Source organism: Podarcis raffonei, chromosome 8 (genome assembly GCF_027172205.1).
Source record: "Podarcis raffonei isolate rPodRaf1 chromosome 8, rPodRaf1.pri, whole genome shotgun sequence".
Taxonomy (NCBI): Eukaryota; Metazoa; Chordata; class Lepidosauria; order Squamata; family Lacertidae; genus Podarcis; species Podarcis raffonei.
Genome location: NC_070609.1, coordinates 23770490 through 23842578, shown reverse-complemented (window position 1 = coordinate 23842578; position 72089 = coordinate 23770490). Strand labels below are relative to the sequence as shown.

The 72089-nt window shown below is 41.7% G+C and overlaps 1 protein-coding gene across 13 annotated transcripts; it reads right to left on the bottom strand.

Moving 5' to 3' along the window:
* Nucleotides 1-13022: 13022 nt before the first annotated feature.
* LOC128418640 (lethal(3)malignant brain tumor-like protein 4) lies at nucleotides 13023-71880 on the bottom strand. 13 transcript variants are annotated; one of them, XM_053398532.1, is made up of 22 exons: nucleotides 71723-71870; nucleotides 57245-57413; nucleotides 53596-53749; nucleotides 51388-51493; nucleotides 49722-49869; nucleotides 49305-49359; nucleotides 48098-48186; nucleotides 45312-45416; nucleotides 44352-44487; nucleotides 43097-43188; nucleotides 41362-41513; nucleotides 39437-39513; nucleotides 37564-37649; nucleotides 32889-32999; nucleotides 30491-30605; nucleotides 30271-30394; nucleotides 27539-27703; nucleotides 26897-27034; nucleotides 26332-26393; nucleotides 24718-24884; nucleotides 19709-19771; nucleotides 13023-15194 (listed from the first exon to the last, which is right to left on the bottom strand). In XM_053398532.1, the coding sequence occupies exons 2-22, from the start codon at nucleotides 57359-57361 to the stop codon at nucleotides 15066-15068; spliced, it is 2391 nt and encodes a 796-aa protein (XP_053254507.1). In that variant the 5' UTR covers nucleotides 57362-57413; nucleotides 71723-71870; the 3' UTR covers nucleotides 13023-15065. The 13 variants fall into 13 exon arrangements, with proteins under 13 accessions (XP_053254507.1, XP_053254508.1, XP_053254509.1 ...); XM_053398533.1 differs by having other exon boundaries at nucleotides 26897-27031; XM_053398534.1 differs by having other exon boundaries at nucleotides 30295-30394; nucleotides 71723-71868.
* Nucleotides 71881-72089: the final 209 nt, after the last annotated feature.

The following is a 72089-nucleotide window of genomic DNA, read 5'->3' as shown; positions in this document are numbered from 1 at the left end:
TGTCCAGATGTTTTTTGGGTCAGTGCCTCTGGCTGATAACCAGCTGAGGCTGACACAACAAGGTATCTCGCCCTTGAAGATCTGGTCTGGGTGAGGAACTATTCACGAGGTTCGCGGTGGGTGGCTGGTGTGGTGACCCGGACTAGTGGACCTGTGTCCTATTATGTGACCTTGGAAAATGGGCAAGTTTGGAAGAGACATATAGATCAGCTGAGGCGCCGGGCGCTCAGCAGGGAGGGGTCAGATAATTCATCCCTGGCTAACGACGCAGAGCTGCAAGACCAGAGTGAAAATGACCCAGAGGTGCAGTCACCAGGGGCTTCAGCAAATGAACCAGGGTCTGCTAGTCCTCAAGATGACGAGGTACAGGTAGGGGACCCTGCGATGTCTGGGACTCCATCTGTTCCTGACGAAACCCCTATAGCACCCCCCCTACCACAGGTAACATCCAATCCAGAACCGGCAACACCTGTTGTCAGGAGATCAAGTAGAAGTTGTAGGACCCCACAGTACCTGAGGGATTACGTCTGCGGTGCTCACTGGGGGGGGAGGGGTGTTGTGTATTGAGTCTTGTTTGCTTTAATAAAGAAGTGTTACTACAGAACTGCCTCCAGCATATTATGTCAAGAGAGCTGAAATCACAAACCCCACGTCACAACAGAAGGTTAGTTGTTTGAGCCCACAGAGGGACAGTGTTATGCCTACCGGTGTGGTTGCAAGATCCCCACTGGTCTTTTCAAAGGCTTTATTATCGGTGCAAAAACATTTACAGTGCAGAGCGTCTCAATTCCATGTCTTGCTCAGTCACTAGCAGAATCTGAGAGTGGGCGGTCCTTAAACTTTCCCCAGCAGAGTAGTCTCTTGAGCTCCATCCAACGCCTCCCCTCTCTGCGCATAAACCTACTGCGCAGAGAGGGCATAGGTAAAGGGGGACCTGCCTCCCCCCCCCCGCTTTGGTCATGCATGGTGTTTTGGCTCTCTCTTGCATACTCCAAGCCCTGCATCCCTTCCCCACTAGAGGCTTCCCTCCTCCATGGAGGAAGTGCTGCTTCTCACAATCTTTGGAGGCTCCCTGTAACCCAACTGCCCTTCCACCTCTCGCCTCTGAGCTATGGCAGTTCCCTAACAGACAGAATTCCTGCATTGCAGGGGGTTGGATTAGATGACCCTTGGTGTCCCTTCCAACTCTACAATTCTATGATTGTAAAACTCCAGATCCCACCAGCCCCAGGCTAACCTGGCACACGGCCAAGTTATTCATCTTTTATGGAACTCAGATGAATTTGGTGCAGGGGTGTGTAAGCTTTGTTGGGCACAATGGGATCCACTGGCCATGGCAGAAGGTTTAAGTTTTCAGGAGCAGAGGTGGGGAACCTCCTCACGAAAGATCGCTTTCATTAGTGTCAGCAAATGGAAGGGCTGGGAACCTCTTCCCAGGGAACAATTTGACCAGACCTACTTGGATGTTTTCGAGAGGGAAGCAGATCTTGCTTTCCCTGGCGTGCTTTCAATTATATTATGACTTAGAGGGAAAAAGAGAAAAGAAAATAACATAATGTAATTATGTGTCAGCGTTGTGAAGCTATGGAAAATACAATAATGGGATTGTTTGCTCTGCATTCTTATGCAGAATATTTTATAACAAATGCAAATGGCTGGCCTGGGCCAGTCCAGCCCACGGCTGTATTTTACCTATCTAATGCTTCTGTGGTTTTTCTAAGTAATTTTGTATTAAAACAACCAGTCTTGCTGGGAATAAGGCTTTCGGCGTGATAAAGACCAAATGCCCCAGTCCGTTGAGGAAGATCATCATGTGAAGGCAAACTTCCAGTCATGCATCATTTGCTAAATTGGGAACTGTGAGCCTAAATGGAATGCATTACTATCCATGCCTTTGTATGCACGTCTTATGGGACATAGTGCAGAGAAACCTGCATTCACATGCACATTTGAATTTGTTTCTGACTTGTACCCATAATACTTGGTTTTGCATGTGGAATCTCCTTCTGTGTGTTGTAAGACTGACGTTAATGCAGGGAGAGTGGGTTTATGTAGCAAGGACGTTCTCTGCAGCTGCCTGTGAAGCTGCTTGTGATGCTGAAGAGGCAGGCCATATTTTGCAGTGAAATCTGGCTCATCTCTTCAGCAGTGCAATGGAAATGTCAATGAAACCTCCAGCCAGTCTTGACTACCAAGCCAACATTCAGCAACGGGTAACGCCTGGCGGTTTTCATGCACGGTTGATTTCACACGAACATCTTACTGTGTGAAATTCAAGTGGTAGTCACCAGATGAGGGCTTTATCATACCAGAAATGAACATGGGGATTTGCTTTGTGGGATAAGTGGAGTTAGGACTCTATCCTGCATTGTAATTTTGTGTCACAGTAATAAATGCAGGGTATATGGGATGCTTATGCATAAGGTAAAGGTAAAGGTAACCCTGCCCGTACGGGCCAGTCGTGTCCGACTCTAGGGTTGTGCGCTCATCTCACTTAAGAGGCCGGGGGCCAGCGCTGTCCGGAGACACTTCCGGGTCACGTGGTCAGCGTGACGAAGCTGCTCTGGCGAGCCAGCACCAGCGCAGCACATGGAAACGCCGTTTACCTTCCCGCTATAACGCGGTACCTATTTATCTACTTGCACTTAAGGGTGCTTTCAAACTGCTAGGTGGGCAGGAGCTGGGACCGAAAGACGGGAGCTCACCCCGCCGCGGGGATTTGAACCGCCGACCATGCGATCGGCAAGCCCTAGGCACTGAGGTTTTACCCACAGCGCCACCCGCGTCCCGTGTAATTTTGTGTCACAGTAATAAATGCAGGGTATATGGGATGCTTATGCATACTTCAGTGTAATATTCCTTCATAGTAATGGGCAGAGGCGATGTTCTCTTTACTGTCTAGGTCTCTTAGAATGATGCCGTTTTCAAATGGTAGCCCAAGAAAGTCAGTGTTTTGGGTTTCCAAGTGCTCCTTAGAGGAGCAGGCAATCCTACAGTGCAATCCAATGGGTGATTAGTTAGAATGCAGTCTCAATGTGTCCAAAGGGGGATTACGCCTAGTAGGTGAGTAACAGGACTGCTGCCTTAGACAACTAGTATTAATTGACCAACACTATTTAGCAACTTCGTGTTTTTTGAGGATACCAGTATAATACTTAAGAAGAACATCCCTTGAAACACAGGTCAACCATATAGCTATGCATATTTCCTGGCTTGAGGCTGTGTTGAAAGCTTTAATTGAATTGAGAACAAAAAAATGAGAGATATATGAGAAACAGGCACTGCAAAGTTGAAAGAATGCTTGTGTTTTCATTGAGTTTAGCATTGCAAGCTTGGATAGGAGATTCACAGAGCTGGCCATACTGCCTTAGAAGGCCTGACACCAATCCTAGCCCTGTTCCCAGCTACCTTGCTTTTGTCAGGGAGATGGACTGATTTTTTAGTATGCAGTTGGACTTCTAAATTGCTAGGAGAAACCTAAAAGAGGGTGCCTCTCTCTTATACCATGCTTCAGCAAAGGATGCTGTGGTCCAGCCACCTGAGAGACAGTGGCGGAGCTTCATGCTCTGGCACCGGGGGGGGGGCAGAGAGCAGGTGGGGGGGCCTGGTGTGCGTCCTGGGGGAGTGGCGTGCCGCCCGCAGGGCATGCCGCGTGTCCTGGGGCGGGGGGCAGCCACGATGGCACCCTGCCAGGATTGCGCTGCCATGGGCGGTGTGCTCCCCCCACACTCCTCTTCCTCCACCAGCGCTGAGAGATACGGCCATCAGACAAAAAGAGAGGGAGAGAGAGGATAGAGACCTGAGTTTGGCTTACATGGATAAGTAACTTAAGGTGCTTCTGACTAGAGAGATTCTGCTACGGAAGCAGTGGCTCTCCATCTGAGTGTGTACACTTGTGGTGTGAACCTGTGGCCCTTCAGATGTTGCCGGACTCCAGTTCCCATCATCCCCAGATAGCATGGCCAGTGGTCAGGAATAACGTGAATTGTAGTCCAACAACCTATGAAGGGCCATAGCTTCCCCAACTCTGGTTTAATCCACACCTTCATCTACCCTCAACCATACGCAGAAATATTGCAAAAAGACAACAAGACTTCAGAAGCCTCCTTGCAAGGGGAACCAAACCTGGCATTCTCCTCACCACTTGGAGAAGTGGGGTGAATACAACAATAGTTTTGCTTTCTATACTGTCCAGATCAGGGATGTTGCACTACAGCACCCATCATCATTGGCCATGTTGGTTGTGGATGATGGGAGTTGATGTCCAGTAATATTGAGAAGGCCACCAGCTCCCCATCCCTGGTCAAGATGGGACCCAAAACCAGCTTACATAGCCACTATGAACCAGAGAGAGAGAGATGCAGTACTCCCCAACCTCACTTTCCTAACCTCACTTTCTATCTCTTCAGCAAAGAAAGTAGATGTGTTGTTTATTTAATGAGAAATGAAATATGTAAAGGCTGGTAATTAGCAATTTGTTCTGTAACTAAGGTTTTACAAGCCATAAAAAGATAGAAGAAGCAGAACTTCTATTGAAACTTCCTTTGAGATAATAACACCGATGCAGTATTAAAATAAAATTAAAAGGGGGGGAAACAGCACCCAAGTCTGATTTCTTCTCCCTGCGCAAGTTATATAATGCTCTCATCTAAATTTTATATGGGAAATATAAAATCCCCTGTGTATATATATAATGTCTCACTATTAATCAGATAATGTCAAACTTTGCTTTCAGTTTGATCCCAAGCCAAGATGCTTTGCTTATTGGAAATGTGAATTAGCCTGCTAGCTAACACTGGTTCATGGGGAATTTACAGGCTTTTCCTTTTCGTTTTCAAACAGATCTCTCTTTAAAACCAACAACCAAAAAACCTTCCATTGCCATCTTGCTTAATAAGCAAAAAGCTAGTCATTGGCAAACATTGACTCCCTCTCCCCCAGCCAGAGGAGCCACCTTGAAAAGAAATATTGGGGGACACTAGGTAAGCCCCACCCTGCATAGTCAATTGCAAGACACTGCATGCGCACCATTTGAGTGACAATGTCCATTGACTTCAGGAGGGGGCAGCACCCTCCAATATTTTATTGGGGGGGGGCAAAAGAACCTTGAGCCCTAGAAGTAGGTTCCTATGCCCCCAGCCCTTGGTGGTACCATTTGCTAGGCTGGTGTGATGTTCTGAAATGCTTGCAGACACCGTGCTCAGGGCAAACTCGTTTGTGGTAGAATATTGGCAAACAGAACCACTTCAGTGAGGGGAAAGGGTGAGATAATCAGCTTGGATAGGGACAATTTGACTCATGTCCTGGGAGCAATAAGTGCTGTGTACGGTTGTGGCTCAACTCTTTGGGATCAGTGGAGAAGAAGGCCGGGAGCCCAACAGTAGTTGGAGCTAGAGCCAGAACCAATGAGAAGTAAAGCCATCTGATTCTAGTTTTGTCCCCATTCCTCCACCGTATTGAGTTCTGTCGTGGCAACACCAAGACAGAAGGCAGGCCGTCCTACTTGACCTAATGGATCATCAGCCACCACTGGTGTGCTGGGCCCAGGGGTAACCTATGAAACGTTGTCCAGGACCAGTCCAGAATCTGAAGGTTCCACTAGGAGTCAGTCCAACAGGGCCAAGGCAGGACATGAGGCAGGAAACCAGGCAAGGACAGGTACAGGAACTCAGGCAGGATCTGGCATACAGCAATGTTGCTCCCGCAACCTGGGGTGGGGTCCGACAGCCTTTTATCTTTGTCAGGGTAGTGGCCGGTCCTGATCCCCCGCTGACTCACCTCCCTGTTTCGCCTGAAGGCAGGCACTCCTCCTGCGAGTACTCAGGTCTCTCCTTCTCTCAGACCTTAGTCTCTGCAGCTTGGGAGACGTTGGTGGGTTACTAGACCCAGGGGCTGCCTCAGCCTCCCCTGACCCAACTGGTAGTGGAGCAGCTGTGAGTGATTGCCCAGCTGAAGGCAACGAGGTAATCCCCGCATCTGGAGCCAGAGCAGGCTCAGGCCCCTGACTCGGCCCAGCTGGTGTTTGTTGCAGGGGAACCTGTGCAGACTGGGGCTCTTCAGGATCAGGCCCCTGACTCGGCCCAGCTGGTGTTGGTTGCAGGGGAACCTGTGCAGACTGGGACTCTTCAGGACCAGGCCCCAGACTTTGTTCAGATGATGCCTGAGGCAAAGGATCTGGTGCAGACTGAGACTCTTCTGGTTCCGAGTCCAAGCCCGAGTCCCAGGCCATCACAACTGGTGTACTTAAAAAAAAAAGAAGTGATGGGCTTGCCAAAGTCTGTGTTAACTGAAATAATGGCATATTTGCATAGAATTGCAAGTTGGAAGCAACCCTGAGCGTCATCTAGTCCAACCCCCTGTAATGCAGGAATTTCAGCTAAAACATCCATGACGGCCATCCAACCTCTGCTTTAAAAACTCAGAGGGAGAGTCCATCACCTTTCCACAGCCAAACAGCTCTTACCCTCAGAAACTTCTTCCTGATGTTTAGTCAGAATCTCCTTTCTTGTAACTTTGCAGCCATTGATTCGGGTAAGAGCAGGAGAAAACAAGCTTGCTGCATCTGCTTTTAGATTAAAAGCCTAATGGGGCAGAGAAACCTGTCAAACTTGTCAAACACCAAGTACATATTAAAGTACGTAAAAGAGGTACGTGTCCACTGTTCTTTGGACTATGATCCCATATATTAATCACGCTGTGTTACGAAGAGCCAGTGTGGTGTAGTGGTTAGAGTGTTGGACTAAGACCTGGGAGACCAGGGTTCAAATCCCCACTGGGCCATGAAGCCCACTGAGTGATCTTGGGCCGGTTGCCGCCTCTCAGCCGAAATTACCTCACAGGGTGGCTGCTGGGGATTAAATGATATGGGGGACAACCATGCAGGAGTGCCAGCTTGGCCTCACGACGGTGGGTGCCTGAGGCTGTGGGTGCCATGCAGCGGGCATGGCCCTGGCACTGAAATTTGTGGGTACCCGGCCCCTTCATGGGGAATTTTGTGGGTGCTCGGGCACCCAGGGCCCCGGCACCTATGCAGCCATGTGTGCCACCTTGCACACTTCGAGGATTGGTAGGATATAAATGCGATAGATAGATGGCAGTCCAGAACTGAGATAGAAGGAGAAAGGAAAAGACCTGAAGAAAAGACCATGAGAACAAGTTGAAACGAGACCGAAACTTTAGAAGCCATACTTGGTGTTTTGTCACAGAGACAATAATTGCCTTACTGAGGTTGTGAAGTGAAAATCACTTCAAAGTAAGCTCAAATGGTATCAGTGGGATTGAGTACATATATACAGGGGTGGGATTCACTTTGCATTTTTATCCTGTTCTGTTTCCAAGGTGGTGCCATAGCCTGTTAATCGAAGATTATTTGGACAGTCTGGGGCTTCTTTCATTTCCGTAATACAGTGGTACCTCGGTTTAAGAACAGCCCTGTTTACAAACTATTCTGTTTATGAACTCTGCAAAACTGGAAGTAGTGTCCTGGTTTGTGAACTTTACCTTGGTTTAAGAACGGAATCCAAACAGTGAAGGGCACTGGCGGCGGTAGACCTCATTAGGGAAAGTGCGCTGGTTTAAGAATGGTTTCGGTTTAAGAACTGACTTCTGGAACAGATTAAGTTCATAAACCGAGGTACCACTGTACAAGGTTTTTCCCTTGCTTGACTTTGCCCCAGCCAGTAAATACAGACTGTCTCTTTACATAGAAGACAAAAGTCATTGTTGGCAGTTCGGAATTGGGCATGCTAGAAATTGATTCACAAAGAAATTGAAGGCCTCCCCCCAGTCAGTTATAATCAGAACAAACTTAGAAACACCCACAGACTGAGCATATTTCAGTGAACTCTTAACCGAGAACTCCCACATGAGTTATCAAGGATGCAATGTCTAGACATTTTTTGGCGGGGGGTGGAATTGTTCCATTTTGGATAAAAGCCTAGCTTGATGCAGGCCTAGCTCATAAAAGCCTATGGATGCAGATCATCTTTCAGAAAATAAGCTATGCTGCACACACTTTGCACTTTGGTGATGTCTCAGTATTTGATTTATTCCAGAGTAGTATAGATTTGATGCTGGGAGAATATGTGGGTCAGGAAAGGAAATGATAATCATAATCAACAACAAAAGAGAAACTAAACCACACAATGTATTTTTTTTTTTTAAAAAAAGCTTTTTAGGGGTATATTTTCACCATTTGGAAATGACATCCACCAGCTAGACTGCTGACTGGGACACCAGTCCTGAAAGACCTACATTGGCTCCCAGTATGTTTCCGAGCACAATTCAAAGTGTTGGTGCTGACCCTTAAAGCCCCAAACGGCCTGGGCCCAGGATATCTGAAGGAGCGTCTCCACCCCTTACCACCTCTTTTTCTATCTTGGACTGCAGTTCCCTCCTCGCATTGTTTATTCTGTTATCACCAATTTGAGCCCACACCTGCAGAGGGCAGGTACAGTAGGAGAAAATAGGAAGATACCCTCTTGTGGTGCTGATCAGAAACAGCATAAAGAAACCAGAGGGCTATTTACAGTGGATGAGATTCTGAAATATATATATCCTAATACAGGCATGTCCAAAGTCCGTTTTGGGGGCCTAATCCAGCATGCCGGTCGGATTAATCTGGCCCCTGTGGCAGTTTATTTCCTGGGGTAAAATCCTATAAAAAGCTCAAGAACTTCAATCCTAAAAAAACTGTGGTCGGCCCTTTGGTCGGCCCTCACACATGTTCACTTCATCAAATCTGGCCCTCTTTGAAAAAAGTTTGGACACCCCTGTCCTAATATATACATTTTTGCCTAATAGAAATATGTTTTTGCAAGCTATTTCCCCTAACATAATGCTGGTTTGCAATCTGGATCCAGACCTGATCTGGAAATCTGAATTTTGTACACACAAGCATTGGGAAGCCAAAACAGCTGTAACTTTGTTTTTTTCACACACGTGTATGACATTTGGAAACATGGTAACCTCTCAAGAGGGGATTAGCCTTGACAACTTTCAGATAGCTCCAGGGATTATTGTGCTAGTCACTTATAAAGTTTGGTCTAAAGTACAGAGGGGGTGGAGGTGGGGAAAGAGAGAAAAACAGGAGGGAGATGCAAAGGCAGAGAGGGAGAGAGAGAAAGAGAACAACTGCACTATTTGGTTCATGAACCTGAGGTTCCCACAACTGTATCTGCTCTTGGTAAACAGAGTCATTACTTGCCTTTGGTGTGCATGTGTGTTCCCTTTTAAATGTTTACTTTGAGCTCCCCCTCCCTACCGTATTTCAAAATTAAAGATCTAAACTTTCTGGATACATCTAAATTGCACAGTAAGGTAAAGGGACCCTTGACCATTAGGTCCAGTCATGACCAACTCTGGGGTTGCGGAGCTCATCTCGCTTTATTGGCCGAGGGAGCCAGTGTTTGTCTGCAGACAGCCTCCAGGTCATGTGGCCAGCACGACTAAGCCGCTTCTGGCGAACCAGAGCAGCGCACGGAAACGCCGTTTACCTTCCTGCTGGAGTGGTGCCTATTTATCTACTTGCACTTTGACGTGCTTTCAAACTGCTAGGTTGGCAGGAGCAGGGACCGAGCAACGGGAGCGCACCCCGTTACGGGGATTCGAATCGCTGACCTCCTGATCAGCAAGTCCTAGGCTCTGCTGTTTAACCCACAGCGCCACCCGCGTCCTTAATTGCACACATGGACACTAACAGGCCGTGCAGCGCACAGCCTGTAACTTCACACCCTGCTGTTGTAGAGGCGTACTTGGAACTTTTGAACATGTGTTGTTTGGTGAAAGTCTTGTTCTAGAGAACCACAATGTTGCTTCTCAGGGTCAGGCTCCAGCGTTTGGGCAGCAGTGCAGAGGGCGGTGGAATGCTCAGCAAGATGCCCCTAGTGAGCTATCCCACTCCACAAGTCTGTCAAATCTTCACTGCTTCCAACAGATCACTGCTGCTACTCACTGCTTGGTGGCTTGAGAAGGTTGTGAGCAAGTGTTGGCAGGTGAGCAGTGATGCATGGTGCTAGTGAGTTGCAACTAAATGTTGGGGCCTCAGGAGCTACCTGGGGATACTGGCCCCCAGGGCTGGCCCTGCTTCTTGCATTTCCACTAGTAAGAAGTACAAGGAGTGTAGATAATAAAAGGTAAAGGTACCCCTGCCCGTACGGGCCAGTCGTGTCCGACTCTAGGGTTGTGCGCTCATCTCACTTAAGAGGCCGGGGGCCAGCGCTGTCCAGAGACACTTCCGGGTCACGTGGCCAGCGTGACAAAGCTGCATCTGGTGAGCCAGTGCAGCACACGGAACGCCGTTTACCTTCCCGCTAGTAAGCGATCCCTATTTATCTACTTGCACTTTGACGTGCTTTCGAACTGCTAGGTTGGCAGGCGCTGGGACCGAGCAACGGGAGCGCACCCCGCCGCGGGGATTCGAACCGCCGACCTTTCGATCGGCAAGCCCTACGCGCTGAGGCTTTTACCCACAGCGCCACCTGCGTCCCTTGTGTAGATAATACTGATGCAGAAAAGTGATGTCAGGTCACTCAAAATATGGCCCAAACCTGGAAAAAGAGACCAGAGAAGCCCATGGAACAAGTCCAAGTCAGAACAGGCATTTTGAATCAATGTGTTTTATTCACATCTTCAGAGCAATGCACAGATGGGGGGAAAATAGCAAACATTTCAAGGCCTTTAAAAAAAAGAAAGATTTAAAATAGTGAAATAATTCTGAACACTGAAAATCAAAATTCCACCAAGAGCTTCCCTGCTTTTGCATGCGTGTCTAATTCAAGTAATAGACTGTTTCAAAAATAAACTTGCTCATCATCACATGATGGAGAGAATGTCAAAAACTTTAAAGCTTTCTCTGGCATAAATGCCTTACCAAGGCATGGAAGCGGCACGCAAGAAGTCTCACAGCCAAACTCGCTTATCCCCTGGGCTGAATATTTTTCTTCCTCGCTTGTAACGTTTCGGCTATCACTGTCACTGAGCGCTTCTGTGCGGCTTCTGGTATGATTCATTACCCTGAGCTGAAATCTACTACTGTCAGATTACGAGGATGATAGTTTGTGATGGCATGGAAATTTTTAAACTACAATTTCCTGCTGAGAGGGGAAAAGGGTGGTGGTGATAAAGGAAGAAACCAAGTTTGGTTTTCTAAAACAAAGCTAGAATGGCAGAACATGACACATCAGTTACATAAATATTTAGAATTGAGACCTTCTGTCCTTGCTTTGCTAGTTCATGAAGAGCAATCCTTAAACCGTGTCACTTACGGAGTGACAGGTATCATAGTGAATGCATAGGGATTAATAAAAATCGCTGTTCTTTAAGACAAAGATCCAGTCTGACTGAAATGAAATGAAAACCTTTGAAACAAGAAGCAGCAGCAGCTTTTATCAAAAAGCTCTTTCAGGTCTCCCCACTTCTTCAAATGAGTTTTAAAAGTAGAGACATGCAATCTAAATATACACTTTCAGAGTACTTCCTTGCTGACAAGAAACCACGTTAGCATGTAGGGAATGAAACCTTAATTCAGATGGTTGAGAAAAAGAAAAAGATAAAAAGGAGAGGGAACCCTGGCTGATATGAGGACAGTGCCATCACTTCCTATCTCCACTGTGTGGCCATTGGGCTTAAGAATAATGTGGCAACTTATTCTCCGTGTTGTGTCTCCTGGGAGAAAATTTATTCTATGCTGTGCCAGAAGTGCATTGGCAGGACAGCTCCAGCCTAGAGGAATTATAGGCAAGATATGGGTAAATTGAATTCTATACAGAAATGAGAAGAGCATCAACTAAATAACAGATTAAAAAGTCTGACTTTGCAAAACTATGGCTAACAGCAGAGTAGAACAAAATCCTTCTGGTTTATTCTCACTTGGCTTTTCCTTTCCTCTGCTGCTCACCATCCTGTCTTGTGATTTGTTCTTCATAAAAGGGTTCATGTTTTCTCCTACCCTACCTGTCTAAGAGCCCCCCAACAATTCTGTTCCCTTCCTGTTTGGTGAAATTTTATCCCTAGATTCTGGCTGCTGCATTCATCCCTCTTTAAAGATGTTGACACCTTGATAATTGTTTTCTGTATAAGCTCAGTATATACTAGCTTTGGTGTGTGCTGACTGGAAAGCACACTCTTTTGCCAAAGAACCTGGATTTGGTTTTTCTGCCACGTGGTTGCACTGCTGCAATGACCACAGAAGTGAGACAGGAAGCATTCCTCAACCTAAAGCCCCCTTTTGTTGGATAAATTAGCACTTGGCTCCTGCGCCCTACAAATAGAAACAAACCTTCCTCACATCTATGCAGAGAAGTAACTTGCAGAACCTTGCTGAATCTTCTCAGTCATGGATATCAAGGGCTGTTTTCCTCTTGCATGACAAAGACAGGAGTGCTCCATCTGAACACTGGGAGCGGCTAGGCAGTCCTCACATTTTTTCATTAATTGATACTTCCATGCTACATTTCCAATTGCATGAGGGATCTGTGGGAGTGTTCCTGCGCTTAGAAACTACAAGGTGTACACAGTTGCCCTGAGAGTCAGCTCAAGAACAAGAGAAGAAAAAAGCAAGAAGCCTGTTTCCATGTTTCTTGCTCGCCAATTAGACTGAGTGCTTCCCTCAAAAGTTCTGCTTGCATTTAACCAATATCCTGGAATGTTTTACTGCATGAATGTGCAACTTGCAGTTATAATATATGTGGCCTTAATTTTGCCCTGCTAAAGGTGCCCATTGTTTCTTCACATCTGCCAGAATTATACATAGAGAAAACTAAGATGAAAATGTCCTTTGGAAAATATACTCTCTTATAAAATAAGATTATGTATTTTTTAAAAATGCCTCTCTTACCCAGCACCATAAAAATTATATGGAATATCTCTTTTACAGCAACAGTCATGTGGCATCCTGTCTTCTGTTGTCTCTCTCAAGTATTAATAGAGATTCTCTCTATCACACTCTTTCAATGATAGCTCTTCTACGTAGAAGGCTTAAACTCCTTAGCTTCTTATACAAAAATAGAAAGCTATGAGACATATTGCCTCTGCAGATTTATTAAATACTGTTCAGACTCAGCAGCCTGGATTGTGGACTATTTACAAGTCTTATGTCATCTTGACTTCAGGAAGGTTACAGAGACTCTTAAATAGTTGGGAGATCAAAAGTGGAGAGATGTATGTGAAGTGGATGTAACGGAAAGCTTGACACCATTCTTCACAGAAATGTCACACATTTGCTTATAAGGTAGGTTAAAAGGAGAGAAAGACATACCACCACTGACCAATAGGAAGAGCATCCTTTGCCAGCTCACATTCTTCATGTCAACGATGTAAGACACTAACAACAGAGCAGTATCCTTGCTATGCTATACAGAAGTTCCCTTTTACTCCCTCAAGTTTAAACAGTTATCGACCCTAAAAATGGCTTGACATTAAATAAACAGAAGGCTTGGCTTGCTTTAGATGAGACACTAGTCCAAGGGATTCTATTGTCTGCTAAACACCAGGGCGGCGAATGAGGGGTAACTTTGATGGGCATGCAAGAGAGAAAGAGGAGTTATATGAGAGGGTTCATAAGCTCTTCCACATCTGAAGGGAGGAACATTAGAGCATGTGCCCTTCCCAAGTTATACTGTATTTTGATGGGGCAGGGGTTGAAGAAGTGAGAATGACTGCCTTCATTACCCAATATTATTGTACAGTGTGAGCTGCTAATTAGGGGACAGCAACAGAAATATGGACTACATGGCCATTACCTGCTGCAGGTGTAAAGGCAATGTCTCCATTGACAAACTGAGCTAATTTTCAGAATCTGCCTTCCCCAGTGAAGATCTGTGTCAAATTGCTCTCTTTTAATATTCTTTTGGCACCTTGCATCCCCCCCCCAGCCTATTTTTTCATCTACCCATATGGTCCTGTGCATTTCAGCAAAAGCTCCCAGAGATTGGTCTGCTGCACAGCAAAGCATGCAGATATCATTCTAAAGTCTAAGACTACTACTGAACTGAATGGAGGATGCGAGGCAGCAGTCCTTAGTAGCTTGTACGTTTGGCTCCTTTGTGCTTAAGTGGTCCACACTAGATACTCCTGTTTATTAACCCACTGTGCTTTCAAAACAAAAGGCTTCAGAGTGGGGATTCCAGATTCTTTCCAACAATTCTTGCCTCAGAAAGATCACTACAGAGAGGGATGTGCCATCCCTAAACTTTCCTTGCACTGAACCACAGGGAGATGGAAACATTTAAAACATACTCTAGTAGTTTTGTTATGGCTCTCCAGAGGTTTTCCTACAGTTCAATTAGGGGAGCCCTCCACCCAAGTGATTGACTTATCTTTTGTTGGAACAATCTCCCAATAGCCTTTATTAGACCTATCTTCATTTCATCTCTTAACATCTGCAATTGCACAGCTTGAAGTGCAGGTATAATAGCTTGATAATCAATGGTATGGAGTCAGACTTCATTCCTGGCACTCCTTACTCCCTGCCAAATCCTGCTAGACCAAAATAATAATTGCCAGTGCTTGAATAGCTGAAAGAGAATAAAAATTCAAAGCTAGTTTGGAAAAAGCACAGATGTTTGATGAGGATTTCAACAGCAGTGCTTTGAAGAATCTGTCTCTTTCCTTGTTCCCTTAAAGCCTATCCCCAAGTTCTGCACACAAAGAAGTCGTCATGGACGTCAGTGATAACTTAGATTCTCTTTTAGGCACTATCAACAGGTTAGTCAGTTTGGCTCCCCACCAATAGCAATACCCGGGATTCCTCTTATAACTGGAGGCATCATCAAGATCTTCACAAAAGATCAATTTAACCATACCCATATTCAATTAGAAAAAACACACAATTAATAATCTCTTCCTAGAAGGGAAGCCACTAAATCCATTCCAAGTGGCAGAAGGAATTGTACTTCTTTGGGATCCTTTCAGCAGGTTCCAGAGTCTGAAATGCAATTAGACCACTGCCTTTCCAAGGTCCCGACCTGCTCAATATTCAGTAACATGGATCTCTGCTGCTGAGTTGTTCTTTGAAGGCCTTTCCCAGCTCTGATCTCCTGGCTCAGACTGGTCCTGGAGGGGCTGCTTCAGTCTTCCTCCGCAGTCTTGAACATGAGGATGGCATTGTATATTTTAAGTGCTGGCCCCAGCTTGATACTCAGAATTTTAACAATGTCTGACTGGTTCAGGAGAAGGAAGGCTTCACCATCGATCTGCTGGTGGATGGAAAAATAAAAAGAAAGTCAATATTACAGCTGGGACAATCCAGCTTCCATATGCTTAAAATTAACACAGCATGGGAAGGGCACTAAGAACGACATTTGATAGGATAATCAATTACACCCTTGGTAAGCTTTTTCCAAGCAGTATCCTTTAGTGTACTTCAGATCTTTTGCAGGTGGCCGCTTTCTGTAAGGGAGGACAGGGTTATAGATTCTAAGCGCCTGAATAGAAATGGCTACTTTTAAAAGTTCTTGTGGTGGGGAAGTGTCCAAGCATCCTTCGCACCATAGGTCTCACATTCAATTCCTGGCATCCCCAGTCAAAAGCAGCTGAAGCAGGAGCTGGGGAAGAACTATATATAGCGGAGACCCGAAAGCAGTTGTTAGTCAAAGCAGACAAGATTGGGCTGGATGCACCAATAGGTCCACCCTGTTTAAGGGAGCTTCATACATTGCTTGGTAAGAACAGAACCAATGTCTGAGAAGCTTTTGTACTTTACAATTCAACAGAGAAAAAATGGTGCTTCATTATATATATGGCATATGCTGAAACAGTCTCAAGGTCCTTCCCTTACTGCAAGGGGCAGTGAACTATTTTCAGCCTGAGGGCTGCACAATGCTTTCTGGGCAACCTTCCAGGGGTGATATACCAGTGGTGGGCAGGCCAGAGGCTAAAGTGGGCAGAGCAACGAATATGAAATTTACCTCTGTATAGTAGGCTAGCTTTAAACACACTCCTCTCTCCTCCATCCAGGTAAGCCAGAAGCATGGGAAGAGTCCTTGCATTTGGCCCCCAAGCCAAAGGTTCCCCACCCCTAAATTACTATGCTAACTTTAAAGTACATGGGGTCACCCAAAATTCTCTTTAGAGGTGCCTCACTACACACCCCACTTGGCTGTGTTGCATTGAGGTGACTGGGTGGTGTGTCTGTTACTACTCCTAAACAATAACCCCTTTGCTTTCCTGACAGACCATGGTTGGACCTAGCAGGGGAAATAGGAGGGGGAATTGGTGGGGGGGGGCTTCTATCTGCAGTGAAAAGAAATGAAAAGCAGAGTTCACCTCAAGTTCTGCCAGCATGCAGAAATGGAGAGGAGAGGGCTGCTTTCTAGTGGAAGGGATAAAATCTTCTAATTTTCATGCCCCAGAGTAAGTGGGAGGAACAACCCACATGAGGAAACAATATTTCACAGATGAACAACCCTATTCCAACCTTAGTACATGTGCTGCTAATGCTCTACATTTGTGATGCTGATTGGTGCTTTCTATGTAGAGTTGATAGGAACGTTATCCATGACACATACAGCCGTACCTCCTCTTACATAAACCTCGGGACACGTAAGCGGCAAACCCGGAAGTATATTTCCGGGTTTTTGCCATGCGTGCTTCCGCAGAAGCGGTCCCTCCGGTTGCGGAAACCTGGGGGATTCGACCGGAACTCTGGAACGGATCCCGTCCGCAACCGGAAGTACTACTGTATTATGAATTGTCAGTGGTTGTACAATTGCTTAGGAGTCCAGGGAAATGGTTGCTGATTTGCTACATTTGTCCTTCTTGTATTGTTATTTTTAAAAGTCTTCTCTCTCTCTTTTCAGATGTAAACTATGGACTCTTCAATTGTTAAGGCAGAAATGTGATGCGCCTTGTGCATGTGGTTGAGCTTTCATTTCTTTTGCAAGATCTCAAAAAGAAAAAAGAAGTTTTTGAGCTATTTTTAAGGAAATTCACCAAAATCTACACTTCCGACATGGGTTGCCATACATCAGGATTTTCCTGGACATTTAAGCGATTTCTGGCCAGATACTGTTTCCAACAGCCAAATCCCGGATGTTTGGCAACCCTACTTGTGAAGGAAAGCTTTGCCCTTTTAGGCCAGCAGCTATTGAGGAGCCCGTTCATGTATGGACTGTTTTGTTCCTAAATCACTCCTAGTAAGGAATTGCTGGATCCATTTTTCTGGCCAGAATAGTAGGCTGACCATTGGAGTGTTAAGTTTACATATTTCTTAAATGATGTAGACAAATGCATAATTTTCAAAGCAGCTTTGTTTGCGGTTTCAGTGGCTAAACTAAGAAGGAGCTTTGTAGACAGGAATGTAGTAGACAGTGGGGGTGATAGGAAGAATACCCAAGACCTGTCGTTCTTCTTCTCCAATGTGGTTAGTTTTTATCTGCTGTTACTAAATAATGCATGTTTTGTGTGTTTGATGCTATATTTTGAAGGCTATTGCTTACAATAAAACAAATGACTGGTTTGTAATGTTAGAATCATAGAATTGTAGAGTTGAAAGGGACCATGAGGGTCATCTGGTGCAACTCCCTGGTAGAGTCTCATGCTCTACCAACTGAGCTATATAAGCCCAGCATGTTGCTAATGTGCTGTTGAAGTGTTGCTCAGGAAGCACAGAACAGTGACTAGTCTTCCAGCAACGGAAGCACCAGCGTAGTTTAACTACCACTGGGCTGCAGCTTGCCCTGGTGGAATGAGGACAGGTTAGATACCCAAAAGAGAATGATTAGAGAGGTACAACAGAATAACATCTTCAACAATTCTTTCTTTTAATAGACTATGAATAGTTACATTCAAAGACTGCAAATTTAAAGTTGGTAGTGTACGATTGGGGTTTAGTTGAGCAGGATCGAGTACAAATACATATTTTAAGTTGCCAGCTCAACTTTCCATCTATATGTGGGAAAGATGGGAAGATGCAAATGATACTGAGGAAATGAAAAAAAAATACCCATTGTAAAAGGCTTTGAAGAGTAGCAATGAAAATTCGTTATATAAGAGCTTATATAAAACAGTAATATAAAAATAAGTATCCATACAATCATTGCCCAACACACACAGTGAAATTTTACTGCAGCTCAATATGATGAAGGTCAAGAGCTTAATGCCCCCCAAATGATAGCTTATGCTAATTTATTTAAAGAGGATTAAAGCTTTGAACAGATCGATGAAAAAGTTTTGACTTGCATTAAAAAAGTTGGAAACTAGTAATCAGCTAAATAGGATGCTAATTTAATTGTACAGTACAGCTGGGCATCAAAGGCTTCAGCCCAGGAGTCAGAAAGTTCTCTGTCCACACTATCCTTTGGCAAGTCACTTAATAGTCCAGCTCCTTGGTTTCTAGAATTGTGGGCACCACGATTTATGAAGGATGTTGACAAGCTGGAACGCGTACAGAGGAGGGCAACCAAGATGATCAAGCGTATGGAAAGGCCAAAGGAGCTGGGTATGTTTAGCCTGGAAAAGAGGAGACTGAGAGGAGATATGATAGCCATGTTTAAATATCTCAAGGGCTACCACATGGAAGTGGGAACTAGATTGTTTTCTCCTGCTCTGGAGGGTAGGGCTTGAACCAATGGCTTCAAATTACAAGAAAGGAGATTCCAACTAAACACACAGAAAAACTTTCTGACCATAAGAGCGGTTCGACAGTGAAATGGTCTCCCTCAGGGGGTTGTGGATTCTCCTCCCTTGGAGGCTTTTAAGCAGAGGTTGGGTGGCCATCTGTCATGGATGCTTTAGCTGAGATTCCTGCATTGCAGGGGGTTGGACTAGATGACCCCTGGGATCCCTCCCAACTTCACAATTCTATGATTCTATGAAAATGTGTGTGTTCAGAAACAAAGAATGAATGTTTGATCAAGTTCTACTCATATTGAGAAAACACTGCAGAAAGCTTTTGGATTCTTTCATTCCTTTCCGTTCTAACTACTACCACGCTATTCAAGCTTCAGAAAGATCTCTTCAGACTGTTGGCCCCCAAACAGGCATAATTCTCTGGCTGCTGATCGCTAGCAGCTTTACCCAATCTACTTGGCTACCTTTTTACATAGCTTGCACAATTTGTTCTCACGTCAGCTATGGCCATTTAGTAAATAAAAATTAAAATAAAAGCACAACAGCCTACCATCTCTAGAATTATGTACCTAAATATGGTGCGTCTGGGCAGCTCAGCTGCTGCTAATGGACTATTAAAGCAGATTTCAGCAATTCTGTCACCAACATCTTTTTCTTAGCCAAAGTCTCGCAGAGAGGATATTTCTTCAATTTGGTTTAATTTCAGCCTAATCATAAACTAAATGCCAAATGAGCAGTGCTTTTCTTCTAGAAAGAAAGGTGCCAGTACTCACCAACCTGCTGTTGGACTCCAACTCCCATTAGTCCCTGCTAGCATAACAGGGATGGTGGGAGGTATAGTCCCCCAGCTTTGGAATGGCATCATGTTAGCTAGCCCTGCTCTATATCATGCCTTCCTCCAATGATTAAGAAAGCAGAATTATGTAGAAAGACCAGAATATGCAAATCTACTTAATTTCCACAATACAAAGCATTTGTGGGATAAGAATTTCCTGAGAACTTGATGTGGTTAACTTTGGTGCATTGTTTTGATTTTTCTTCTTCTCAATATCCCCCTCCAAGTGCCACAAATTATCCAAATGGAACAGATAGCAAGATGATGTAGCCTGCCATTAGCATTACATAGACAGCACTGGATTACCTCTTGTCGGAAGAGAGCAGCCTGATCCTTGCAGCCAGGAAGACGCTGGACAAATCCAGCCACCTAATGAAGTGTGGGAAATAACAGACAGAATTATTAAAGGGCTGTCCAGCAACCTAATAATAAAAGAAGTCCTGTCTGAAAAAACAACTTTTCCTTCATTCGAACAAAATATTGCAAACATTAAGATTTTTCTTTCTTTGTATCTAACCAAGAGATGGTAAGAATTAACTATTACATTATTTCCATTTTTTAATATAAAAAACAACACTGGAGTTGATATAAGGTTTGACGTAGATATGTACAGTAATATAGCACAGACAAGAAGCGTAGCAAGCACTAAGGAAAGAGAAGCCTTGAAGGTAGACAAACTTTGGGCCAACTCAATTGTGCATGGGTGCGCACTAGCAAAGCAGCATGCAGTCAAAGAGATGTGCTCCTGGATCCTTTGCTTTCTGGCAGAGGATGCAGGGACACATATATTGGACTACAGATACCTATAGATGCAGATTAGCTGCAACACAAAGAGAAACAACATGAGGATGAGTTTAAAAACAAATACTGAATTTGAAGCAACGAAGCCTTATCAATCCAGGAATAACCAGCCCGCCTTACACATACAGCAGAATGAGGTAGGGTCCTGAGGTAGCTGAATGGACTTAACCACTTCAAGTTGCAGATGAGGGGGCATGGGATTCCATTTTTGAGTGTTCCCCATTGGGGAAAAACCTCCCTGTAGACAATATTTAAAATAATCAAGGACAAAGCTTTTAACCTAATCCACTCCCTGCTTTGCTAATTTTCTTTCTGAAAGCTTTTCATGGGGGGCGCACAAAAGTGGCACCCCCCCACCTTTGGTGAGTAGCAGTAGAATGTATTCTACCGGCTCATTCTGTTGCATGTGTAGGCCAGGCTATCTTCACAATGGCCTGGGGCCTAAGAGACAAGATGAGAGAGAATGGAAGGAGTGTATAAATTTTACTACAACTCTCAACTTGTATAGCTCCCCCCCAAATAAAACATGCTCTGATCCGGCAATTTTTCAGTAACCTCATGTTCCCTGAAGGGATTTACTCTATTATACAGACCTTGAGCTGTTACAGATGTAACATTCCTATCACCAATACCAAAGGACAAATAGTTACAAGGGACACTGTCAGAAACAATTTCCTCCTTTATATACCATAGGTTATCTAACTCCTTGCCTCTCAGCTTGCATAAGAAAAGTATACTGCCGATATGAATATAAATTCCTCTCTTACGTTTCTTTGCATAAGATCCTTCCTAGTTTATTATGCATATCCTTTTGTTGGCATTACAAGAATTAGATCATGCCAGAAAGCAGGTCTCACTCTAAGAGATAGTAAAAACCTGCAACTCTGGCTGATACAGTAATGACAGCAATATGGGATTATTGAGCACAGGAAGCTGCCTTACACCAAGTCAGACTGTTTGTCCAGTAAGAACAGTACAGCTTACTGTGACTAACGAAGACTCTCGAGAGACTCCTGCAGGGGCCTCTCATAACACAACCTGAACATTTTAAACTAGAAATGCCAGGGATTAAACATGGGATGTTTTGCATGCAAGGCATGTGCTCTTCTCAAGGGCTGTATCAAAAGTTGCCCCAGCCTTTCTTGTATGAATGGCAACATGCACAAGAGAATAAAGAATGGTCCCAGGAGGAGGCCCATGTAGGGAAAAGAAGGGATAGAGATGAAAAGTTGCTCCTAGCTGGTAGGGGGCAAGATCAGATTAAATTCCAATGGATACTGCTAAGGGTAATTTCCATCATATGCTCCATTAAGATATGGGGAGGTGAAACCTAGGAATTTGGACATTGTTAAACACATCCCATTGCACTGCAGATGGTGCCACTATTGTAAAAGACCCTCAGTTCACCCAGCAAATGCTTTAAACTGTGTTTGTTTGCATTAAAAAAAAGGAACAAAAGAAAGTAGGATTTGACACTGTCATTTTGAAATTCTGCAAAGAGGAACCAGCCTTGCTAAGCTTTGGACAGGATTCCCATCCGTGTATTAATTTCTTCTGCGGGATTAACTAAAAGGGAGATAAAACTGTCACACATGATACAAAATCACCCTCCCAGCCAGTTACATTTAGAAAACATTTTAAGAAGCATTTGAGAAATAATCAACACTCAAATGATAAGTTCTCACTAGAGGGTAAAGATTATTCAGAATGAGCCTTTCCTTGAGATTTTGCAATGAAGGAGAAACACTCCTACTTCTGCAGCAATTTCCTATAATTAAATTTAAAATGTCCTCTTTGGTTTCACTAGTATTACTACTTAATGCTGGAGGCCTCCCCCCCCCCTTTTTAACAGAGGCTGTGGGTTCCTTGTTCCAATTTTAAGTTCATAAACAAAGTTCAGAACACAAGAAGAGGCTGCTGGATCAGGCCAACAGCCAATCAAGTCTAGCATCCTGTTTACAGGTTTCCCACCAGATGCCTGTGGGAAACCTGTAAGCAGGATTTGAACACACAGCACTCTGCCCCCTGTGGTTTCCAGCAACTGATATTCAGAAGCACTGCTGCTTCCACTACCACTATGACACATTCAGGATTCAAATACTAATGAGCACAGAACTGCAGCCTTTGCCTCTTACTTGGGAGAAAGCCCCATTGAACCTAGTGAGGCTTTCATCTGAGAAAACATGCATAAGATCAAAATGCAAGTTGGGCAGTTCCCCAATGATTTCACAGTGCTGTTCCTTCTGAGCTTACAGCATTTGTGATAAGCAAATTAAGTGCCACATACCAATAAATTTCACTTCCTATCCTAGGATGATGATTGGCTAGGGAATGTCTGTGCAGTCAGACCCACTAAGTAGTAGTTCTACAGCCAGGATTTTGAAATTGGAATGAGATGTTCTTCTCCAAAATACAGATAAACTCAAGGATATTTAAGGTGAAGAAAATAAATGAAGCATGATAGCGGGTTTAATATTCTCCCCCTGCAATTAGGGTTTAACTGGATTAAAGAAGCATGGTGGGCAGAAAGAATATTATCGTTAATAATTGTTTGATCAGCAATATTAAAAAGAGCTCAACTATTTTATAGTGTTGTCTCAAAAGCTGTATTCTGAATACATAGATTTCTCCTTCAGAAGTCAAACTAGTCGAGGAGGCTTTAAGTTGGACAAGCAAGTGTTCCCCCCTCATAACAACTCAAGAAACTGCTGGATCAGGCCACTGGCCCTCTCTAGATTAGCATCCTACTCTCACAGTGGCCAGCCAAATGCTTGGGGGAAACCTGCAGGCAGGGTCTGAGCCCAAGAGCACACTTGGCTCCTGTGGCCTCTAGCAACTGCTATTCTGAAACATTACCTTAAACTGGGGAGGCAGAGCATAGCCATCCTTGCTCATAGCCATTGCTAGCCTCGTCCTCCATGAATCTGCCTAATCCTCTTTTAATGCCATCCAAGTACCAACACTGCCTCCTGCAGGAGTGAGTTTCACAGTTTAACTATGACTGCACCCTATGCAAAGAAGTAATCTGCTCCCAATCAAAATGTTTCAAGCTCCAGTCACCTCACTCTTTCTCCAGGCCAGAATAAGGACCACTATGTAACTGTGAAGCAATCTGTATCTGGAGCTCTATATTTTTGCAATGCTTGACCAACTGAAGTATTCTGGCTTAGGCCAGAATGAAAGCTACAGTTCTACTGCAGCTGCCTCTCTTTGCCTAAAAAGGACTGAGAGGGATATTCACAACAATTACTCTCTGGCCTTGGAAGGAGAACTATGGCAGTCAAGAGCATACTCAATTGCTTTGTTTTAATAAATCATAGTTAAAGCCCAGGGGTGACCAACACAGTGCCCTCCAGGCATTGGACTCTAATTCCCATCAGCCCCAGACAGCATGGCCAATAGTCGGGGACGATAAAAGGTGCAGCACAACAGCATCTGGAGGGTATGGCATAATACTGAATGTGGCACAATGGGTCAGTGCCTCTGGCTGTTAACCAGAAGTTTGGTGGTTCGAGCCCACCCAGGGATGACTGTGGGCAGAATTTCTGCATTGCAGGAGGTTGGTTTGGATGACCCTTGGGACCCCTTCACACTCTGCAATTCTATGTTTCTATGAAAGCTTTATATCTCCTCCTCATGGCCTTGCTGGAGCAAGAAAGGTGAATGTGTGAACTCGAGTCTCATTCATGTAATGGCAAATCATATTATTATATCAAAATAAGACCAGTATAAGATGGCTTCATATATTTGTATTAATCAAAATAATAATCATAACAACATGTTAATGATAAAGTAGTAACATTTGGCTCAAACTTTTGAAGTGTCAGTCTTTCATGATATCAAACATCTCCAAATTTTGAAGCATAAATGAATAAATTTTACAGGAACAACTACTGCAACTACTATGAAGCATAACCCTTGAAAAAAGTATAATTTATACATTTTCAAAATAGGGCCAAGTGATCGTCAAACCAAATGGACTTTCATCTACCCGCTCACATCAACTCAAACAAAACCACTCTTTGCCACTTTCAGCCTGCGGTATAGCGACTGCTAACTCCCAAGGCAACTGGTGCAAATGTACAGCACACGGCTCAGATATGCTGTGTCACTCAATCCCTGACTGCAGGGGAAACATATTGGCTTGCAGCAAAGCACGTTAGTTTTGACTGTAAACCCATAGTCTCAACAGAATGGGTCTGTCTGTCAGCAATCATGCAAACTGTGGGGGTATTCTGTGCCACAGTTATGCAAGCATGCGCAGGACAATTGCAATGTAAAGTGAGTCAGCAGCAGACAAGCACAGAAAAGGCCATTGTCGAAAGAGGCCCCAAAGGGGGCAGCTGGTAAAAGTGGCATGGCTGCACAAGGAAGGATCCGTGCAAATCTATGTGTCTTGATCTAAAGTTCTGAATTAGCCACAGCTGTAAAGCAGAGGAAGAAAAGAATCACTACCACTATATTAAAAATGCTTTCCAATTAGACGGGGGGGGGGGTCAGGAAGCACAACTCACCTCTTCAACACTCCATTTGGCCACATTCTTGGCGGTGAGGCCAGAGACCTCCGGCAGCAGCTTGCAGTGTTGTTCCCAGCAGAGATGGAGGCGGTGGGTAGGGTTTGCAGAAAGGGAAGGCATGAAGACAGACTGGTGGAGGGCCTGCTGCAGAGCAAATGCTGTGTCTGGGAAGAGGGAGGGCAGGGAAGGAAAGAAGATGAGTCAGTCCTTGTTCAGGTGCAATTTAGAAGTGCAGGGCTGGAGCATCCCTCCCGAAAAAGGTAAAGAAGAAAGCCCTGTGCTGTTACAGATGCTCTCAGGGAAGAGATGCCCCGATGCTAACACAGGAGGGATTGCCAGGGAGGAGGAGGTTGGGTAACTGCATCTTCAGATGGAAATTAATGGCACCATTCCAGCTTACAGTTTGTATCCAGCCTGTTCAGAGCACTCTGCATACAAGATAATGACAAGCACTGGTCACATCCCTGGAGAGATGACTCCAAGGTCAGGAAGGTTGGCAGTTCCTTCCAGACGTTAGTATCAGTCTCCATTTGTCAAACAATAGAGGCATTAAGAACAAGAAAACATCTCCCGCCTGCCTGCCTCTCTATCCCTCTCATATATATAAGATCATCTGATTATTGCTGTGTCATGGTGCAGTAAAGATTTGTGGCTATCTATGCAGCATATACTGGAGCCACTGATTAACATGGCATGGCACAATTTCTTTGATTAGCAACATTAGCATGATTTATTGGGTTAACAACATTAGCTAATTATGTTTGCCGCTCCCCCTCCTCCACCGGGACACATACACAAAAAGAAAGGTATTTCAAAACACCAGGACCTTATAAGTGATGGTTATTGTAAAGGTCTGTAGTGACATCTAGTGGCATTTTCAAATAACTGAGATATACTGCTTATAAGAGAGCAAGTACTGAACAGTCTGTGAAATGTTGTGTTCTTACTCCTCCCCTAGTTTAAAAATGATTGAGGAATACTAGGGCTCAAAGGGGCTGCTTATGGTGAGATTGTACAACTCCCCTCCCTGCATTTTACAAGGAGGTTGTTAGGGAAACAACATGACCCCTCCCCCAAATACACAACAATAAAGCCATTTGGTGCTGTTACAGCACAAGTGGTTGAAGTTTTTGGAAGGGTGAGAAAGGAGTGGGGGGAGCTATAGCCTCTTACTTTCCCACTTCCTGAAACCTCTCCTCTGTGAGCTAGTGCTATAAGCTTGCTAGAAGATGAGCAATTATGGGCTGGCGATACACTACTTTTTTGTTGTGGGCCCTCACTTTTTTATATGGATTGTAGATTTTTCTGAACTGAAGCAGGGAAATCTCTCTAGTGAAGACAGCTCTCCCTGTGGATTGCACCTGTTATATTGACCAGTGGTCAGTGGAAAGAGATGGAACACTTATGGCTCTCCAATGAGTAATCCGATCTCTGCAGAAACAATTAATATTCATTTTAACAGGTTTGCCAGAGGAAAAGAGGTGGGAGAAATGTAAGCGGCAGGAAGCATCAAACCAAATAGTTTGACCTTATAATTTTCATGACCAAATTTCCAGTAACTCCACAATTGTTTCAATGGTTTTAAAAAGCACAAACACAGAATTAACTAACCTCTTCCATCAGCCTCCTGCTTCACTAGCTGGAGCTGTATATAGCTACGTGAGCAACCAATCCTGAAAACACAGATTTGGGCAGTAAGGCAAACAATTATACAGAAGAGACAGAAATGCTTCTCCAAAGAACACTTAAATCACGGAGCTGAATAAAAGACTTTAAAATGTTTTTTGTAGCATGTTTAGCCAGCATTTGATAAAATGAGCTCTGATTCACAAATGTTTATGTCACAATACATGCTACCCTTTAAAACTTTTTAAGTTTATGCTGCCACAGGCCGCTAACCCCTTTGGAATAGAAATTGTTGGGTCCAGTGCCAGCTGAGGATCACTCAATTGTAATGTAAAAAAATGGTTTGGAAATTGACTCAGTCACTTTTAACTGATTTTCGAATTGTTCAGGTACATTTATTAATACTCCATGAATTTGTTTAATTCTCCTTGAAAGCTACCCTTGCATCTGTAATCAGTATCCCAACATTTTTCCTTCACTTCAAAACTAAATAGTCCAAGTGGGAAACTTTATTGGGAGTAGGTTTAACAAGTTGAACAACTTTGCTTACCCTTTTGATTTGATTTTAGTGACAGCAGACGATTCCCCTTCCACTGAGTCCTTCTCTTGGCTGGTCTCAGACTGCTCAGAAAGACTGTGGACACTGCTCCGTCCTGATCTCTCCCCATCTTGTGTGGATGATTTTCTACTAAGAATACAATATTTATGTCTATAAAAACCACTTCCCAACACTCCCAACTAGCCATGAATTAGAACTCAGGGCAAATCCTCACAAATTAAGGGTTGTGATTGTGCAGATAAAGCCTGGCAAAGTCCTCAGGATAGGATTCAGTGATGCAGATAGGACTGGCTCAGCTGTCAGTGACTCTAATTAAGTTCTGTGGGGCAATTAAAAATACACAAAAAGGTTCCCCACCAAGATCAGTCACAAAACAAGAATCTTTCCCCACCCAGCAACAGAGTTAACAACAACTGCTGTCAGGAAAAGGCCACAAAACCAACACAGTATAATTGCTCAAGTGCCTGAGAGAACAGGGACATCTTTGCCTGGCACCAAAAAGATCACAATATTGGCACCAGGCAAGCTTCTCTGGAGAGTCTGGGGCAAGTGGAAAGCAAGACCAGTGTAAGAGTAGCTTAATAAATGTGCCCAATATTCTAGTAGGCCTTAAGGTTTAGTTTAAAACTTCACCTGGACTGTGGAGAGTCTTCCTGAAGGTCTGTAAGTCTTGCAGAAGTCTCAGGTTTCTTGGGCTTCTGAACACTAGCACTGGGTGAAGGTTTTTCTCCACCAAGACGATCTTGTAAAGAACTCTCCCTGCTGCGATTGATTTCAGAATATGGGCAGCCAACTAATCTACATCAAAAGCAGAAAAATGTTTCCACAAGAAAAATATTATGCAACCCAATTGTTCCACCTTCTCCCTCCGAGGCCTATACTAACTAGCAAAGCAGTATAATACAGCAACTCTGCAAGAGCAACAAATGGCAGGCATGTAAGATAAAGGCTCCTGGGAAGTAAATGCTTAGCAGCCACAGGCTAAAACAGAAATTCTGCAGAGAGATGCAGTTTTCAGTGAAAGGAGGAGGGAAGGACATCAGCTGCCAAAATGACTGCTCTTCAACAACACCGAGTAGCTGAATGAGCTTGGGGCAACATGAATGAAAGTAAAATCTTGCCCAGAATTCAGAAAACGGGGCACATAAAAAGCTAGCCAGAGGCAGGGGGTAAGGTGAGTCAGCTCAAGAGAAGAGTGACTTAATGTAAAGAACAAGTCTTTAAAAAAACACACCAACACCCATCTTTTTATAACTGCCTTTTCCTAAAGGCTTTTGCTTTGGAGCTGTTTCAAAATGTAGCTCTGCATAGTTGTTTTTTAGCCTTTGTTTTAACCACTTTTGTAATGATTGTTAATGCTGCTGCCTTTGTCCATGTTTTCAGCCGCTGTATTTAATCATCAGTTTATGATATTGTGAGCCACCTTTGATGGGCTGTGCCCCAAAAGGTGGAATATAAATAATTTTACAAATAAAGAAATAAAAATAAAAATAAACACACAAATTAAGGAAGGAAGCAAAAGGAGCAGGTGGGGATGTGAGCTGGCACAAACACAGAAAGGCAACTGCTAAAAAATGCCTACATTTCAGTGGCCTTTTCAATGGCTAAGATTCTCAAGGCCAACCTAGTCTTCCAATAGAATTGCATCACTTGTTCTGGACACTGGGACCATATTATACAGGTCTGAGAAAACTTAGGTTGCTTACTCTTCCCCACCCCCACCCCAAATGGTTCTGACCTTTAAACACAAGTTTCTTTCTCCTTCCTGTAAATCAAGCTTTGCCTCCCTCAAAAATGAAATGAAATAATATAAACACAAGTTTTTGCCTATCTGAACCTCTTCCCATATCTGGAATCTCATCCACCTTAAGATTTGACAAACATTTATGTTGATGTTATTCGGATGCCAGCTTAAAGCGTGTCTTTTCACAAAGGCATTTGGGAAGTGTGATTGATTTTATGCCAATCTGGTTGTTTTACTGCATGTTTATGTATCCTGATTTTTATTGGTACCATTATTTATTGAAGGTTAATTGTCCCTCACTCTGAGGTCTTTGGATTAAAGGACAGTATATATGTATCAGCCATGAAACTATCTGTCCAAGAAAGTTCACTTACACCTTCCATTCTGGATTTCAGGTGACAGGTGAAAACTTTTTTTTATTTCAAATGGTTTTTAATGTAATTCCACTCAGAGAGCTTTGCTGTGGAGGGGGGATAAAAATTTAAAATAACTAAAACCAACAAAACAACAATATTGTCACTCCGCAAAACATATGCATCATGTTTGTTCCCCTACATAAAGAGTTTCCTCTAAATGGCCAGTTAGCACATCAAGGGAGAAGGCTGGAGGAAGGAAAAAACAATCTCCTTATCCCAATATGCTACCTTTTTACAATCTAGGAGTTTTTAACATGGGGGAACATTCTAATATGCAATCCCGCACCAGCTTAGTGGCACAGAACAGAAAGGAGCACTCTGGAGGTCTTTAAGAATCCCAAAATTCATGAGGAAGTAGGCTATGAATCTTCTCTTTATTATGTAGGAAATATTACGCAGAAAGCAAGATGCAAAGCAGAGGAGTCCATGTAATCTTGCGCTTTTTTAGTGCTGCACCTGGGTTGCGCAACATGTATCCCACCAGAGCCTATATCTGCAGTCAGCTATTTTAACGGCAAGAATCCCATTGCACAGCTTGGTTTTAGTTTCATGTTTAGAAAGACTTATGAGAGTGTCAATGAGTCAAAGCAGTAGAAACAGCTCCTTGCTTAAAAGAGGAGTCCTGCTTTTGCCTTACTGACTTTGCCTTATTAATTTTTAAATCTTACAGAGTTTATTGGGGAGAAGCAATTGAATGGCTTTTTGCCCAACAAACACTGGAAATCCTAAACACACACACACACACACACACACACACACACACACACACAAACACACACACACACACACAGCCAGCTATGAAACACAATTCCTTTCCCAAGCTAAGGAGCTGTTCTTTGTTCTTTTGTCTCAACTTTCCCCTGGGTGGGTTGAGAATGTTGTAGGGTACCTCTTCAAGCCACTCCAACTTTCCCTTCTTGCTGGAAAAGTTTTGGGAATGAAACCATGAGCTTCTAAACAGCTAGAGCTGCCTCTTCTCATGTGAGTAGTTGTAATATGTATAGCCAGGTTCTGATGCTACTTTTCTGTGGTGTCAGTACAAAGCTTGTCAGTGAAGCCAAATACAAAGCACAAGAGGGAGCTAGAAGCACAGCATTTTATAACTGAGACACGCATTCATATTTGTAGTTCACTGAAGCTGCATTACTTAATAAACAGGTGCTGGGCAACTGATACATATTGCCCTACAATCTGCTGGCAATTACCCCATAACTCTTGGGCACACGTACGTGTAATGCGTTCCATATCTGGGTCCCCTGACATGACCCAATCCCTGACAACCAGGAGTAGGGCATCCCTGTCCTACTGCCCCTGATGGGTCCGCAGTCCCTAGAAAAACAAAACTTGTTCAGGAATAGATTTCAAAGTTTTAAATAATTTGGTAAGGAGGGGAGAAAGAAACTACAACATTATTCTTTGTCTCACCTGGTGGGAGTTGCAAGGCATGTCCAGTTTTTGCACACCAGCCCATGGGGTGAATGTCTGGACTGTCAGCATCAACCCAGAAATCAAAACTGTGGTCCCAGCCATCAAAGTGTATCTAAAGAGGAGGAAGAAAGAATGAAAGTCATAAGATAATGTTTCTTTTTCCCCTTTTTAAATTAATTTTAATTGCATTTTAAAATTTACAGATAGACATCATCTTTTCTTCTACATTTACGTACATAGTCTATTTATTCTTCTATGCATGTTCATATCCATACCTCTTAACAGCTTCATCATCTCTCTTTATTTCATTTTCATTATCATAAGATAATGTTTCTTGTAACAACTCTAAGAGCTTCTAACAGGAGCAGAATCTTTTTGGTTGTGGCTCTGGAGCTGTGGAATACATTCCCTGGAGAGTCTTTTGATCTTCCTTAGTTTTGCTTTAGACAAAACTGAAACTCTCCCCCAACCAGGGATTTACTTGGATGTGTGCTTTTTGAACATAAGAGCCCTGCTGAATCATACCTTTGGTACATCTAGTCTACAATTCTGTTTCCTACTGGAGCCTCTGGAAGTCTACAAGCAGAAAATGAAGGCAGAAGCCCTCTTTTGTTTTTGCTCCCCAGCAGCTGGTATTCAGCAGCATACTGCCACTGAACTTGGAGGTTGCTATAACCATCAGGACTAGTAGCCACTGTGCTCCATGGAAATAAGTCTGAATTGCTTTTGAATCATTTGTGAAACTGTTTTATCACTTTATGTACTAATTTAAAACAGTATGTAAACTGCTTTGAGAAGATATGTGTAAAAAGGCAGTGTACATCTATAGTTAATAAATACACAAACAAAGCCAGTAAATAAAATGTCACAGGCAGACTCGTTTAAAATGCATTGCAATAGTCCAATCCTGAGGTTACCAGAGCAGATTACTGTGGCCATGTTATCCCTGTCCAGATAGGGTCATAGTTAGGCCACCAGCCTAAGCTGGAGGAAGGAACGCCATGCTGCCACTGAGGCAACCTGTGTCTCAAGTGACAGCAATGCAACCAATACAACTTCCAAACTAGGAACGTGCTCTTTCAGAAGGAGTGTGATCCCATCTAGAGCAGGTTGCACACCACTCAGCCAGACAGAGGAAGCACCCACTTAACAGCACCTGTCTTCCCTGGATTAAGTTTCAGTTTATTTGCTCTCATCCAGTCTTAACCAAGCACTGATTCAGCATGTCCACTGCCTCCCTTGCAGAAGATGATAAGAAGAAATAGAGCTGTGTGTCATCAGCATACTGATTACGAGCTCCAAAACTATTTCGGACCCCACTTAGACATTAAACAACATGAGGGACAGGGCTGACCCCTCCAGGACTCCATACTGGAAAACTCATGGAGTCAAACAATGCTCCCCAAGAACTGCCTTCTGGAGCCAGTCAGCCAAGTAGGAGGGGAACCACCCAAACTGCCCAGTAAAGCTAAGTTTCCTGGGTTAAAAAATACATTCTGGGTAAAGCTAACTACCCAGTAAATCTAAGTTGTTGGTTCCGATATCAGTTTATGGCATCACTTTTGACTTCTAATAAATGTTTACCCATAACACAAAATCTACAGCATTAGAACTAGAAGAACCTTATTGACAGATAAACAGAATAGAATTACTGTGGATATCCAACAATGGAAAACCACAAATGTATAATCAACAGGTATATCAATAGTTATTAATGAAACCAAAGTAGGTGCTCAACTGGAGACTCTTAGTTTCTTAGTCTCTTATATGCTTCCTCTAGAGCATCTTGAATTAGGCACTTTCAGAGGCAGAATGCTGGTCTATAAGCATCATTGCTTTGACCTTGCAAGAGGGCTCTTATAGCCTAAATCCAATTCAGATAAATAAAAACTGAAGGAGCCCACTAAGGAGCACTTGAGAAAAATCTGCTGCTGCTTCACCTATTCTGTGAACTGAGGGAGATTTTCAATCTTTTCAATCTCTGACAAACCTCCATTTTATACAATGAGTTGAATGCAAAGTTGATGTGTTTATGTACTCATTACAGGATGGTGAGTGGAGGCGTTCAGCATTTTAAAAAAATGAGGTTAACCTGATGTTGAGGTTCGTATTGCAAGTCACCCTCAAGGTATGAGAGCTCTAACATGGCAAATTTATGTTAGATTCATACAGAGAATTGCTCAAGGGGAAGAAAAATCAATTCAGAAATGTCATTCCAGAATAAGTGGCATTACAATAGCATCCAGCAATAGTGAGCAGGAGCATTGCAATTCATGGGGGGACTAAGATCAAGCTGTCATATTACTGCTGAAGATGCTTTCTTTCTTGAAAGCTCAAATGTAATGTTCTTTTCATAATCTTAGAGTAGCACCATGGCTTATTTGAATGCACATACCTTGACACGATGGTCATCTTTTTCAGTTATGGTTGCCACTCTAATTAACATGGGATTTCTCTTGTCTACAGCTTCTAGTTTCATGTTGGGCTGGAATCCATGAGCTGGGCGCTGTAAAGGAATGCATTGCAAATGCAGTCAAGCATTACTGAGAGTAAGGTGAGCCATATATAATTTAAAGGTGCAGTCTGGACGTAATGATAAACCACAGCCTAGCATTAAAAAAGTAAAATTGCTTGGGCAGCACCATCAGCAGCTTCCTCAGTGCATGCCAGAGTGTCTCTGGAAGAAGTTGCTTTCTGGTTTAACTAACCACAATTTCTTACATCTGAACTAACTTGTAGTTACAGTGGTACCTCGGGTTAAGTACTTAGTTCTGGAGGTATGTATGTATGTACGCATGTATCTATCTATCTATCTATCTATCTATCTATCTATCTATCCAACCAACCAACCAACCAACCAACCTGAAACTGTTCTTAACCTGAAGCACCACTTTAGCTAATGGGGCCTCCTGCTGCTGCTGCGCCGCCGGAGCACAATTTCTGTTCTCGTCCTGAAGCAAAGTTCTTAACCTGAAGCACTATTTCTGGGTTAGTGAAGTCTGTAACCTGAAGCATCTGTAACCTGAAGCATATGTAACCTGAGGTACCACTGTAGTTCGAACTATGGTTTCTGGCAAATGGCTTTTTTCAATAGACCAAAGTTGAAACCAGGTAGTTTGGCGTGGTTCAGATGTAATGACATTAGTTTAAGTTAGAAAGTGAATGTCCTCTGGCACATACTGGGGGCGGAGATGAAAGAGAGTGGAGCTCAAGCTGACTTGTTCCCATAATGCTAAACTATGGTTTATTGTTATATGTGAAGGAGTCACAGGCATGTTTCCAGGAGCGTTCCTTTTGACTGCAAACCAAGTAATCAACACCTTCAACCTCTGGGTGTGTAACTACAATTAAAATCACAATCCAACACATGTTCACTTAGCTTACCAAGTAACTGTATATAGAATTGGAAGTTAACCCAACTCTGAGTAGAAATTCTAGTCTGGAAGGCCTAGATTAGTCTAGGTCTAACTGATCCATGTTAAAATTTTTGCTTAGCTGCTGAGATATGTCTTTGTTAACTTGTTTCAGCACCGATATGACTAAAGGTAAAATACTTCCTTCACACAGCATATACAGTACACTCACAACTTTCGTGCATTTAACTTGTGTGTACTCAGCTGTATGTGCTTGGCAATTAAAAAAATAAATAAAAAGAGGGTGGATGTCTGGGGAAAGAAACTTTGGTAATCCCACCCACCACTGGTGCTTCAGATTCCTCACTGGCCTTGCAGACAACTTCATTGTCCAGAAAGTGGGAGAAGCTACAAGAGGAACAGCCATTTTAGATCTGGTCCTAACCAATGTTGATGACCTGGTTAGTGGGGTAGAAGTCGAAGGATCATTAGGCGTGAGTGATCATGCTCTTCTGAAGTTTACTATACAGCGGAAAGGAGCAGCCAAGCATACTAGGACTCAATTTCTCGACTTTAAGAAAGCCGACTTCATAAAACTTAGGGAAGTGCTGGGTGAGATCCCATGGACAGTAATACTAAAAGGAAAGGGAGTTCATGATGGCTGGGAGTTTGTTAAGAGGGAGATAGTAAAAGCACAACTTCAGGCAATACCAATGAGACGGAAACATGGAAGGTGCCTAAAGAAGCCAGGGTGGCTATCTAAAGAACTTTTAACTGAGTTAAGATTAAAAAAGGATGTGTACAAAAAATGGAAAAGGGGGGAAACCACCAAAGAGGAATTCAAACAAATAGCCAGCACGTGTAGACACAAAGTCAGAAAAGCTAAAGCACAGAATGAACTCAGGCTTGCTAGAGAGGTTAAAAGCAACAAAAAAGGCTTTTATGGGTATGTTCGTAGCAAAAGGAAGAACAAAGAAACAGTGGGGTCACTCAGAGGAGAAGATGGTGAAATGCAAACAGGGGACACAGAAAGGGCTGAACTCCTCAATGCCTTCTTTGCCTCAGTCTTCTCCGATAAAGAAAACAATGCCCGACCTGAAGAATTTGGAGCAAATGATTCAGCAGAGGAAACACAGCCCAGAATAACTAAGGAGATAGTACAAGAATACTTGGCTAGTCTAGATGTATTCAAGTCTCCAGGGCCAGATGAACTGCATCCAAGAGTATTAAAAGAACTGGCAGATGTGATTTCAGAACCACTGGCAGTCATCTTTGAGAATTCCTGGAGAACAGGCGAAGTCCCGGCAGACTGGAGGAGGGCAAATGTTGTCCCTATTTTCAAAAAGGGGAAAAGAGAGGACCCAAATAATTACCGCCCAGTCAGTCTGACATCAATACCAGGGAAGATTCTGGAGCAGATCATTAAGCAAACAGTCTGTGAGCACCTGGAAAGGAATGCTGTGATCACCAATAGTCAGCATGGATTTCTGAAAAATAAGTCATGTCAGACTAACCTGATCTCGTTTTTTGACAGAATTACAAGCCTGGTAGATGAAGGGAACGCAGTGGATGTAGCCTACCTTGATTTCAGCAAGGCATTTGACAAGGTGCCCCATGATATTCTTGTAAAGAAGCTGGTAAAATGCGGTCTTGACTATGCTACCACTCAGTGGATTTGTAACTGGCTGACTGACCGAACCCAAAGGGTGCTCATCAATGGTTCCTCTTCATCCTGGAGAAGAGTGACTAGTGGGGTGCCACAGGGTTCTGTCTTGGGCCCGGTCTTATTCAACATCTTTATCAACGACTTGGATGATGGACTCAAGGGCATCCTGATCAAATTTGCAGATGACACCAAACTGGGAGGGGTGGCTAACACCCCAGAGGACAGGAACACACTTCAAAACGACCTTGACAGATTAGAGAACTGGGCCAAAACAAACAAGATGAATTTTAACAGGGAGAAATGTAAAGTATTGCACTTGGGCAAAAAAAATGAGAGGCACAAATACAAGATGGGTGACACCTGGCTTGAGAGCACTACATGTGAAAAGGATCTAGGAGTCTTGGTTGACCACAAACTTGACATGAGCCAACAGTGTGACGCGGCAGCTAAAAAAGCCAATGCAATTCTGGGCTGCATCAATAGGAGTATAGCATCTAGATCAAGGGAAGTAATAGTGCCACTGTATTCTGCTCTGGTCAGACCTCACCTGGAGTACTGTGTCCAGTTCTGGGCACCACAGTTCAAGAAGGACATTGACAAACTGGAACGTGTCCAGAGGAGGGCAACCAAAATGGTCAAAGGCCTGGAAACGATGCCTTATGAGGAACGGCTAAGGGAGCTGGGCATGTTTAGCCTGGAGAAGAGGAGGTTAAGGGGTGATATGATAGCCATGTTCAAATATATAAAAGGATGTCACATAGAGGAGGGAGAAAGGTTGTTTTCTGCTGCTCCAGAGAAGCGGACACGGAGCAATGGATCCAAACTACAAGAAAGAAGATTCCACCTAAACATTAGGAAGAACTTCCTGACAGTAAGAGCTGTTCGACAGTGGAATTTGCTGCCAAGGAGTGTGGTGGAGTCTCCTTCTTTGGAGGTCTTTAAGCAGAGGCTTGACAACCATATGTCAGGAGTGCTCTGATGGTGTTTCCTGCTTGGCAGGGGGTTGGACTCGATGGCCCTTGTGGTCTCTTCCAACTCTATGATTCTATGATTCTATGATTCTATGATTCTACTGCACCCATTTTTATTTTTATTTCCTATACAGTGGTACCTCGGTTTAATAACAGTCTGGTTTAAGAACGATTTAATTTACAAACTCCACAAAACCGGAAATAGTGTCTTGGTTTCAGAACTTTACCTCAGTCTAAGAACAGAATCCGAATGGTGGAAGGGCACCAGCGGCGGGAGGCGTCATTAGGGAAAGCGCACCTTGGTTTAAGAATGGTTTTGGTTTAAGAAAGGACTTCCAGAACGGATTAAGTTCATAAACTGAGGCACCACTGTATGCAGTTTTGGTTTTAGGCTCTATCCCCAGAACCTAACCCCCATTAAGTTGTGGGCTTACTGAAGTTAAAACTATGGAATTTGCTCCCACGGAATGCAGTGATGGCCACCAACTTGGATGACTTCAAATGATGATCAGACAAATTCATGGGGGATTGGGGCTACCAACAGCTACTAACCATGTCGGCCCTGTTCTACCTCCACTATAATAAACAAATAATATTATTTTTATTTGTACCCCACCCTCCCTGGCCGGAGCTGGGCTCAGAGTGGCTAACATCATATAAGTAATACAATATCTGAATTCCCTGAATACCAGTTACTGGGAATCACAGTAGGCAGAATGCTCTTGCACACATGCTTCCCACAGGCATCTGATTTGTCACTGTGAAAACAGGATGTTGGACTAGATGGGCTGATCTTCTTAGGTTCTTAAAATTCAAAAAGCCAGTTCCATTTACCAGCTTTAAAAAAAAATAATGCTACCTTAAAGCATTTCATGTAACCCACTTAGTTTATCTAGATCATGGTTTCTAATTTGCCTTGCACCCAATATTCCATAAATAATTATAATAGAATAAAATAGCAGCAGCAGTAACCATCATCATCCTAATCATCCACCTATAACTAAGAGCTATACAAAAGTAAAACCATAGCTTTTAATGTTGTGATTCACCAATATAAAACTAGAAAAGATGTTGACCAACCAGTTTAAAGGCTCTTGCTGGGGCTGCCTGTGAACCAGTTTCCTCCAAGTATTTCTCCCATGAGAAGCTTTTGAAATCCTTGTATTCTGCAGAGAGGTTTAGGAATATTATCAGTCTTTAACTACAACTGTAAGTGATAGGAAGTGTACATTAACCAAACAATACATTGTTATGCAAGGGAACTGAAATAAGAAATTAAATCACTTTAAAAAATGTTTATATAGTGTAAGCTTCCACTTCAGGTTATGTGCCTAGGCTTGTTTTACATCTATGCTACTTCATCAATTGGTGTACGAGCTGCTCTCTCCTTCATATGTGCACTACAATACCATCCCTTTCATGGAAAATCATAGTTTGTCATCATATCTGAAATGAACAAATGATAATTTGTTCTTGCCCTCCAAACATTGCAAACTTTTATCCTGGCTTTTAATTCTGGTCTGGAGGATAAGCACAAACCAGAGTTTACCAGTGTTTGTGCAAAAGCAAACTATGGTTTGGCACAAAAGTAGTAGTTAGGGAAAGTGTGAGGGAAGGAGTAATTGTGCAAGCCTAAAGCAGCTCAAAGGGACGCGGGTGGTGCTGTGGGTAAAAGCCTCAGCGCCTAGGGCTTGCCGATCGAAAGGTCGGCGGTTCGAATCCCCGCGGCGGGGTGCGCTCCCGCTGCTCGGTCCCAGCGCCTGCCAACCTAGCAGTTTGAAAGCACCCCCAGGTGCAAGTAGATAAATAGGGACCGCTTACTGGCGGGAAGGTAAACGGCGTTTCCGTGTGCTGCGCTGGCTCGCCAGAGCAGTGATGTCTCGCTGGCAACGTGACCCGGAAGTGTCTCCGGACAGCGCTGGCCCCTGGCCTCTAGAGTGAGATGGGCGCACAACCCCAGAGTCTGTCAAGACTGGCCCGTACGGGCAGGGGTACCTTTACCTTTTAAAGCAGCTCAAAGACTTTGGTATGGAGTCTATAATACGTAGAAACTAGTACAGCATTCATAACTCTTGCAATCTCAGAAAATTCACTAAATGGGTCCACATCATAACGATAACTACATTAGTTTTCATTTCCATTTTAAAGTTAATTTTACTGCATTTTCTGTCTGTATAGTGGCTTTTAAAGCACCTTTATTACCTCTAAAACTTATAAGTTGAAATTCCACACCCTTAAGAGACTGGCCAAAAATGGACTCGGTGATTTAAGTGAACGTTATGAGCTGCCCTCCAGACTTCATAGAATCATAGAACAGTAGAGTTGGAAGGGGTCCTGAGGGTCATCTAGTCCAACCCCCCACAATGCAGGAATCTAAACTAAAGCATCCATGACAAATGGCCCAAATCTACAGTTGTTCCTCCCTGAAGCAGTGTGTGACACACTGTTCTCAGCCACCTCAGTCAGCAGTAATAACACCAGCAAGATCCCCCAGCCCACTGTGGAGATCCTTTGAGCTTTTAAGCAAGGCCTTTTTGCTCTCAATTCTCCTTTCCCATCCCAACTCCTGTCTAGGGCTCCATCTGCACTTTATGTCTACAGCCATATCATACCACTTTAAACAGTCATGGCCTCCCACAAACTGTAGTCTGCCAAGGGTCCTGGGAGTTGTTAGGAACCCCCCTACTGTTAAGCCAGCATCAAGACATCATGTTGTCAACAAAGACCCTATTTTGTGACCCAGCACCAGCATGCAGTTACCCTTATCATAATGGAATTAGGATATAACCATCCTCTTGGGCAGGGCAGGGAGTGTCTCCCATTCTACAAATCTAGTAGAATTAGTTGGAGAGGAGAAACCAGAACAGACCTCAAAGACATCTGAATCACATAGAGCAGATCACATCTTGCAAATGTTTAGAATGTGACAGGGACTTGTGAACTTTCAACATACCAGCTGGTGTTGTAAGGGGAGTTCCAGTTTCTTGACAGTAACCAACAGGTCGAATATAAGGGCTACTAGCATCACACCTGGATCAAACAGAGAGAACTAGTTCCAGTCACAGCCAGTACATGAAAGAATTAATCTGATGTTTCTTTGCTGAACCTGATCGTACATGGAAGCCACTTGCTTTAAAAGTCATAAAACTATGCCTTCAAGAAGACCAAAAGACTGGAACTTACTGTGAAGGGTTTTTTGTTATTCAACATAAGAAGGTACCAAGTGGTTTATAATCCCTCCTAGTGCTTGGAAGGCAGGAAAAATGTGGGTTTCCATTTGAAGATCCAGGTGAAAGACATTTCTAAAATAAGATGCCTCCTACTGGAGGGCTCAGTCAGACCCTATGCTTGCTTTCCATTGAGAGGAGTCATCCCTCTAACCAGACCGACTCTGTCTGTGGTCAGTGAAGGCTTGGTTCTCAGACTTCGTTCCGGGCCTTTTAAAATAGCTTTCCCCTGTATTATTTTCTTTTCTTTTTGCCTTCTCTCCTCTCTTGGTGTGACTGTTGTGTGAGTGGCCACTGTATATATTTGCATGGATCTACAAAGCATTTACACTTGTGCTGAGAACCTGCCTTGAGTTCCACTTGGAAAAAAGTCAGAGTGTATTTTTATTTTTTTAAGGAACCTGGTATGTGCAGCATAATTTGATATGCTGGGATTCTCAGTGCTCTTTCTTTTTCTCCAAGCATGCTTCTAGTAATCAAGGTTGCAAAAGACTTAAAATTTATATACAATGAGAAAGAAGGTTCAGAAATGAGAATAGATTGGATGTCCTTCAGTGGGGTTGCATGGAACAACCAATCTATGCTTTTCACCTGTCAACTATTCCCTAATCTCCTAAAACTTAATGTGTAGTTCCACCCTGTCTTGGAACATTCCCAACCCACAATTGCTAAAGTAATGTGAATGAAGGGGCATGAGGAACATGTGTAGTTAAGCATTGGTGAATGTGAGAAAAGAGTGCTTAACCTTTCACATACTTATCAATTCTCCCCTCCTAATGTCTCCCGTAACCTTCTTTCCTCCATTTGGGTGTATTTCTGGTGTCAGAAACAAGGCAGGGAGAAACAGATCTAAATACAGCTGTGGCGTGGGATTGTATTTTCATGAAGAAATCAGCAGGCATGGGAAAGAATAAGCCAATGATTCTCATATTGTAGGGCAGCCTGCCCTTTAGAGGGTATAGAGCACCTTCAGAAGTTTCCAGCATCTTTATTGCTTAATTTTTAATTTTATGTAATTGTTGCATGTCATATGCTCTAATGTTAACAAAGATATTTCTCAATGCAACCATGATAAACAGTTTAAAGATGAAAATGAATAAAAACTGTGTTACAAAACAAAGAGAGAAAGTTCCAGACGTATGTAGATCCTAAGGCAGGTTGTATAATCCTTTTCTACTAGCTAAAACCTAGCTAGAAAAACAGGGTGGCTCAAAACTGCAACAATATACCTATCTATAGTTATATATACATACACATACCTCTAAAATAACTAATTAAATCATAATGACAAATGGTAAGCATGCATATGTTTGCAAGTAAAAGAGCATTTCCCCCCTAGATTTTCCAAAAGATGTGAGCTGTACACAGTTCTACAAGTTTTGACAATGTCACAAGCAAACAACTGGGCCCAAACATATTTACTTAGAGGAAAGGTGCACACATCTAAATGAAATTTAAGTGTGTTTAAGACAGCTTAAGAAATTCAGGAGTAAGACCTGATGAATCTAAATTCAGAACTGGAGCCTGACTCAAAATGCAGAACTAGCGCCCCCCCCCCCCTCATCCGAACTCAAATTCATTCTCTATCTAGGCAATGTCAAGCAATACAGTACCATAGTTGTATGAACAGAGGAGATATTTCTTTACTTACCAGTAGTCATAACTTTCATCCCAGTTGTCAAAATGAATTAGCAGCCGATTATCCAACATGTCTGCAATGGTTGCTACACACATTAAAGAAGGATTCTTTTTGTCTACGGCCTCCAACTTCATTCCCACTCGAAAACCAGAAGGTGTGACTGGCTAAGGAACAGGAGGAAATTGAGAAAACATTGCAGTTCGCTAAATTATTGAAATTACAGCTTCATTAGTATAATGAATGCTAATAAAGCATTTAAAAAAAAAATCACACCTTCCAGTGGACATTAAAGACCAGAATTTGTTGAATATGGGAAACCAAACTAGCAGGTTAATCTAGCAGCTGAATAAATTTATCCATCTAAAGAGGTTTCAGGTAGAAATCCTTCCCAGGCATGGTTCGTGAGTTTGTTGTAACTGGACATATTAAATACCGAACTTGGCAATACATGTGTGGTATTGCATTCTGAATTTTCCCTTTCTCCGATAGAAGGATTCATTCATCCAGAGGAGGAGAACCTTTAGATCCAAACCTCTTCTCCCTCCTCTAAACTATAATCCACTATGACATCAAGACAGCAGAATGCAAATGCTATTTTCCACTTGGATCAAAATTCAGTGCTAGAGGCTGAATCCTATGACAATTCTACTATGGTAACAGCAAGTTCTGGCACATTACTGGACAAATCCTCTGAAATACAGCAGATGTTCCCCATAAATAGAGGAGGATCACTCAGACTGAAACCTAAAGACCCTGTCCTTGTTCAAATATATGAAACGTTTCCATATTGAGTGGCCCTGCAGACACAATCATGTGAAAGAAATAATGTCTGGGCTAGTTTATCCACAAATACAGTTACTGCTTCCTGGCACAATTCTAGGCTGAAAAATGGGTTGCTTACTCTTTGACAGTGGAACAGACAAATTCGGAAGGTTGTGGACTCTCCAGTGGAGGTTTTTAAACAGAGCTTGAATGGCCATCTGTCAGGGATTCTTTGGCTGTGATTCCTGCATTGCAGGGGTTGGACTAGATGACCCTTTGGATCCCTTCCAACCCTACAATTATATGACTATGTAAAATGCTGCTGGGAAGTGACTCTTGTATTCAAAGAAAAGCTGGAACAGATCTTACTTTCTCCACAAGGCTACTCTGCATGGAAGAGTTACAAAGGGCCTTCTCATTCATTGAAATCAACACAATTTGACAACCATTGCCAGGCTACAGATTGGACAAGGTGCTATGCAAATGTACAAGCAAGGATACTTGACAGAGTGGAACGGGAAGCAAACTAAAGCTATTTAAAAAATGCTGGAGATGGGGAAGATGAATGCATTTATTCAAATGAGCAGATATGTGTTTGATGTAAGTACACGTATAACAAATATTTTCCCGTCAAGGACTGAGCAAGTTCTGGTATTCTGGTAAAATGTAGCCAATGCCAGAGAAATATGACAAAATACAATCTAGTCTGTGCCAAATCACCTAGTAGGTAGTCAGATTATAGAATTATTTCTTTGCTTGGATAGTTGTCTGCCATGTGCACATAAAACGCCAGACAATAAACTCTGTTTACTAAATGTAATGTGAGAAATTAAATAGGTTTCCCATTTGACATCTGATCTTCCCCTGTTTCTTAGGGATTCTTAGCCTCTGTTCCAAGCATTTGAAAAAGGCACAATAATATCCTGGCTGAAGCTTTAGAAATGGCTGGAATTTAAAAGACTAAAACATCAGTACTGCCTCTTACTGTGCTCAGGGCTCTGAAAAGAGCTTTGGGGGCAGCTTGAGCTTTGCAGTTCTTCAAATATGATGTCCAATTAAATTCCCCTTCCTTGTAACCTAGAGAGAGAGGGAGAGGGAGGGAGGGAGATAAAAGTATTGTTTTATACAGTGGCTGCTGCTACATTCAGATTGGTTTTTCAGAAATAGAAATGATGTGGGAAGAATGTGAACTTTGCATAATAGCTGCCCCTGTGAAATAGGCAGGAGTTACAGGCTTCAGTTAACATATCTCTCACTTTCTTCTGTCTTTTAAATACATTATTGCAGTTGTTAATCATTAATCTGAAACTTCAGAAGTCTCTAGGAAACACATTAATAGGGGGGAAAAGTAGTGAATGCATTTGCTATATTGCAAATTACTGAAAGAAGTTCTCATTATTTTACGTTTTCCATTGCTTGGCTCCATCAAAAAAAAGTTTGTCTTTTCTCTTATAAGAAAACTGCTTCATAAACTACAGCAAAAGTGAATGCACTCTCTTCTGTCCTGTAAGATTTCTGTCTTCTAAGGTTTACCATACATGATCCACTGCAAACAATACACTGCTTCAGCAGCTTATTTCCATGCTCTACACAGGGTGGACAAACGGTGTCTCAACATCTCACATATTATTATTTATTCATTTTATTATTTATTGCACTTATGCACTGCCTTCCTGACAAGCTATTTACAAATATTAATATTGTTTACGCAAACAAGTAAAGGCAAGCAAGCAAAGGTAGGTGCAAATGTTATATTTAATATGTACCCATTTCTATTTTGTGAAGTGGCTACTTATTGGTTTAGATTTCAATTACTTCTTCCCATTTTTAACAATGTTAACTTTAGTGCTATCAGAATGAGCACAGGCGAGCCATGAGTTTGCAAGCTCCCTCCTCACTTCCCCCTCCTCTGGCAAGGAGACTGGAAGCATCCACATCCATGTTTGAACTAACTACAATTTATATGAAATGGCACAATATAGTAAATTAAACAACCTAGCTTTGATTCAGCAAACCTATGTTTAAACTAAGCAGGGTTCCAAGTGTGGACGTTACAACAAACTCAAATCAGGAACTGGATGCCTTTAACTTTCTGTTCAAACACACACACACACACACACACCCATGAGATGGGAGCATAAAAGCTTGAAGCTTATCCATGTGTGTTCCCAAGGTGCTAAAATGTGGCGTAGCATTACATCCAAATGCACTTGTTTGAACAAAAAAATAAGTTCATGTACCTTTAGGAGGAAGCAGCTTGTGACCTGTTTTTTCACACCATCCAACAGGGTGGATTTCTGGAGAATCCGCATTAACCCAGATGTCATAACACTCAGAATAACCATCGAAGTGCAATCTCACTCTGTACCCTTGCACCTGTAAGCATGAAGCAACTCAAAGTTATCCCTTTCACGAGTCAAATGAACCTTAGGGTTGTTTTTTGTTTGTTTGGGTTTGTTTTTTAAACTTAACTCTGGATTGATTCCATCTCCTTATAATCTTTGGCAAAAGATAGAAATGCTCTCTTTTAAAATTTACTATCTATAGTTGTAGGGACTCCTCCACAAAGTCTGTTTTATGCTTATTGTCAAAGTGGAACTCAAGTCTCTACACTGCAGTGTCCAGTCACACTGATGTTGAGTCTCTCTCTCACTCACTCCCACCCACCCACCAGGAGATCCATTTTGCACATGTGTAGGCATTTATTCAGGCCTCAAAATTACCGTATTTTTCTGTGTATAAAACTAGGTATTTTCCCTTAAAAATAATGTCAAAAATTATGGGGGCGTTTTATACACGGATATTGCCGAGGGTGGACTACCAATTGGTTGTTGCCACAAAAATAGGGGGCGTCTTATACATGGGGGCATCTTATAGACGGAAAATACAGTAATTCAAGTAAACGCCCAAGAAAACACACACACACTAAAGATTGTCTTGTTTACCTGAAAATACCCTTTGAGTCTGGCAGGATCTGTTTCTGACTTTAAAACCATTAAAGTTGTTTAATTTAAAATAACAAAATCTAAGCAGAAGATATTTTTAATTAAATAGAATGTGAAGCATTATCTTTAAACATCGTTTTAACTCACTGATCCAGGGCATGCCTTAAGACCTTCCCTCTGTCTATTTTCCCCTCCCCCTTATTATTCAGAAAATAAGTTAATACTGTTGATTTCAATACAAAGAAAGGCAAATACCTCGGCAACAGAAAGCACACAAAATAAGGATGGGTGTTCAGGATCTAGGCCCTCTAGTTTCATTCCAACTTTAAATCCATTTTTGTTTTGTGGAAAGGACTGAGACTGCAGTGGAAATAATGGAGGGAAAACATTATTTTACACTTCAACGAAGACTTTCTTGTTGCAGTGTTAATACTCTATGGGGAAAATATGAAGGAAATGAAATCTAGTTATTTAGTGTAATCTGTTTTCTCTAATGGAGGTAACTTCAGAGATTGCTAACTCTGTACTTGTTTTACACTGAGAGATGGAAGGTGAATGACATCTATATCAGAATTATATTCACAAATATATTGATTTGAAGACTGTGATTCATCAGAAATGGCTTGCCCAGTGGGACAGAGCTGCAATGCTAATTTTTTAGCAGTAGTGTCACTGTCACTTACCACGATGGAGTGGGGTGAGGCAGTGGGGAGGTCAATGCATAGTGGGTGCAACAGTGAGAGCACTGGATTAGGTCTGCTGGTGCACCCACACGACCTTGACCTTCCCACCCCTTCATCTCCTGGCAACTGGCAGCACTGTCACTACTAGAAAGCTAATATTGTGGTTCTGCCACATCAGACAAGCAGCTTCTGTGCTCAGTTCAGACATCAGTTGGCTATAGTTAAGCTAACTCGGAAATGAAAAACCATGGCTTGTGATCAGTCAGCAAACAAGAATTGGAAACCATGGTTTGAAATTAATTTGCAAGCCATTTTTTGAGCTATAGTCGGTATGATATCAGAACTGACAAACCATGGTAATGGCCCTCACTTCACTTCCAGAGGCTGCTGTTCTATGGAGAGAGAAATGAACTTAAGGAGCTAAGTGCTGAGCAGATTGGAAAACAAAAGCAGGCAAAAACTGTCTGTAGACTGGGGTTGGGAATATCTGGCATGTGGGCCAAACTTGGCATGCCAGGCCTCCTCATTTGGCCCACAAAGCCACTTGGGGGAAGTAATGCCCACCTGCCCTAGACCTGATGTTAAGATGATGGGTGGTAGGAGCACACCTTGATCAAGGAAACAGAAGTGGCTTCCATTCAATGGACAGCCCCACCCACTAAAGGCATCCTGATAAGGGTCTGGCCCATGCAGTCAAAAAGGTTCCCCACCCTGATGCACACCATGATTTGACTGTTAAACATTTGGAAACTCAATCCATTGGTTTAGTTCTAAACTATTGTGAGCACAAAACTGATTTGGGTTGACATCTGAATTGTGACTTGGTGCAATACCTGAAATGAGTAGCTTCTTCTGACTTTTGTAAACATCAACCAAGAACAAAGTTTCAAGTTTTGACATAAAAAGAGTCGTAACTCTCAAACCCTGGCTAAGAACAGGTAGATAATTAAAAGGAATTCTGGTGATGGAATCTGAAACAACCTTTTATAACCAATGCTTACTTCCACCAAGAAGTTGATCTTTATAGACATAACTGATCAAAGCTGAAAGGTGCCGCTAGAAAAAAAAGGATGACTGAACATTTCTCCAGCGTTACAAGGTGCTATTTTTTCATTTCAATGGAAATTGAGGGAATTCAGTATCAGACAGGATGCGTGCTATATTCACATTCTATAGAGGTCGGCTTCTTGCATATTTTTAGACATGCCAATTGGTTGCTACTTGTACCCTCACTTGTAATGATTATTTTTTAATCAGATAATCTACAACATGCTAAAAGTCAAGGATCCAATTAATATAAGCACTATGCTAATTAGCAAAGCTAAAGCTAGCTTCACACAGTCACTGTCTAAGATATGATCCTAGCGCTGAGCAATTTCACATACTTAAGGCACAAATTAAAACAAGGGTTGGGTGCAAACTTAAAAAAACACACACAACTATTAAACTTTCTCTAGTGAGTAATTGACATATTCCTATTTCAACAGGGGAACAAGTACAAATAAAACCCTCCTCTGCCCATATTAGTTCATTTCTCTGGCATCCAGTACAGGCAGTAATTGAAGATTTCTTAGAATCATAGAGTTGGAAGGAACCTAAGGGTCATCTAGTCCAACCCCTAGCAATGCAGGAATCTCAGCAAAAGCATCCATGGCAGTTGGCCTTTGTCTTGCAGCACTTGCTCTCCCCTTTTCTTGTCTACTACTCCCTCACAATGAGAAAGCCCAGGGCCACCTATCTCATTAGCAAGCTGTTTTGGGGAGCAGCACCTTGTTGCAACAGCTCTGGTCACTCTGTAGTAACAGCTCTTCCCTATCCAAATGGGCAAACTATTCCTGACTACACAGAGGAAACAATGAAAAGAGCAAGGGAGTTTGTCTGCATTCTTCCTAAGACCAAAACAGAAGTGGGGCTTGATTACACATTTTCCCTTTTAACAAGCAAACTTGCATATTGAACCAAAAGACAGCTTTGGGTGTACATTTTTGTGCAGACTGCTTCTCAGTGCTTTGTTAACTTTTAGGATATTATTGGAAAGGCATCAGGAAGCACCCTTCAGACAAGAGGTAACTACCCAGCCAGCCAGCCAGCCAGCTAGCCAACACAACACCACCAGTAAATCTAGCTCTTTAGTCTGTGTTGCAGCAGCACAAAATAAAGGAAGTCAACCCTGTCTGGTTCCTCCCTGTAGGAGAACTCTTTTGTGTGCAAGAACTCTAGGCTGGTTTGACAACCTGTACGAACCACAGCACATGCCAAAACAACACCAGCCCCCCCCCCCAATTCTGTTAACCAAATGCACAAAGTCATTAAATAGTCACATGAACAAAATAAATAAATTATCCAAGAGCTGTCAACCTCTTTGAAGAGTTTCAGTGGAGCAGGTGCCATTTTTTCTTCTTCTAAGTATGACAGCCAGTTCCACACATGCTTCTTTCCAGGAGTAACTGAGCAAAGACAGAATGAGAGGGAAATTATTTCTGCAGGGCAAAGCACTGAAGCAGAGATCCACACACATGTGCTTCTATTTGCCACATTGGGTATCCAAAGGTAAGCCGTTTCTTCTACAATAGATGGAAAGCAGCTTTCAAGAACAGTCCAACAATTCAAATGCTATCAACTTCCCCTTACTACAATATATATTAGGGAACTAAAATAAGCAAAACTATCTGCTATTTAAAAAATGAATAAAACTAATTGCAGGAAGGATCTGGTTTCTGGTGTTGCTTTTTAAAAAATGACAAACATACCACATACAATTAATTATTTACGCATATACAGTAATTTATACAAAAACACAGCAAAATTAACCATATATAATAATTCTAAATGAAACAGGGGGGGGAATACTCAGAATTGGTGTGTTTTTTGTAATGTCTGCTCATAAATTTCAAAATATTTTCTGTGTTGTAAATATCTGAGGCTGACTTTTAATGCTATTTAAATATGGTTTTCTTGTTTCTAGATAGCTGTAAATGGTGCACTGGTCAAACAGACCCTTACTGACCAGTAAAAAACAACAAATTCCCATAGTCCTTCAAAATATATATAAGATGAGCAACCATTAGCAGCAATAAAGCAAATCGAAAAGAAATTAAATGGCCAGCCAACAGATCATGAGGAATATGAACAGGCTGCAATCTTATACATATTTACCAAGTTCCACTTAATTAAGTGTGCTGTAAATGTCTCCAGCTCTGACTTTAGTAAAGGCGTTCAACAAATTAATGCAAAAGATGAACAATATTTGAGGATGTAATTTAATTTAAGATTATCCTTAAGTGCCCATCAATCATTATCAGTTTCATTTCAATTTTATCTTCCAGTGTTTATTTTAACAGGATTTATCATATTCAGCTTGCTGTTCATAAGAGGGACTCTAGTTTGATGATGCCAGAATGAATGATCCAGATGCTTTGCGGCCACCTGAGCAAGTTGGTATACTGTTACTCGCAACCCTTAATTCTACTATTCTAGATATATTATGGGTTCTACAGCCCCAGCCTTCTGGGCTGCAAAATTATCCACTATACAGCAGCTTTTCAGCATTAAGTCTTCTGCTTACCTTGCTTTACTGGTTTAGTATTCTTGCGGTTTTTCAAATTCAATTTATTCTTTTCCTAGAAATAGACATATTTTTTAAATGATAAGAAAATACACTGAGATTTTCATACATATGATTGACATTTTCATTCTTTTATAAAAATAAAAAGGTTTAGTATTTTAAATTGTAACTCACCTTGGGTACCTTGGTAAAAAGGTAGAAAAGCAAAAAATGAACAAGAAAGCATAACCTGCCATATAGTGTATCCCCACCACAATACATACACACAAAATAAAAATAAACTTTCCAGAGTGATATTTTCTGAATGTAAAATGTAAACATTAGCTTCTAATTCAAAAAAGTTTTCGAGATTTACATATATCACTGCCCTACTCAAGTGTAGTCGCTTGGTTATGATTCCAACTAAACCTGTAATACCTCATCATCATCTGCATTTTCTTCCTCATCTTCAGAATCCAAAAGCAACTTCCTCTTTTTTCGTAGGCGCTTGGAAGGTCTGTCTGTTTCATACATCTGGCTGCTACTTGTCTGTTTCCCGAAGTCACCTGGGGTGTCCTTAGAGACTCTACTAGGAACAAAACCTAAAATAAGTGCAAAGTATCCCTGTAAAGTTACAAAAAGTTACCCTTCCCGTTAACAGTGGTGAAGCACTGGCAGATTTAAAAGGCAATACAGTATAAATGGTCTGGGGCAAGGATACTTCAAAGACCAGCTTCTTCAATGAAAACCGACCTGCTGCATGTTTACTCAGACATGTCTCACTAAGACCAATGAGGCTTACTCCCTAGGAAGTATGTTCAGGACTTAAGCTTTAATAGCTAGTACTAACTGGCATCTTAATTAGCAATTAATCAAATTTCAGGAAACCAAAATCATGTACAATAGTGACCTCTCTTGAAGCACAGGTCAACTGCACAACTATGCAGGTTTTCTTGATGTTGAACTTCATTCATATTAGCACTGAATATTTCACATCAAGGAAAACAAGCACTGCAAAGTTGAAACAATGCTTACATTTTCATTCAATATGAGCCAATGAAAGCGTCAGAGCTAACTTCCTTTAAGAAAGGCTCTTGTACACTTTTATACTGCAATGTGGCCTTCTTATGCTTCAGACATACCACCAATGGTTTTCCTATCACAGCTTGCTTGATGAGTTTTCATTTCATTTTGTCTTTTATAAGGAAACTGGATATGTATTCATTTTTCTGCTGTGGCAGAGGAAGTCTTGTGAGGTAAATAGGAATATAACTTCCCCATTTGAGTAACAGGTTTGCTACCATCCTAACAATTTTTATGGGCTACTTCAATGTTTAGCATTACTAAAAATGCAAAACTGGTGTATGAAAGTTATGGTGGGAAACAACTGAGGTGGCAAAACATAACTTATCTGAAGTTAGAAGTTACTCAAATTAATGAAACTTTTGAGTATTATAACTCATCTATTTAAAGCAATCACAAATATGTGAATAAAATGAATTTCAGACAAACTGGAGTATTCTTTATATATAGTTATAGTGTTTTTAAATTAGATGGGGATGCAGAGGGCAGTTAAATGATCAGAGGTTCAATACGTTTTTCCCACCTTTCTGAATAAAGTATTGAGAATTAACTTTCAGTCATGCTGAAATAAATGTTTTGAAAGATAATTAGACATTTTAAATTTAATCAAAGAATACTGTTTAGAGAAAACAACAACTGCATTTCTCTCTCTTTTGAATAATGTTAACTGATAAAGAGAAAACCACTACCTCCCTTAATCTGCCTTGGTCATTGCTTCATCAATACATGGGGCCAGTCTCCACCTTGAATGCTATCTCATTCTTTCATAAAGTGATTTACCCTGCAATCCTACACTCAGAAGTAAACCTCACTCAGTTCAATGGTATAGACTCCCAGCTCAGTGTGTAGGATTGCAGCCTTACTATTTAGTTACTGCAACAGCAGCCAGCCATCCTGTTTTCCAACATCTTTTTAAAAAATACTGAAATTGATACTTGCTCTTTTAATACAGAGATAAATATAGATTAATCCAGATTCCACTTGTGTCCCATGAAACAAAAGAGGAGACCAAAGACATTACCTGTCTCTAGGTTCCTGACGGGAATTCTCAAAACAGTCCATTTTCCCAGGGTGTCTGTTATTTTCACAGGTTTGGAGTTCAGATCTGGGAATATTGTCCTTGGACACTGCAAAAAAAAGGATGATAGGCACTGATTAATTCAAAATAAAATTATTTGGGACTTCTAACACCTTTCATGGAGCTCTTTCCATGCTTTTTACATTCCTGAAAGGAAACTGAACACCATGGAGCAGGTATTTAAAGAGTCTGTGAAGTCATTTAAGCCAAAGCAACAAACAAATGAAGACTCTGTGGGTATTTTAACTGTGGGTGAACTTTAGAGATGAGAAGAATAGTGTTTTGAATTTTGTCAAATGTATAAAGCCTCTAGGCACCTACCCCATGAAATGACAAATTCAAAACTTCATCTATATTGACAAATTCCAGAGGGGGAAGCTATGTTAGCTGCAGCAAAAACAGCAAGAAGAGTCTTAACACCATAGGCTAATAAAATGCATTGTGGCAAAAAAGTATGAGTTATAGGCACCTCATTAAACATATACCTTAAGGCCACATTCAATAAAAGAAAGTGATTTAAATATATGGTGATGTAATTAAAATAATGTATTTTCTGTCTGAAAGAAATAGGTTACATTTAAGCCAAATTTGCTGTAACTAAACAGAAACAAAAATTAACAGCTAAAAATGTCATTAACTATGTGTATTGAAATGACATTTTAATATATAGATTGTTTATATGCACCCTGTTGTTACTGGTTTTGGCTTTGGGGACAATTTTATATTTTTTATTTTATCAATTGATAATGATGTTGGTCTTGTAATAATCTACTTAAACAAAAAAGAATGAGATTGGTCTAACTATATGATGAATACAATATAAATTACGGTATTTTTCCGTGTATAAGACTAGGTTATTTTCTTGAAAAATTAAGCTTAAAAATTGGGGTTGTCTTATACATGGGGGCAATTTCCCCCATTTCCTCAATTTGGAGTCCCAAAAAGAGTCTTATACATGGGCACATCTTGTAGATGGAAAAATACAGTAACTGTCTACTGTCTACATGGATGTCAGAGTTTTCCAGTTTGATAAAGGTGTATCTGTTTTGAAATTTTAATAAACTTGTGTAGACATAGTAAATATATGCAAACAACTATGACTTTATAAAGAAATTATGCCTGTATCTAAGCATATTTTCATGTGTACTTCAGTTGGATTCATTCTTCTGTTCTGGATCAAAAATCTTCAGCAATAACATGTGGACAAAACAGAAAATTGTACCCAACTAGTACAAAGCTTGCTTAGGAGGAAATGTGTAGCATTACACAGTTAGTGATCATACAGAATGAGTTCATTTTTGTTCATAAATCCTTGTTTAAAATCACGAAACTTGGCAGTATATTCAATAATCTCCATAGAGACAATACAACCAGGTTAACTTAGATGGTGCCAATCTAAGTATCAGGAATGGCCAGAGAAGTCCAGCAATGTCACCTTCCTGACATCAGTGTCACGTAGCAGCAATATCAGTGTCAGGAAGGTGAATCTGCCCCACTGCAGTGGCCACTCCTGGCAAATTTAGATAAGCTTAAATGGTTTTCAAACAGTGCACTTATTCCTCTTGTGTGAATTTAATAGCATTAAATAGTCCTAGCAATGTCTTACAAATGTAAAAGTAACAAGAATTAGTAATAAGAAACTGCATCTGACCACCAGAAGCAACAGAAAGTTGCTAGCTAATGTTCTCCCCTTTTCCAGTGAAAATTCAAGATTGCTAACATGAGTTGTTGTTAATGCATTCCATAATTACATAAAATATTCTATCCCAGCAAACCTGTTCCAGAAACAATGTCTTGCCCACAAGCTTGCTCTGAGTGCAAAATATTGGACAAAAGACATAATTTGGAAAATTGTGCACTCCAGTTCCCGCCCCCCTGTGTGGTAGAACAGGAATCCTGATGGTTGAAACCACAATGTTTCAAAGTTCAAAGTGGCGCTCTTGTTTTACTGTTTCTGTTCCTAAGGACAAATATAAACTGTGACTGTAAATAATGCTAAATGAATAAAAATTACAAGCAGTTCAAATGTTTCGCCAGATTGCAAGCTACTACAAAGACCCATTCTTGCTACACGTAACTGAAGCATTTTAATTTTTTTATGTCTGCTTCATGCTCTTGTTCCATTATATAGTCTACTAGTCTAAGGCTCACCTTCAGTACCACAAGCAGTTATGGTGTTGGGCACAGAAGAGGTAGACAAGTTAAGGGCTGAACTGGTATTTATTGATGATGCAGAGAGAGCTTTTGTAGCCTTTGCTTCAACTTCTGTAATTATTTCCAGTGTCCCAAACTCAGTTAAACGAAACTGCAGGGAAGAAAAAGTGAATGGAGTAAACATGTAACAAAAGAGACTTTTGAAGGAAAGGAAACAGTATATGAGAGTCAACAAGGAAACAAGGTAGATTGGAGTAAAAAGGAACTAATAGCAAAGAAAATGCAATAAATACTGCATTGACAATAATCTCTAGGACATGGTTAGTATAGCACAGACACAGATTAAATGAGTACTCATTTCTTTCAATGTACATACAGAAAGACATCATCGGTAAACATGATTCAGACCTATAAAACATATAAAAATATAATGAGGAATGATTACATACACAGTCGAAGATCTTCAAAACTATAGTGCTGTTTGAGGGAGAATAAGCACTCCTTCATAATGTTATCTGCTTAGAATCAAAATCTAAAAAGTGAAAACCATGGTTGCCAGTATCTGCTGCTTTAGAGGGGTGTCTCAGCACATCAAGGCTGGTACTGGTATACACCTACTTTCCTATAGTGCTAGAGCACCAACCCCCTAAATGGTTCATGCAGTTATAACCTAGAAGGAGAATGTCTCTGAACAGTTCAGTAAGTTATGTGTACATTTTTTGAATTTCAAAAAAAGCAAGGTACATGGGTACTAGTAAACATTTCTGCTGTATCATCGGGTTTATGTTTATTCAGTCCCCGTAAGCACTTAACCAATATCTGCCACAATTCACCAAAATACTCAACAGACAGGGTACATCCAGTTAGTGGTAAACACCAAGATTGATATCGGCTAGTAGAGTAGACCCAATAAAATCAATGGACTTAAGCAATTTCAATGGGTCTACTCAAAGTATGACTTCGCTGGTAAAGGTAAAGGGACCCCTGACCATTAGGTCCAGTCATGGCCGACTCTGGGGCTGTGGGGCTCATCTCGCTTTACTGGCCGAGGGAGCCGGCGTACAGCTTCTGGGTCATGTGGCCAGCATGACTAAGCCGTTTTTGGCGAACCAGAGCAGCGCACAGAAACGCTGTTTACCTTCCCGCTGGAGCGGTACCTATTTATCTACTTGCACTCTGATGTGCTTTCGAATTGCTAGGTTGGCAGGAACATGGACCAAGCAATGGAAGCTCACCCCATCGAACTGCCGACCTTCAGATCAGCAAGCCCTGGGCTCTGTGGTTTAACCCTCAGCACCACCCGCACCCTTATGACTTAGCTGGATATCACCCTAAATCCCAATGAATTCAGTGTGAAATATTTAAGCATGTACCTAACTATCCAACTGAAATCACTGATGTCAAAAGGGCTTCTTTTTGACTGGATGTTGCTCACAGTACACTTCATGTATTTAGAGATTCACCCATTACAGAGGGCAGAACAATATTTTAAAACACATAAACAGGACTATAATGCAAGACCCTTGAAAAACAAGTGAAGATTTGTTAATATTTTATCACTTGTTTTGTAATCAAATTGAGCCATTCTTACAAATCCGAGGATAATACAGCATTGTTTTTACTTGACTGAGAAAAAATGCAAACCAGCCAACATGCTGATCAATATAGATTGTCACAACTATGTTGTTACTTTTTAAATGGAAGAGCAACAAAAGAATGATCTAAGTGTTTTTAGACACAAATATAGGTGGTTACAATGTGAACTTCACTACAGTTATTATGTGTCATTAAAGGCAAGATGATATGACTACGGCTGGGCGATATCGGCTTTTTTATATTGTGGTGTATCACCAGCCAAACATTGTGGTTTGGTGATATACTGCGATGTTGGAAAAGCAAGCTGCATTGGTCTCTGCCCACGAGACACCTGGTGAAACTGCCCCAGCTATCACCTCCGGAACTGAGGCGGTTTCACCCAGGTGCTCATGGGCTGGGACAACGCAGTTTGCTTGCGCAGCTCAGCTGGGCAGGGGACAGGTTCCCTCTCCCCAGCTGAGATAGCCCAGTGCACACTCCTCAGTCAAGCAGTTTAAAGATGGAGAGGGAGGAAAAGTTTCTCCCTCTGCATTGTATGAGGGCAGAGTGTGATAGCGGTTTCACTCAGCAATATATCACTGGTGAAACTGCCACCACTCCTGAGTCCCTCTGCTACCAGTGCCACTGGAGGCAGGAACTCTAGTGGACACTGGTAGCAGAGAGACTCAGGAGTGGTGGTGGTGCCACCAGCGATATACCACTGAGTGAAGCTCCTCATACTGGTCCTGGGAGATATATTGATGTATCACCCAGGCCTAAATATGACATACTGGGCAGACTTTCATATTGATGATGAAGTGGTTATTTTATTAGAACATTACTCTTGGGGGGCATGTAATTTGTATCTTTAAAAATCATGCCAACAATGACTGACAAATTTTCTGATTGCAATGTTGCCCATTCTCAATTTCTGAAAAAAGAAAACTCAAATCATCTTTAAAATCACACCCCATGGGCTATGTGCCCACACTAGAACCCAAGAGAGGAAAAGAGAATAAAAGATCAGGGGTAAGGAAAATGCCCTCTGCGCATGATGCAACACAGTTATTACTTCACAGGGTCTTCATCCTTAAAGCTATTTATCATATTAAATCCTTCAATAGTTTATAGCACTGTGAGATTTTTTAAAAGACAGCTAACGAATTTAATTAAAAAATAAATAACATTATGGAGATCAGTTAGCAGGTGGGATGGGGATAAATCTGTAATGAAAAAGTCTATATAAAAGAGGCATTCCAACAAACCATATTTGCCTAAAACTCTCAAATTAGATGCAGATTAACTGCAAAGTTGAGCTATTCTCTCCTCCCAAAAGCTGGAGCTAAGGCCCTGTTTCTCAACAGGTGGCCCACAAGCCAAACCAGTCTTCAGACCAGCCTCTCTGATCAGCACAACCAGCCACAGTTTCTTCTGCTCTCCTTCCAATTGTCACCATGCAATTCTCTGTTGTTGTTTTTGTTGGCTGCCAGCAACCAGCCTTTGGTTCCAAGTTTTCTTATAACACACAGGTGTGTAAGGAAACATCTTGGTAGAGGCTTAGATGTCACCAGGTCCAGACAACATAGCACAGTTCTTTTTCCCCCCTGTTGTTTTTTTCTACTACAGTTATTATTCTGCAGTCTAATACTGGTACCCAAGGAGTCACGGCTAAGAAGAGAGCTTTCTTCTGTCTCACAAATCAGTTAAAACAGGGTGGTTATCTTTAGTAAGTGTACTTATGTGGCTGAAAATATATTAAATTAGTTCTCTGTTTTGGTGCATAAACAGTGAGTTATACTTCTTCACTGACATTTTGTTTCCAGAAACTCCAGATTCACTGCATAGCAGGAAAAACAAATAGCTAAATCAGCAGGCAAGCAGAAATCTCAGCAAAATTTAACTTAGTTTGGTGATGGCATCTCAAGTTTGCTTTTGCCACCAGAGCTCCAATTAATGCCAGAGGGCAATACATTTCACAGCACGTCTTTTCTCTACCCTGACAAAAGAACATTTGGTAACTCTTACTAAGTTAGGGCCTTTGCTTACCCTATCCCTTATTTTTTTTCCTTACTTGTATGTTGCTACCCGGCAAGGTGGCAATGCCGTCTTTCCAGTCTAAGGCACCCATTACATCGAAGTCTGCAGTCTGGGCGATGGCTGGTTTTTTCTCCGATATATTCTGTTCCATCTTTCAGCTTAGTCTTTGATTTTTTTAAAAAAAATTAAGAAACAAAACTAGGCTTGAAAACAAAACAAAAAGGCACAGAATCAACAGGCCAGTTGTGTACATTTTATGAACAATTTTAGGGAGGGGGGAGGCTTTGAAACATGAAAAAATGTCATCCTTCAATAAGGTGCATCTTCACACTGAAGCAACTGGTGTAAAAGAAACAGAGTGTTTTGTGACTTAACTGTGTGCTGCCTACCTGCGTATTTGTACAGTTCTTACCTTATTGTGAGAGAAGAGGTCTCTATACTTAATTTTTTAGGAAATAGCCATGGCTTAAAGAAAAATCATAGGCTTTGCCGAGAGAAGGCCTGTGACATCTCAGAGGAAGTATCAGAACCCAGGAAGCTGCCTTATACTAGTCAGACTATTTGTTCATTGAGCCTAGCACTGTCTGCTTTGACTAGTTGCAGAGTTCTAGGCAGACGTCTATCACATCACCTGCTATTTCATCTTTCTAAATGGAGACTTGTGGATTGTACCAGGGACCTTGTGCTCTGCCACTGTACTATGGTCCCTCCCAAATCTCTAGTTAAAAGGCTCTCAAGCAGCATGCCTGAAAAAATCACTGCCTGTTATCTAGATAAGGAATTGTTGTCAGGGTGACAGTGCTGGGATAGTTGAACAGTTGGTCTGACTTGGTATAAGCAGATCCTTATGCCTGTGCTACTATTACTGTTGTTGTTAAGTCATTTCTATACCACAAACACATATAAAAACATATGCATGTGGTGCAGAGAATATCAATTGAAACCAAAACAAAATAACAAAATCAAGCAGAATGCATTAAAGAAATGGGTTTACAAAAATGGTTCATCTGACTATAAATCATGAAATGAAAACCATATATCTTTTTCATAAGAAGGCTTGCTGAAATAACCAAGACTTAAGCTGACACTCAAAGTTCATTACCAACTTCATTATGTTAGGTAGAGTGTTCTATAATGCCGGGGCTCCCATGCTAAATGCATAATTTGTTGAGGACAGCCAGGCACCATCAAATGATTGTAGATTGGGCAGAAATATTTTAAGTACACTAGCTCCAAGTGTACTTAAGGAGGCAGTGGAAGACAGGAGTGCCTGGTGTGCTCTGGTCCATGGGGTCACGAAGAGTCGGACACGACTAAACGACTAAACAACAACAGCCCCAAGTTACTTAGGGCTTTATATACTATTAGTAAGATTTGAATATAGTTGGTAGAAAATGCCTTTAAACAGCTGGGCCTCAGAATTCTGCAGCTTCTAAACTAATCTAATGGGTAGCTCCTTACACCAAGTGGATTATAATAGTCTAGGTTATCAGTGCTTGAATTCCCATAGTCAAACAATCCTGTAATCAGAAAGTAAAAAAAACAAAACATTTTTTTCTTGCTGATTCAGAAAGGTCATATTGCACACAGTGGCCAAAACAGCATCACTGACCATATTACATGTGTGGGAAACAAAATAGCTTTGACCATATCATTGTAGAAGTGTTTTTCACACAATAAAATGAACAAGAGTTCCGAGACTTATTTTGTTTTTATTAAATAATTAATTAAATCTTATTTTTTTAAAATATTTTATAACCACAGACAAACACCCTTCTTGTTTTTAAAACATAACAAGTTCATGATTAGCCTATTCTACAAATAAAGTGTGATACATGTGTTAGTTGTGGTTTGCGTGCTATGGCATATCAAACCTACCAAGGTAAGAAATGACTAAAATTCACTTTGAATGGTTGGTGACCCTTTTCTGTGGCACTTAATGGCATTTTATACCTTAGTTTGAAAGAGACCAAAATTAGCTTTATTTTGATACCAAAATAAGCCCAATTGGTTTAAAAATAAGCAAAACAGGAGGTTTTTTCTAAGCTGACACAGAAATTGCATTAGCCTAAATCACATGAAAATTTTTAAACAATTAAAATTTATCAAATTTTGGACCAAAAAATCTTTTAAAAATAAAAAGGTTATCTCACAGGTATCTCTACACATTAAAATTTTTTGAAGAAAATCTGAGTTGTCAGAGCACATGGCACCAGGTGATTTGGCGTGGAATGACCCCCTACTGAACATCTTCCAATATCACAGTGAACACTCACATTATAGAGAGCTTATAACCCACCTACACTCAGTAGCCAGAAGCCTCACAGTCAGACACTGGAGAGACCTGTCAGGGGTGAACAAGGACCAGTGGGAAACAGCCTTACTAGAAAAGCTAACCAACAAACTGAAACTGACACAGGGACAAATAGAAGAGGATGCCTTCACCCCAGTATGGCTCCCCTTTTTCACGTACAAAACCAAACAAGAACCCACCAACAGCATACGAATCAATCTGGCTTACTTGACCCAACTCACAAAGGCAAACAAACCCCATTGCAGCCAACTAACCATACCCTGGGCCCCCAACCTCTCTCGCTACCAAGGAAACGTAACAAGCGAACAGAAAGAGATGCTATCTAGAAAACACTAATGTCCCATAACAAATGTAACTGATCTGTAGAAAAGACTGTACAACTTGAGAAAAGAGGCATGTACTTTTGTAAACCAAGAAAAACTTTAATAAAAATAGATAAACTGCAGTATCTACTAGAGTAACAGTGAACACTACTCTTAGATTCTTTTCAGATATGGCTCTAGCTGTAAATAGAGATGGGAAGAGTATGGGAATAATGGATACACGGGTCTATATTTCTTATTTTTGAATAAACAAACTTCAGTTTTATAGCTCATGGATAATTGTGTTATGTGGGGAGCCAACAGGAGTTCCAGCTATATTTTTATTCACTTCCCCCTAACAGATGTTTCATGCTGCAGAATAAAGGCCCTCCAATTCTATAACATAATGGGAACTTTTGCTGGATTACTTTAATAATTACATAGCTGTTCCACAAAAAAATACATTAAATTATGTAATACTTCTAACATTTAACAATGAAGGTTAAAAAAACATATACCTTTGCAGAGAATTTTTAACCATTTTCCTCCTCAAAACTATGCTAGACTAATCTAGGCAGGAAAATATTGACAGTCAATTCAGTTCAACCCATAACCAGTGAAAACAAATTGCTCTGGGGAAATCACACTGCCATTTCATTTGTATGGTTCTTTAAAAAAAACAATACAAGACAAAACAATCCATTGGCAGAACTTCATGCCATTTGATTTAATAAAGGAAACCTTTTGAGAGGCAGTAAGTCCATTGCCTTGATTTTATGAATTTGTGATTCAAGCTGCTATAGTGAACTATCTGATTAACTCCTTTGTGGACACATAGTTAAAACAGTAACAGCAAATAACTCCTTAATAAGTCTAAGGCTTCTAGCAAGTACCACCTCCAGCAATGGCATCTGAAGGCATCACACTCCATCCTGAGGCAGGCAAAGTTTCTTTAGGGTCACTTCCAAACTACCTGTTTATTACACATTCATCCCAGTTTGTTTGCACTAAGCTAGCAAAGAGATTATATGATGTCTGCTGTTTATTGAGCTTTGGTTTGTGTGGAGGTTATACTGCTTCCTGTCAACTGATTGTCATCCTGTATTTTCTAGTCCAGTTTGTTGTGCCAGAGTGCTTTAATCCCCTTCAATAGTGCAAACCTAAATGTTTTCTTTAATGTACATGAAAACATGTTGTAGTCTGTAGGGTTTTTTAAATTTCACACAAACTTGAGATGTGAATTCATCTAAGAGATTTGTACATTATTAGAAAAGTAAAATAAACACTTTAGACTTGTAATTATAGACCAAAGTCATATGAACAGTCAACGCCACCATCAAGCAAACCCTTCCTCACAAGTTATTTACAAAGATTCCAGCACCTGAGTAATTCCTGTTGCTTTTAAACTTAGAAAACTACAAAATTTTAGAACTCAAATTCTGCTCTTAACTGTTACCTAATTTAACAGTTTATAGCTCATAAACAAACACTGCATAAATAAATACTGTTACAGCTGTTAAATGCTTCCTAGTCCCTTGTCTCTCCAAAAAAGTCACTCACAAGGTACAGCTCATACACTGTTCCCCACTCCACTCTGCCTCATTCTTGTCCTTTGCCTTGTGTTTCAGCCTTGCTATTCACTTCTGTGTCCACATCAGCTTAACCTATGGGCTGCATTTGGAGAAATTGTATTATCCAACTTCCCTAGATGCTGTCATTTTTTTCTGAACAGTCAGGTACACAGTCAGGGTCAGGGAATGCTCCTGGACCCAGCACTGTCTAGGGATATGCAAGTGATGGAGGTTGCTTGGGCTGGTTTTGCAACCATGGCCTTACCTAGGGAAGACTGACCTAGCCACAGATTTAAATCTTTTAAATAAATGAATGAAACACTAGCCTTTGATTTACAACAGCAATACCATTATATTGTGCTATTATAAAACAACATTTATACAATAAACCTAGTTCTATGGGTAGGGGAAGCATAAGCATCTCTCACATTAAAATACAGTACTGTACAAGTTGTCAACACTTTGAAGGTCTTTCCTCTAAGTTAACAGTTAGCCATCTGTTCAGTGGTGTACCATATGATATGTGAACTCCTCATGTACATCAATTCTGATCTGAAATGGCAATTCACATGCAGAAGTCTGTTTCTGACTGCCCTTGATGGGCATAGTGTATCTTTATATTCAACAAAACAACAGGAAAACACCTGTGGTGACAGTTTCATGCAGGGGTTCTGTTGCTGGCCGTCAAACATATTAGTGAAGCACAAATAAGCCCACCCTGCCCCACTGTGCTCCATCCCCACTTCACAACTCCCGTTATGCCCCCATTATGCCCTCTTCCAAAAGGACCCATGCAGCATCAACTGGACACGAGCAAAATTGTTGCCATCTGTATTACTAACTGCTCATTATACAACATAATCCAAACTTACAAAACAGTTGGCATACTTAATCAAACCACTAGCACAGGGGTGTCAAACTCAACTTTATCGGGGGCCGCATCAGCAGTTTGGTCACCCTCAAAGGGCCGGTTGTATATGTAGGACTATGTAAAGGACATGTAAAGTGGAGGTTTCCTGTGTAGAACGGCCGGCGCTGCTAGAGGGCAGACGTTCTCTGGCTTGTAGGCTGCCGCGCATGCGCTGAAGAGGCGGCTTTCTTGTGTCAAAAAAAAAAAGCGAGAATAAAAGGTGAAGGCTGGCGGCCGGCGGCAGCTACACGGGCCACATGACGAGGTCTGGTGGGCCGGATTCGGCCCGCGGGCCTTGTGTTTGACACCCGTGCACTAGCACATCTAATGGCCAATATTATCTTCCTCCATGTGCTGATAGTATCTAAGGATATATCTTAATGCATAATCTGTCAAACAGATATTCCCAGCTATGAGAATGGCATCGGAGAGTGCCGGCCGTACCGTGCTCTGCAACCCAGTGTCCTTGATGCAAGTCGGCATTCTCGGACAATCTGCAGGTCTACGAAACAGTCCTCCCCCAACCTGGGGAGTCTGCCAGGGCTAATTACTCCCATATCAGCCCTGAATTACTAGCACGGCTGGGGTCCAGTTGTATGGGAGTCAGCCATTTCCCACTGCTGGAAACAGGAAGCTCTCCTTTTACATTATCTTAACATTACATGCACAAATTGTTAGAAGCGGATCAAACATGAAGGCTTCCTATCAACTCTCTTGCGGTAGCTCTATGCCAGCTCAGTGGGCAAGGTTTTCCTAGGATCAGTACTGTACAATGTTGCCAGCTCATGCTACATACATTGATAAAAAGAGACTTAGTGGCATCACCATCAATTCGGGAACTTCCTGCACTGTCAAAGGTGGTGCTGAAGAGGAACTTTTGAAGAAACATGCAAAGTAATAATGGAGTGATTTCCCGCTTTTATTTGTAGTATCTTAACTAATAACAGGAACATCGGGGGGGAATTCTTATGGCAGAAGGCTTTGATGATCTGGGCCATGGATAGGCAAACTAAGGCCCGGGGGCCAGATCCGGCCTAATCGCCTTCTAAATCCGGTCTGCACATGGTCCAGGAATCAGCATGTTTTTACATGAGTAGAATGTGTCCTTTTATTTAAAATGCATCTCTGGGTTATTTGTGTGGCCTGCCTGGTGTTTTTACATGAGTAGAATGTGTGCTTTTATTTAAAATGCATCTCTGGGTTATTTGTGGGGCATAAGAATTCATTCCTCCCTCCCCCCAAAAAATATATAGTCTGAGGGACAATGGACCGGCCCCCTGCTGAAAAAGTTTGCTGACCCCTGATCTGGGCTAACAGCCAAGGTGGCATATAAGGGGATACTGCAATGTAATATAATAATAGTAACATACTTTTTCCACATTGACAAGCCATATCTCTAACTATGGTAATACATCATTTTTATGCAATGGTAGCCACTGAATATAGTCAAGGTCATGACCTCTCCATGTTTTGCAGAAAAGGTTATCATGGAGTTTCTGTCAAGGACAATATATTGAAATGAAGCCTGCAACATCTATAACAGAATATTGTGAAGGAACAATCTTTCTTTAGAGACAACAGCCTGCTGCTTGAAAGATGAAGATATATTTAATGAGATTTAATGGGTCTATTCTCCTTTTAAAAAAACAATAAAATGCTCTCTGTATGCTACAGAATTTCCAGCATATCACAATTGATCTTGTTTCTATTGTTTTCCTTTTGCACCCTTCTCTTTCACAAAGATAGGGATCAACATTTTGCTCCAATGCAAATAGCAGGCATTTTAAAGTCAGCTGCCCCTACCCCGAAAATAGAGTTTGCCTCAAGTCAGAAATAAACATTTCCTTTGTAGAAACCTTTGATGGCTACCTTGCTTGCAAACAACATGCTTTCTTCTCAAATGCCTCAGTAGGGATGTTTATATTGTTTATCTAGTAGCAGACTGCCTGTTTGAACTTATGATCTGAAAATACCTTTCTTTTCAATAAAGACCTGCATAAATTCTTTTTCTGCTCTATTCTAGTCATCCCTTTTTTCTGTCCCCCACAACCTCCACTTCCTAAAAATGGGAATATCAGTGAAGAAAAATATACTCGGTGACCAGGGCACGGTGCAGAGATAAAAGAAGAACTGATAGTGCAGCCAATTTTTTCAATTTGCCACTAGAAAGGCAACACATCATAACCAATACTCAGTTTGCTAACAGAATGACTCACAACCTTTCCCTTTATGATAGTCATACTCACACTTACGCTAAACGTTATAAACACGTTATATAAACTGCATGTTATAAACACATGCAGAAGTAGTTGTTCGGACACAAACTGCATCTGACCAACCCTGTAAAACAGAGGTGGGGAACCTCAGTCCTGGGGGTCAATTGCAGTCTTCCAGGCCTATCTGGCCCTCAAGACTCTCCCTAGGCCATGAACCCACCCACCCCACACCCTTTCCAGTCCTGCTATGCACCTTCTTAAATGTTTTAATCTGGCCTGTAATGTGTTTAAACTGTTATAATGAGTGAAGAATGGAGAGATGTGTGATGTATGGGTGTAAAACTTTGACTTTGACATGGCTGGAATGTAGCCGAATGGTACAAAAGTAAAAGTGACAGACCACTTTTGCTTCTACCTGTGCCCACCACTGGCATGTGACCCCAGAAGGTTTCATACAAATGAATATGCCCCTCAGACTGAAAAGGGTTCCCCATTTCTGAGGTAAGCATTGGCTTTTTGTATACAAATCTACATGGGACTTTTCAAGCCCTTACAGTCAATGCATACAGTGTACATTGGATGGCACACAATTAATATGACAAAGGTGGTTGTGGGAATTAGGTGTGAATGAGAAGCCTAGTCATATGCATTATGGAAATTTAATCAGTGGTATTGGGAAGAAGTAATCAAGTAATCCAGCATTAACCAGCTTCACACAATTATTATTTCACTCTAGTCACAATCATTTCATCTTTGCCAACTGCAGGTTAAAATGTAAGTTAAGAGAATGGCCAGTTGGTTATGATGATCAGTGTTTCAATCAACAGTAATTCCCTTAACATTGTTTTATTACCACAAAAATTATTACAAAAGTATTGGCTTATTCCTGAAACTTGTGTTTTAAGCAGCTGTCACAACCAGGTAATATTTACAAGGCACCTTAATGAACGGACACTTCCTGATTTTAGTGAAAACTACAAATGCCAACAGAAAATACCCTAAAAAAACCTGCCATCTGCAATTTAGACATTAACACTTTTATCATGGCTAAAAGATTATTGGGATACAAATCAGCCAGATAAAAACCATCATCCTGTAGCATAAGGATGTAAAGTCTAGAAAGGTTAAACAAAAAGTATGTGTGTAAGGAGCTAAAAGATTCCATGGCAGCTGATCAGCAGTTAAGGATAGAAGTTAACCAACTTTTAATGGTTTGGATAGAAGTGGAACAGAGTTTGGGAATTTTAAGAACAAAACGTGAGCAGTGTATAAACATAGTTTGCGATAGGAGGCAGTGTGATTAAGTTGCAAACCTAAGAGCAATTGTTATTTTGGAAATATTACAGGACTTCTGTTGGTAGAAATATATGCATTACTATGCATATTTCACTGCCCTTGGCATTTTAATATCACATAATTAAAATGTTGAAATTTAATAGTATTCTTTGATGCGCACCAAACTTATTTGTCTACCTTATCAGAAGTGATCAAACATTAAGGTTAAGGGATGACTTTCACTTACTAACATACTTCAGAAACAGACAGGTTTTAATTTGAAAGCAAGTTAGTAACACAAAAGTATGTTTCTTTCCAGACAATAAGAACATAAGAGTACAGATTTAGGCATGTCATAGCACAAAACTCAGTTATAGGATTGGGCTATGCTACACCAAAAACTAAAACCATGAGTTAATACATAGTTGAACACCACATTCTCTTATTATTTCATCTAACTGATGTGCTAACATAACCTTATATTCAGTCCACTTAAAATAATTCTAAGCTTGGAAGGTCATTATAACTCTTTATCCAAAGTTCAGTTGTACTATTTTGAGTAAGGGAACAAAATTATTTGCTCTACCCCTAGGTCTGAAGGTCTTTCTGACCCAATGTAACTACTGACAATCATGTCACTTATGATAGGTTGAGCTACTTCAGGCTACCTGGAAGCCCTTTCTGAGCCTACTGAACCAACAACCAACTTCCCAGCCACCAGTAATGACAATATCTTTATCTCGTCATAGAGAAATGAGTAAAATAACCAGCTACTACAGTAGCCTTAATAATGTAACCTGGTAAAATACATTTAAGTGAGAAATATGCTTATTGTCCATGATAACAACTGAATGTAATATGCTCTCCATGATAACAACTGAATGTAATGTGCTCTCATGTACATCCCATTAAAATTAACACTGTCATTTACTTCGGCAATAAAAGATAATATCATTCATAAAGCAAGAGATTCCTGCTAATCAGAGCAAATGAAAAGCAATATGCACTTTGACAATTTATACTGGAATTCTTTGGAGCTTCAAATATAGAAACCATATCTATATTTTACAAAAATCATATTTTACAAGTAGTCAGTTTTGGAAGGAAACATTTGTAGATTGAGAAATTACTCAGTTCAATGATGTCCACATATATATGTTGGTTGTTCATCCAATTCATTTCTGAGGGGAAACTGGCACTCCTTTACTGGCAATAACTGTTAGTTTCACCCATATACCCATCTCTTTTGAGTTATACATGTAATTATTTTGCTAGAACTCTCTCACTAGGTTCCAAGGCCATTCTTTTGATAATTTATGATTTGTACATATTAAACATTCCATTGCCCATCAACAGATGAAACATGGTTTTTCCTAGTCACATCATCAGAAAAAGCATAAAAGATAGATAAGAGAAAAAAGTTAACCTGACAGGAAGTATGAGTTGTTTATCACAAATGCCCATTATCACGTAACAGTTTCCACCACTGTATACTTTTCCATTTTTGATTATGAATAACTTGAAGGTGCTGATACAATAGCAGTATAATGTTACATTATAAATTGAACACAAAGCCTCATCTCTCTTTCCATTCTATCCTATGCATGTTAACTGGGAAATAAGTTTAACTGCTGCTCAATGGAGCTTATTTCCAGATAAGCACATAAAGGGCCAAAGCCATACAGCACAATCCAAAGTAAGTCTACTCAGAAGTTAAATGAGACCTCCTCCCAGGTAAGTGTGTATAAGGATTGCAACCTCTGTCTTTCAGCTTTTGCAGTGGGGGTAGGAAGGAAACCTGTGGCCCCCTATACACTGTTGGACTCACATCAACCCCAGCCAACATGGCTAATGTCAGAAATAATGGAGGATGCAGGCTCCCCATCCCTGTACTACACAGTCCAGTATTCCATTCTTCTAATGTTTGACAAATATGCTACAAAATAAAAAAATCCATTATTCTCAAGAATAATTCACTGACAAAAAAAACAACTAACACTGAAACTATACTTCTAACGTCTCCAAAATAACTGTATAGGTGGGAAATAATCTGAAATGATGAAATTATCATACAGCATACTATGTGAGGGATATGAACAAAGGATGACCACATTACGATGTGCTGACTGAACACGCAGATACATAGTAACTTGTTTCAGACAGAATGCTAAACTATTATTTGTTTAGCTTAATTCTGACTTGTTTGTACATTCAAACCCAACTAAGCTCACCAACTATGATCTGAAACCATGGTCGGAAGGTAACTTGCATATTTCACTATGAACATGGATTCTAGGAACATGCTTCCTACCATCAATACGTGGGGGGGGGGCTTAACAAAGCTATAGTTAAATAACCAAACTTTTATCAGACTAGTGTCTAATCAATCCATGGCCCCATCCAGAGAACTCTGCAACTAACTTTTCTAAATTGTAGCTACCTGCACAAACTTGCAACACAGGCTCCTCCTACACATGTACTATTGAGCCCATCCTACAAGTAAAAAAGTTTTTATCTTAATTCTGAAATCAAATTTTCTACAGTATGCCCCAGAATATCAGTAGCTGGGCATGACAAAAAGAGAGCGTTGTCACACTTAGGTCCTGTTTATGGGCTTCTCACAGACATCTGGTTGGCCAGTGTGAACAGAATTCTGGACTAGATGGACCTTTGGCCTGATCCAGCAGGGCTGTTCTTATATTCTTTCAATGAAAGTCTCAGGGGGAACCTCTGCACAGCTCTTTGTGCCATAGGCCACAAGGAACACTGTATTCCCCCACCCCACCCCTTCCCACAGAATCAGGAAATACACAAACAAACAGGCAATTCTACCAGCAAAATCAATTTACTGTACTGATTCTATTAGCACAGGCCATTCACATGGGCAGAAACAATAGGGATTAAAGGGTGGGAATAATGTCCTGCTAGAATGGCCTTTGCTCCTTGCTAATTCCCTGTATACATCTCTCTACCTGCTATTATCCCTTGCAACTCTAATTCTTATACAAGTATTTCACCACACTAGAACTTCTGCATGCATGTAAACCCATTCATTGCAAGAATGATTTCTACAGGATGAGAGTGAAGTTCAAGAAAAGTTTAGTTACACCTGATTTTTGTCATAGCCCTTTAACTACTTGCCAAAGAGTGCCAATTGAGGCTCCTTAAGAGGAAATGGCCACAATGCAAATGCACATGTATAAGCATTTAAGCCCCATGGAAATTAAGGGTTTGATTTCACAGAAGCTCTATACTGGAACATGGTCAACTATTTCAAAACATAGTATGATTTTGGCTGAAAACATATAGTTCTATAATTCTTATTAAAGATCTTTGCAAGCAAGAAAACAGCTTTCCTGGCCTATCTCCTGCTTTAAAGTAATTCATTTTGAATGTACACTTAGGGAGTGTAAAGGTACAATTAGAGGTTTTATTCTGCTATATATTAACTCCCAAAGGGACTACAATGGTTTCAGCAGAGCCTGCTGAAGATTATTGACTTCTTCCACCAAAAGTCAATAATCCTGCCAAGACAGGATTAAGCACTCAAAGTGCTTAGAATATATTTTCTCAGTAATCTTTACAATAGCCTTGTAAAGTACACCAGTCATATAATCATATTGCAGGAAGGGGGCTAAGAGATAGTGACTTGTATATGACTACATATTACGTTAGTTGGTGAAATTTGCACCCATTACTTCAGATCCTGTGTTAATGCAACCTTTCTGTGGAATTATCTGGCCTATCAGCAGAGGAGATGGGGATGAGGAATGCATTGCTTATCCTTTCCTGAAATTCAGAAGTGCACAGTGGCATTAGTACAGACTGTTGCAGCTGGCCAGCCAGGATCCACATCTGAGACATCTTCAAGGACAAATTATATATTATATTTTTTGCTGTCAATCTAAAATGCTTTAAGGGTACATATAATGTAATATGTGAAAAAAACAACCCCTTGTTTAAAACCATGTTTCATAGTACTGTACACTAATCAAAGACCCATGCAGAATTGGCTACAGCTCCCTAGAGAGTATACACTTTGTTGTGAACAATGGGGAGTCCTGTGCCACTTTAAAGACCAACAGGTTTATTATGACATAAGCTTTTGTGGCCCAGAACTTATTTCATCAATTGCCATTCTCAGCTAGCAGACATACATATATACAGGTGTAAAGAAAAAAAATGTAAACAATAGGACCATTAAATGCCAGAGGTACAATCTGTGACATGTATACTTTTGAGCTCTGCAGTTTGGCCCCACGGTTTACATTTTTTCTGTACACCTCTACACTAGTCAGATCCCATCTGAAGAATTGTATTCAGTCCTGGACATTGCACTGGAGAAAATAACTCCTGTGAGGAAAGGTTGAAGAAACTGGATATGTTGAGCCTAAAAAAGAGAAGATGGAGGGAGAAAATGATAGCACTTTTCAAATACTTAAAAGGCTGTCGCGTAAAAGAGGACAAAGACTTGTTCTCTGCTCTTCAGAAGGAGCTTAATGGGCTTAAGTTACAGAAGGATAGATTTCAATTACCCATTAGGAGAAACTTCTTAATGGTAAAAGTAGTCGGATAATGGAACTAATTACATAGAGGAGCGGGCAGCTCTCCTCACTGGAGATCTTCAAGACTGGATTGCCCTCTGATTGGGATGCTCTAACTCTGGATTTCCTACAGCGAGCAGCAATTTGGTCTAGAGGGCATGTGGCTGTTTGTGCTATATATGCATTATTATCCGTGCAAGTAGGAAGAGATGGAGCACTGCTCAGAGAAAGCACAAGTGCTGCGTGTAGAAGGCCCCAGGTTTCAATTTGAGATCAACATACAATATAATCTGACCAGGAATATAGGCTTCCTATTTTCCTGGGGTCACAGTTTGCAACAGTTCCATACCACAGGAATAGACAGGAATAAGACACTCTCTCCTCCACACCACCACATAAAAGTTTTCTCTCCATATTTTTTTACACATCAGGCAAATAAGGGTGGGGTGGGGGTTAAACAAAACCTCCTGTCACAATAAGTCTTTGAAGATGCCACCGGACATTTGTTGTTGCCTGACTGTGAAACACTAGACATATCTCAACTTTAAATGACCAAAACAACCCAAGGGGCCTCCTATGGGACTTACTCGCAGGTAAGCATGGGTAAGCCTAACACAGCCACCCACCAAGACCTTTGTTTTTTAGTGGTTGTGGGGTGGGGAGGCGCAGGTGGTGGGGAGGGGAAAGAAGGGAAACCTCACCCACCCACCCAAGCACAAAGCAGAAATTATGGGATGGGGAAGAAGGAAGATGCGACGGGTGGCCGGGGCGGGGGCGAGCGGAGAGGAAAGACAACTTGGCATCCTCTCCAAACTTCCCCACAGGACTTGGGGAGCGCGGCGGTAACCGAGGCGGCCACAGAGTTAAATGAGGGGAAGGGGCAGTTTCCGAGCCCCGGGTCGAGGTGGGGGGTTGGGAGCCCCCACTCCGTCGCTCGCTCATTTACCTACCAACTCACTCCGATTTGGGGGGGGGTGTTGAGCGCACTTAATGGGACAGACCCCCCCTTCCTCCTCCTCACTTTCTTCTCAAAATGGCGGGAGGAAGCGCCGCCTAACGGTGTGTGCAGCGCACGCGAAGCAGCGACGGCGACGGGGGGGACGGACGACGACGACAAAAGACGAGGGCCCCCCGCCCCCCATGCACAAAGTAATCCTCTTTTCCTCCCGTCCCATTCCATCCCCCTCCCCAAACTGAATTCGAAGTACAAAGAGGGGTTGAGAGCCTCCGCTCTTTCCTTCCTGGCCGACACCCCCCCCCCCCGCACTCCCCATCTCTTTTCCCTACTCACCTCCTCCCCTCGCTGGACTCTTCTCCTTTAAACTCCCACAACAATTCTTCACCCGCCCCCCCCCCTCCGTCCCTCCACTCTTCCCTTACCGGAGCGGTGCTCGGAGCGGCCAAGGCGCATGCGCGTAATAACTGGGGCGGCGCGGGCCGTTCCGGCCGGTTTGTGAGGGAACCCGAGGGATTGAGGCCCGGAGTGGAGGCGGCGGAGCGCGCGAGAGCGAGGGGATGAGGGTGGGAGGGGCGCGAGGCTCAGGCGGGAGCGCGCGCATCGGCCGGCTCCTGGGGGGCGGCAGGGGGATGTTTTTGGCAGGCGACTTGGGAGGGGAGTTTTTTTTTGCGTGACACAAGTTGCGACACAAACACACACCCACACACACCCCTGAATCTTGTGGTGTATGGGGATTCTGGCCCATAGGATGTTGCTGACCTACAGCTCCCATCCTTCCTGCCCCATGGT

What these genes read in the sequence shown, in the direction of transcription:
- LOC128418640 (XM_053398527.1), bottom strand. Translation starts at nt 57,361, where the DNA reads ATGGAACAGAATATATCGGAGAAAAAACCAGCCATCGCCCAGACTGCA. An exon ending in TTTTCAGAGCCCTGAGCACA is followed by an intron (nt 41,514 to 43,096) that starts GTAAGAGGCAGT and finishes CCTGTTCCTTAG; the next exon opens with CCAGTCACACCTTCTGGTTT. An exon ending in AAGATGACCATCGTGTCAAG is followed by an intron (nt 30,606 to 32,888) that starts GTATGTGCATTC and finishes CCTCCTCTTTAG; the next exon opens with ATACACTTTGATGGCTGGGA.